This window comes from Lolium perenne, chromosome 7 (assembly GCF_019359855.2).
Source record: "Lolium perenne isolate Kyuss_39 chromosome 7, Kyuss_2.0, whole genome shotgun sequence".
Classification (NCBI taxonomy): domain Eukaryota; kingdom Viridiplantae; phylum Streptophyta; class Magnoliopsida; order Poales; family Poaceae; genus Lolium; species Lolium perenne.
Window position 1 is genome coordinate 99629763 of NC_067250.2, and position 69685 is coordinate 99699447.

The following is a 69685-nucleotide window of genomic DNA, read 5'->3' on the forward strand; positions in this document are numbered from 1 at the left end:
CCGCAGCCGCCGCGCGATGAACTTCCACGACGTGTTCACGCGGGAGCAGGCGGAGATGCTCGCGCCGCCGCCGCCGATGATCACGCGGAAGGAGCAGCGCCGACAGCGGGAGCTGGAGCAGCGCCTGCTCATCGCCGAGCGCGACGAGGCGCTCCGCGTTGAATGGGCGCGCCGCTTCCCGGAGGTTGTCGCCGCCACGGCGGCCTTCTACGCGGAGAAAGAGAAGAAGGAGGAGGAGAAGGCGGCGGAGAAGGCGAAGAAAAAAGCTTCACGCGAGAAGTGCCGCGCCGAGTCCGCGGCGAGGAAGGCGGCGAGGGCCGCGAAGGCGGCGAGGAAGGCGGAGGAAAAGAAGAACGGCGCAGGGCCGTCGACGATCGTCCTCTCCTCCTCCTCCTCCTTCGAGTGGACGACGACGCCGGTGTCGGAGACGACTCCGAGCAGCTCGGACTTCGACTGGGACTCCTCCGAGTAGTATCGTAGAACTTTTATAATATATGTCGCATTGTATCGTAGAACTTTTATAATATATTCGTATTTTCGATCAAATTTTCATAGTTTGTTCGATTTAAATTTTCAAAAAAGGGTCGGATTTGGCACTTTATACCGCGCGCGCTGCAAAATAGCGCCTCTGCCGGAGGTGCGTTTTTCGCACAGCAACGCGCGCTGGAAAATAGCGCCTCTGCCGCGGGCAAATTCGCTAACACGCGCGCTAACGGTATACAGCGCGCCGAATCGCGCGTTTACAGCGCCAGATTTTACAGCTCCTGGTGATGCTCTTAGACTCCACCCACCAACCCCAACGCGCCTCCATCCATTCCATGTACGTAGTCGCAGGCAAAAAACTTCCGTTTAGCCAAAGAAAAATCGCTTACCATCAAAATCACTGAAATTTCGTAAATTCTTCTAGGCAGAATTACAAAATATTCGTTTGTATAATTTGGACAATTTTGAAGGAAAACATTTTGGACTCTCTACAATAGTTCCTACTCAAATGGAAACCAGACGCAATGACGCCTCTTGCTTGGTCTAAACGTGATTTGTTTTCCTTTTTGGAGATTCACGGTAGAGCTGCTAAATCGACTTCTCTTATTTTCGATGCTACAAGTACACGAACTCCGTCTGAGATAAACGGAGCATCAAATCTCCCGGACGCAAGCAATGGTCCCGTCATGCAGGCAGACCGCCACGAGCAGCATGAACGTCCCCCGCTCGCCATGCACGTCCACCACGTGCACGCGGCGCCCGGCGTCGAGGAAGCTCTCGCTGGGCAGCAGGCGTAGCTCGCGGCGGCCGCCGTCCATACGCTTGAGCTCGGCCAGCGCCTCCCCGCGCCGTTAATCACCACGAGGGCCGTCCCGGTGCCGTCGACCTCGACGCACTTGACTAGACCGGTGCTGCCGCAGGAGGGGCACGGATCGGCCGCAGCCGACGTTGCGGTATCCCCAAACTCCTCGGACACACATGACATCGTGTGGAGCTCGGAGATGGGTCAGTGGATGGTTCGAGTTTGGGATACCCGGAGAGAGGCTGTGGGTGCTGTTCTTATATAGATCGAGGGAGGGTGCCCGCAGGGTGGTGGTTGGTGGACGACAGCAATCCGATACTGGTTATGAGTTCGTGTCCATGGCGGTCGCAAGTTTGCAGGCTACTAATTATTGAATTAGTAAGATAAGTTGCTTAATTTATTCAAATAGCCCTTATAGCTCAGTGGTAGAGCTTCAGTCTTGTAAACTGAAGGTCCGTAGTTCGATCCTGCGTGAGGGCAATATTAAAATTTTATTTCTTTTTGTGGAACGAAATGGCCCTAGTTCGATTCTGCGTGAGAGCAATTTTAGTACTGAATCTCTGTTTTCGGAATGAAATAGTCAGCTTGCTCTACCTTGTAATTTTCCAGGTTTTCATTTTAATTTTTTTACAGGAACTTAATTTTCAACAATTAATACCATGTATATTTATAGTAATAAATAGTACTTCTTCAGTCGTTTTTATCGACGTGGGGATAGTTTATAGCAATTTTAGTACTGAATCTCTGTTTTCGGAATGAAATAGTCAGCTTGCTCTACCTTGTAATTTTCCAGGTTTTCATTTTAATTTTTTTACAGGAACTTAATTTTCAACAATTAATACCATGTATATTTATAGTAATAAATAGTACTTCTTCAGTCGTTTTTATCGACGTGGGGATAGTTATGGGCATGCATATACGTCGATTCAATCAGCCCAGAGGTAGTATGTAGTAGAGATACACGAGCTATCACCACTAATTACAATATAAAGTCTGAAGGGCAATTTTGATATTGAATATCTTTTTTGGAACGAAATTTCGAATGGTGGGAGTGGTGTTTTGGAACATGGGAGCATACGCTCCCTATATTTTGAAACGTATCTTACACATATTTTAAATTTCAAAAAAATTAAAACAAAAAATTCGCACATACATCTTCATCTGCTAAGCGCTCACAAAATCGTTTCATAAAAAATAAACTTATCATGTGACGTGTGTAAAAAAGACAAAATTCAGTGCTAAAAACAATGCTTTTTACAGGATAAGTTTTCTCTTTTTTACATAGGCCAGAAAAAATATTATTTTTTCGTGAAACTTGACGCACACACATATATTATGGAGATGTACATGTAGAATGTTTTTTCAAAATTTTTCCACACTTCAAAATATATTTTCTTGGTAGAGGGAGCATACGCACCCGGGAGCCGAATTGAATTTCCGCGAAATTTCACTAATTCAATCCTGCGTGAGGCTAATTTTAATACTAAATCTCTTTTTTGGGAACGAAATAGTCTCTAGCCTGTATTTTGCAGGTTTTAATTTTTAACTCTTTTTTGCAAGATTTTTTTTCGATAATTTTTTTTTTGAAACGCGGCAAAAGACTTGCCATTTTCATTAATAGAGAAGAAGTACATAATTTGGCTGGTTTATTACCGGAAAACCGGCCGAAAACCGAAACAAGTGCCCCGACGCTCGTCATGGAGCACGACCGGCGCGGGGGCACAGAGCCACCCTGGCAACCCACACAAGATTCACAGGCCTCCGAAGCGAGAAGTCGTCGCGGTTGACCAACGTCATCGTCATCACTCTTCAGCGACTCCGACTTCACCGAAGAACCAAACACCAAGACCCCGCCGAAGCGGCACCGTGAAGCTCAAGCCGGCCACCGCCAAACAAGCGACTCCTCGTGAAGCAACAGGCAGCTCCGACTCTGATGACGAGCTCCGAAGAGGATAAGCACAAGACATGCGCTGAGGGAGATCATCGCCAGAGGGCCACCCTGCAGGTCATCGTACGCTGCTCAAAAGAAGAAACTCGACAAACCATAGCAGCTCCGACTCCACCGCAAGCGAAACACAAGACGAAGAAGCTCGGACGCTCGCATAAGCCAAGGTCTTGACGCTACCAAAACATCGCTCACCACCGCCATCGTTGCCACACAAGCCACCACACGGACCTCACACATCACCGGCCACCCGCCGAGATGCCGTACAAGTCCAGCCTCAGGAAAGCACGCTGGGGAACAAAGTCTTCAAGACGACGCCCCCAAGAGGGAAGCGACGTGGATCGACGCCGTCGTCCGGCCCTGCCACGGCCTAGGCTTTCACCCGAAGAACTAAGCTCCGGGAGCGGAGGAGGTCGAAGGCTCCATGAAGGCCCCCAAGAGGATAGCGACATCCGCAGCTGCCGCGCCATCAGCTTTCGCTCGGAGCAGCCGAACCTCCGCACTCCCACGTTGCCGAACGGAGATGAGGGAGACCCACAACGCCGCCGGCCTGCGAACCACTGGCACAAGCACCTCCCACGCGGCGACGACGCCACACCACGTAGGACCACCAACCTCACCGCCGGCAGGAGCCGACGCCCGCCGCGACAAGAAACCTACAACAACCGGTAGATCACCACCCGCAGAGGAAGAAGCAGGGGAGAGGGGCCGCCACCCCGCTCACCCTCGCCGGACAGCAGCTGTGAGCCGCCGTCGACGCTGCCACATCTGGGAGGAGCCGGAGCTCCGCCCGCCGCCGCGCTGCTTCGAACCACCGGGGGTGCAGATGGGGGCGCCGAGCCGGGCCACCGGCCGACCAGGCCGAGCCGGCGACCGGAGCAAGCCCGGGCAGGCCCGCAGAGCCCATCCGGGCCTAGTGCACGCGCCGCCAGGCCCGCCGCGCCCCGCCGCACCACCACCGCCCCGTCCTCGACCCGGCCACGGACCACCGGCCGCCCGCAGCCCCGCGCCCGGCCCACCGCCGGCCCACCGCGCCCGCCGCACATGCCGCGCCCGGGCGAGCTCCTTCTCGCCAGGGGACGCGGGAGGGTGAGAGAATGCCCCGCCGCCACCTTCCCCGGGGGCGCGCGCGGCTTTGCCGGCCCCCCTCTGGCGGCGGCGAAGCGAGGGAGAGGGGTGGAGGGGCGAGAGACGGCGGCGGCAGGGTTCCCCCCTTGTCGCCAGAGGAGGGCGACGCGGGGGGAGAGAGTATGTTGTTATTTTTCTTTTTCGATAATCAATACAACATATATTGATAGTAATAAATAGTACATGGTAGAGATACACGAGCTGTCTCTAAAGATTACAAAATAAAATTTAAAAGATACTAGCAAATCTTTGAGATCTTTTAACTCTTTTTTTAATAACACAATCTTGTACTTTTCTGAAAGTATCTAAAGATAGATAACAAACTATAACCTGTAAATACCAATGTTATTCCGTAATGTTAATGGAGGAGACTGAAGTGGACGTGGCTAGTTTTTCGAGAGGCGATGATTGTCTTCGTCTGTTGACCCTTGGATTGGTTTGCCTTTTTTTCAGAAACTTTTTTTACACACACATGTTCAGAATATAAAAACGTCAAGAACTCCGTACGGCAAGAGTATACATGCTCGCTGGTGGGCCGTGGCTGGAACTTGGAAGCACCCGAAAATCTCACTTGCACAGTTGCACAGCAGCCAGCCGTCACAGATCGTCATTCTGAAACATAATTTCTAGAATTGATCAAGCGAAAGGAATGTCAGTTCAACTACGAGAACTATCGAATTTTATTTGGACTTTCTGATTCTATGAGTTCCAGGGACGATAGTTAAACCCATGTCCGGCCATGATCATGTCTTGACAAAATTACAAATAACCACGATAATTGCAGCTAGGTTTTTAAAAAACTACAATTTTACGTATGTATAATTAACAGATAGCACTGACTGCGCTGCTTATGCCTGTAGCTTACGACGATTCTGATAAGTGGGACGTGATATCAGGGTGGTGTGGCAAGGCGGAAACGGGCGAGGTGCTATACATTAAACTGTTCCAAATTATGGATCTTTTTTTTTGTAATTTTTCCGAGCCCCTATGTGTGCGTCCAATCTTCATATCTTGAGTTGTTAGCATAGAACCACCATATTTCTGGCTAAATGTCGATTTTTTGGTACCATTTTACGTTTTGGAAGCAAAAAACTACCACATTTTTCGTAGATTTTGCAAAAACCACTAGACGCGAATTGATCTCAGATTGACACCGTTTCTGACGCGTGGGGTCCAGTCTCCAGGCTGATGTGGCGGTGTTAGATGGTGCATGGCCATCATTTTGCAGATAGGTCCTCACATTTTGAATGTAAATTACGCACGAGTACCTCACACCTTGTAGTTTTCAAAAAATCTCCTATTTATTTTTTAAACCTTTATAACTTTTAAATACTAATTCAAATAGAAAAACTTTTAATATGAAAAGTGCTCAAAAATATTTGAATATTTTAAACATAATTTTTGTAAAACCTTCATAACTTTTAAATACTAATTTAAATGGAAAAACTTTTAATATGAAAAGTGCTCAGAAATTTCTGGTGAAATCTATTCTTGAATTAAGTAACCCGTACAAACCGATATTAATATTAGTTAATTCTACTACAGTAGTATCTTTTTGCAATATCTATATGGCCGTATACAGAGTGGAATCCCATTCCGGTTCTTTTGTGGGTGTTCCTACGAAATCGCCGAGACCTCTGATTCTGAACTCTCAAGTGGCCGGTTACCGTTGATGAAGGCAACCACCGCGTCCATCTCTTTGGCCGCCTTCTCGCCGTCGGGCTTCAAGAGAAAGTAGACGTGGCTCTCGCCGGGCGTCTCGTAGAGCCGCACATCGCCGCCCCACCCGCTGTCCCCGAGCGCGGCGACGTACGCGCGGCCCCTCGCGGCCAGCACGTCCAGCCCCGCCACGGTCACCAGCACGCGCGCGCACCCGAGCCGCCGCCACTCGTCGCTCGCCATGGCCACCGGGTTGATCACCGGGTCGTCCACCCCGTACCTCCCCGCGCACACGAAGCTCCACGTGCGGTCCCGCCACCGCCGCTCCGCCGGGTCCCGCGTCTCCGACGGCACGGGGCGCTTCCCCCAGAAGTATGGGTCCAGCAGCGCTACGCCCTGGATGGTCGCGCCGCCGTCCAGGCCCTCCCGCCCGGCGCGCATGGCCACGTTGTGCGCGATGTTGCCGCCCGCGCTGTCGCCGACCAGGAACAGCCGCGTCAGGTCGGCGCGGCGCGACAGCCAGGGCTCCGCTTCAGCCCCGGACCCGCACCGCGCGCTCCTGAGCGCCCACCGGAGCGCCGTCCACGCGTCGTCGTAGGCCGTCGGGAGGGGGCGCTCCGGCGAGAGGTGGTAGTCCACCGACACGGCGAGCACTCCGGCCTTGGACGCGAGCGCGTTGAGGTACCGCTGGTACGTCGGCGAGAAGGCCGACTCCGTGACGAACGCGCCGCCGTGGTAGAACACCACCAGCGGAAGCGTCTCCGCCGTGCTGTTGGGCAGGTAGAGGCGGACGGCGAGCCCCGCGGCGGCGTCGATGGCCACGTCCTTGGACGCCACGCCGGTGGCCGGGTCCACGGAGGCCGGCACGGTGTCCGTGCCCATGAACCGCTCCACGCGGCCACTCTTGTACAGCACCAGGAAGGGGAAGAAGAAGAAATCGACGCCTTCATCATCGGCGGCCGGTACCGGCAGGCTGTGAGGAGCGCGCGGGGCGAGCAGCGCGCCCGCCATGTTGAGCAGGAGCAGCAGCGCATCGGAGATGCTCCTAGCCATAGCCATGACCGAATCAGCTCAGCAGTAGTAACCTTTCGTGCAAATTAAGCAGGTGATCGAGCTGACATTTTTATGCACTGTTTCTTGGGTTAAACTCGCCCAGGCCGGGACGGCAGCTCGAGGGGAAAATGCGAACGGTGCACAGCGACGTCTGTTTGTCAGGGTGCCGCACGCACCCATCGGAGAGCCTTGTATTTTTCGCTGGGAGAGGTACACGACGATGCTGCCAAACTTTGGGCGCGCGCGCAGAGCTCTCGCCAGCGTTGCACTGGCCTCCAAGCAGGGGCGGAGGCAAGGGGGGGCGAGCAGGGGTCAGACCCCCCCCAATGGTTCGCCCCCCTCAAATCTCGGCAGGTATTACCCTTAGTTTCCTTCCAATGACAGTAGATAATCACGTGAATAGTTTTAAGAGCTAGCTTAGTCGCTGTAGCTTTGCTCGTGTGTACCGTGACTACGAAGACCAACTAGATAACTGGCCCATTTACGAAGAATAGGCCATCGTAGCGGCCTGGGACTTGCCCCTTCTTTTACCTATACCAAGCGTGAGTCTGGCCGCCGCCTGGTATTCTGCTCGGATCGATCCAATTTTGCATCTCCAGCGTCTGCTGGCGCTCGGCATCCGCTCGCGCCAGGCGACTTCCGCTAGCGATTCTGATCAAGCCTCCCTCTGGCGCGGTGCGGTTGTGAGGTTGAGACCATCTTGCCATCGGAGATCCCCCTCATCCCCATCCGTATGTGTATCTGTTTACTTGATTAAGCACTCTGTTTTAAAGCCATTGCTGTATACATGTGTTACCGCTGCTAGTATTAGCTTGCTTTTCTGATCAATCACAACCGGTTTAGATACAGACCAGCAATAATTTCTTTACTAATCCAATGAATTATTATATCTATTCCCTGCAAAAAAGACGTAATGTATATGTATTTAATTATTTTATGCCTAATGATAAAGAGTAAAGCACCAACAACAATTACAGACTTTTTTGATAAATCTCTCACTGTCCCATGAAATTTAATTTTGCGATATATATAGTGATATTTTTCTCCCTTATGTGATCAAAATTTTTTTCGCCCCCCCTATAGTCAAATCCTGGCTCCGCCCCTGCCTCCAAGGTCTCGAACGACATGACAAGCAAAAGATCCTCTGCACTTGCTGCAAATTCCAGACAGTTAATCGCTCAGCCTTGTCGGGATGTTACTGAATATTCGACAAAGAAGACCTAATTTTGTTCTATGCTGTGTTATGTGTGTCCAGTCGGACAACAGTAGATAGATAATACTACCTCCATCCTAAGGCTTAAAGCCTATTTTGAAAGCCCCAACGGCTGAATTTTGGAAGGGGGTATTTATACCCTCATTCTCCCTCCTTTCCAAGCTGCTCAATCATTCCCAAGTTCATCACCATTAGAGCCATCTAGATAAACACAAGAATCATAAGATCTCCTCCTCCACCCAACCAAAGCTCTTGATCTTTGGAGGTTCGAAGGAGAAGACCCCGATCTACATCTTCACCGAAGTGATTTGCATTTCCCCCTCATTTGCTTGAGGGCCCATTTGCTAGTGTTTCTCTTTTGAGAAACCCTAGTTGTTTGTAGTTGATATTGTTCTTTGTGTTGTTGTTGTTGTTGTTACAGATTTGGGAGCCTCCAATTTGGTTGTGGATGTGTGCCCCAAGAACCTTGTAAAGGCCCGGTTTCCGCCTCGAGGAAATCCCTTAGTGGACGTGGGCTAGGCCTTCGTGGCGTTGCTCACCGGAGACCTGAGTGAAGCTTTCGTGGCGTTGGTTTGGCTTTCGTAATAACCACACTCCTCCAAACGTAGACGTACCTTCTTGCAAAGGAACAGAACTACAGGAATCAACTCCGTGTCTCCGCGTGCTCCACTCTCGGTTACCTCTATCCTATTATCTCCCATATATATTGCGTAACTATATCTTGCTTAGTCGTTGACCTTGTCATATAGGTAAATTCACATAGCTGCATATCTAGAGAATTTACCTTTGTGTCAAGCCTAAATTGAAAAAGAACTAAAAATTGGTTAGCACCTATTCACCCCCCCCCCCTCTAGGTGCGGTATACGATCATTTCAATGCCAAATACAAAATTAATGTTATTAGATAGATAATGAAATATATTTTCATGTGCTATCTACGAAATATCATATTTATTGATAGATTATTCTAAAATTTTGGTCAAACTTTACTTGCTTTGACTTTTCCAAAAAAATATAAGCCTTAATTCTTGGGATGGAGGTAGTATGTGACCCGCCCCATCTCTACCCCCGGGGCAGCACCAACCCTAGCGCCACCAAAGACAAGGCCATGTGGCCTGCCGTGTGGCCGCTGCCACCGGTGAGGGCTGAGGTGGCGGTGGGCCCAGAGCTGAAGGCATCAGAGGTTGCATCATGGCAATGCCTCCTAGGTGGCTGCTGGGGACGGCACCGATGGCGTTTCGCTGCGCGCGGCAGCAAGGGTGGCACCCCTGGTCGTGCGATGGGTTTCTCCTGGGAATTACAGTTGGGGTGGAAGAGGCGAGCCGTAGGTCTAGGTTCCCGCCTAGATCCGTCAATGATGCGGCCGCCGGCCGCAGAGGCGGCGTGATGCACACTGCTGGCCTTGTTGTGGTGTCGTTGTGGGCATCTTGTTTGAGACGGACCAGAGGGCTGATAGGTGCGCATGAAGTCCGAGTTAGCTTGCCTCCTCTTCTAGCGAAGGGAGTCGGCTGGAAGGTGACGACAATGGGCCTGTCAATCTGCCTAATAAAGGTGTCGGTCCTAGGGTTCCGCTCACTCCATTATGGTTGCAAGCCCTCTTTAATCTGGCCGGCGTGTTAAGTTCACAAAGGCTCCGTTGGCTAACTCCATTGAGTGAAACATGCCTGGAGATTGCTAGATCAGATGAGATTCGGTCGTATGCATCTATGTTTTTCCGACCGTTTGGTTTCAGGAGGGAGCGGCGCGTAGAGCTACTATCTGTTGAAATCATGGGTCATGTCTTGTTTGTTCCATGGTGAAGTCAGAGATGAAGAGGACTAGTAATGGTGGTTTGAGTCTTCGTAGTGATGAGGAATTTGCTTGGTGATTCAAGATGCGTAGCAGCGGTATGAAAATGGGGCGGAGAAGTTCAAAGTCTGACCTTCCAGGATGAAAATCCAAGATTTATCCTTAATTGGTTATGTCTGGCAATGATTTTGTTGAAGATATTGTTTTGAGAGCGTGAACTTTCTCTATGGTGAAAACCTATGACCTATGATCAGGCGGCGACAACATCTGCGCATTGTTATCTTCTTGGAGACGTCGCTTTCTGAGAATTCGGACTTCAGTTGTTGCCTTCGTGCATGAATTTTTCTTTTTAGCTTCTTCTTTTTTGAGGTTGTGTGCATTCGTAATGCCATAAGGGTATTGCGTTGTTGGAGAGGATCAGTGTAATTGATATCTTTACGGTATTAATATACTCATATTATTATAAAAAAGTCAGAGATAGAATGATTATACTTATTGCGTTGTTGGAGAGGAAGGGTGTAATTGATATCTTTACAGTATTAATATATTCACCTTATTATAAAAAAAGTAAGAGATGGAATGATTATACTTATGCCATGAACGTCACGTGATCTTATTTAAATAACGTTCAAGATGACCGTCAAAATCTTACAAATGGCACACTACGATCAACATCCGTGGAGAGGCGAAGATTCACCACCATCGCAAAGGAACGGTTTGGCACTCTTGGCGACCGGTGCAACCACAACAGTTTGTGTATTGATGGCAACCAGGACGTCACCCGCTCCCCCCCTCCCCCGCCCCCACGCATTCGTGCAGCACCGGAGGCCAAACCCTAGCCCGTCGTACGGCGCCTCCCTCCATTTATCTCTCTCCCACCTCTATCGTGAAGCTCGCGTTGCCGCCAATGGAGGTGTCTCTCTCTCTCAATGTGATTTTATTTGGCCCCTAAAAACCAAGAAGTTGTTCGTCTACGAATCAATTTATGATATTAATCACAAGCTCGAAGTTCCAAATACTGAATCTAGTGGCATAGGGACTTTGGATAATCGGAAACAACAAAAGCTTCAAGAATCAGATTCCAAGTGTCTTAAGTTGAAAGACAATATATTTTCAGGGTTAGGGATTTTAACCATAGAATTAAGAGCAAATATGCTTAACAATTCAAATATTGGCTGCAAACACAAACTTAGATTTATTTTGATCTTTTAACTTTTTGGCTCTTCACATGTTTATAAATACCTTGTAAATATTCTAATTATATAATAAAATTTGCAATGGGATACTCTCCCACTGGGTACCATTAAAAGAATGGGTTCATACTATGGACGGGCCCAATTTTAGCCCTTTACTATGAACCTAGTATTAATGATTACTTTGCTTTATATGACGACGTGTAATGATTTGTCATGATCAATAGTATACGTATACACCCTTCATATGGTAAACTTTGACCATATATTTGGAAAAATAATCGACACCAATAATGTAAAATTTATTGTATTAGAATCTTGATAAAGTATACTTTCATATTATATGTGTTCGGAATTATGAATATTGATATTTTTCTTATATGCTTGGTCAATCTTTATAAATTTTTACTATAACTAAGCCGCACAAACGCTGGGAATTATTAGCTGAAGTGACATTTCAACCAGAAGTTTAAATTCATGCCAAGGCATCTAACAAAATGCATGTTAGTTTGAGAGCAAAAAATCACAAAACCACAACAATTGGGTTAGCATTTCACGGTACCATAATAGTAGAGAATTTTGTTCACTTACCCATAGCTACTGGGGAAAGTTTTTCGACTGAACCCAAATCTCATGTTTTCAATCATTTGACTGTGTTTCCGGCACATTAGGACCATCGGAAGCAGACACACATCAAGGTAGCCGGTTTCTCCTCCCGGTCTATTAGCCCGTTTTCCCGGTAGACCCAATGCTTATCCCAGCTGACGCGAATCCAGCCCATTTTTTTAGGGTGAGACACACCTTACTTGGGTTGGGCTTTTTTCCCCCTAATTTCTATATAAGACATATGGGCTAGGCCAAATCTTAGGGTGGGGCCCCACCCTTCCACCCTGTTGGCTCCGCCACTCTGAGCTCGCCTGACCACACCCGTCCGGTGGTTTGGTCGAGCATGATATGGGCGCAGATGAACAACTGACAACAACGAGGAGCTGCGCAGCGGCTTGTTGGCGGCGTTGGCCGGACTCATATAACGAGCTAGGTTACTCTGTTTCAATTGAATTTCAGGTAACACAGGACGTTGGACAAAGGTCTGGGCGTTTGCAGAAAGTTTGCTGCTTGAATTACACGAAACAGTAGAGTTTTTTTTGAAACAAGCTCTGTAAGGAACTATAATCCGTGTATTAGTTAGTCCAATTCTCTACACCGGTGGAGACATCAAAGTAGCCGGTTTCTCCTCCAGACCGATAACCCGTTTCCCCGTTCGACCCAATGCCTATGCCAGCTGAGCTCACTTGACCTCACCCGTCCGGTGGTTTGGTCGAGCAAGGAGACAGACAACGGGCTACAGTAGGTTACTCTGTTTCAGTTGAATTTCAGGAGACACAGAAAGTTGGACAAAGGTCTGGGCGTTTGCAGAAAGTTTGCTGCTTGAATTACACGAAACAGCAGGAGAACAATATATCAGACTGTTACTCTGTCAGAAACTATAATCCGTGTATTAGTTACTCGAATTCTCTACACTTATCACCAGTAAGTATCAGTATATACGGTATAGTACATGAAACGAAACAACGAAAGAAAAGTTGTTCTTTTCGTCAAGAAAGAATGAAGAGCCCTCCCGATGAGGGAAAAAGAAACAAGAGCAAAAGAATGGGGATGAATCGCAAGAACTCGATCTCTTGCTCGTGTGCCTAGCTAGTGGCCTAGTGGCCGGGTCCCTTGGGGCTGGGCCCGGCCGGCAACCTCGCCAAGAGCAGCTCCACCGTCGCCCTGGCCTTCTCCACCGCCGGGTAGTAGTACGCGGCCGCCACCTCGCCACCGGCGCGGGGCAGCAACACGTGATCCGCCGGCACCGGCCTCGCCGCATCGGCGACTTGGCACGTCGTCGCTAGAAGGACGGCGATAGCCGCCATCGCGAGAAGAGCGCGCCTCGTCGATGAATCCATGGGAGGGATTAAAAAGACCGCGGTTGATTGATCGCAGAAGCGAACTGGTATGATCGAGATGCTGCTGCTGTGCTCTGCGCTGAGCTTGCTCTTCTGTTGTTCTTGTATGTCTGAACTTGTGATGTGGTGTTGGTGGTCTGGTTGGTGCTCTATATATGATGATTTTGGGCAGGGCCAGGAATTCTTGCAGCGTACGGTGTGCGCCAGGAATTCGTTGGTGTTGACCAGGGTAACGCAGGAACGATCAAAGTTGGGGGGAGGGGAACATTGACCTGGTAGCTCGTGCGTGCAGCTTGCGCGTACCTGCAATCTGTGAGCTAGAAAGGTGTACTTCAGTACTTGGTGGCCTGTGGAAAACGGGAAAAGTCATAGATATTATATTCAGACATTATGTTCTCCGCATGAACAAGTCAAAATACTATGTGGGTCGTCATCGTATTATTCTTCCTCCTCACCGCCGGAGCTGCGGCGGTCAAGCATGTGCGTACGGACGCCGTTGATTTATGCTGCTAGCGAGCTTAACTGACTCCAGTTTTCTGCACGTTCAGACGATGTGCAGATAGATTACTGAACGACCTTTGCTGGTTTCCCGGAAGCAAGGTGCGCACGAGCAGAGACCACTGCTAGAGAGAGACAAACAAAGGTTATCAAGGACGATTCTCTGAAGCTTCACGTCTCCACGATGATAAACACGAGGTGAGGTCGTTGCAAACGGTTACTGCATGGTGTTAAGAGTGTTCCTCCTCTTCAGAGTTCGGCTGCTCCCGTCCCGTCCACTGTGATAGGCTGCACTGGCTGGTTCCAGGAACCAACCAATTCGATCCAGCGTGCTACCTAAATCTCCGTCACGTAAGAAAAAGACCATTCCCTTCCATCCTAAAAACTACTTATCCTGAATTTAGGTAAAATGTAAAATAAAATTCGTCTAAATTTATTGAACCTACACCATGTATTTAGGGCGAGAGGGGGCACTATGTTTAGTAGCAAAATATTTTTGAAGCATGTCAAAAATACTACAGTTTCTCAAAATAGTATAATTCCCAGTCGACTTTGAAACCATAAAATTACACAGTGATTTATGCAAGCATGAATTGCAAATGAGATTTATCTAGTTGCAAATGTGTTGCAACTGAGATAAAATGCTTAAACTAGTGTATTATCTTGTGATTCGTGTTAGTCACACTAGCAGAAAAAGGGCGTGTAATCCCGGTTGGTAAGGCCTTTAGTCCCGGTTTTGAAATCGGGACTAAAGGTTCTTCCCTTTAGTCCCGGTTGTAAAACAAACCGGGATTAAATGTCTCGCCACGTGGGCTGCTGGCGCGCGTCGAGGAAATGACCTTTAGTCCCGGTTTGTAACACGAACCGAGACTAAAGGTTATTTCGTTATTTTTTTTTAATTCATTTGGTTATTGCCCAATTATTTTTCGCTCTTTTTTTTCCTATTTTTTCAGAATTTCTAGTATTTTAGTTATTTAACTAGTTTAGTCTCTAACTACACTTAATCTCTAACTACGCTTAATCTCTAATCAAATTACTTACCCATGGTCCAACTTCCCGCTCGGTCACCCATCCTCCAACTACTCCAGCACTAGCACGCTTAACTTTCAAGTTCCTTTCCTGTCCCACTTTCAAGAGCTTTGCGCGCATGTTGTGATACTAGTATCATATCAATTATATTAACATGTTGGTCGATGTCACACATATTTATTATTCGAATTCCAAATAATTATTTTAATAAACAAAACTAATGACGTAATAACATGTTGTGGTAATGGTATTATAATTTTAGTTTTTTTAAAATATTACTTTTTTAATTTGTATTATAATTGTTTTTAAATTTATTATTTTTTAATATATTTTTGCCAAACTAGAAAATTTGAAAATCTAAAAATTGGCTAACTTTATGGTTAAGTAATAGTAATCTTTATGCATGATGTAATTATTATTTTAAAATTTTAAAAAATATAAATCCTAAATTTCTAGCAAAAACTCAAATCTTCCTGCTTTTATATTTTTATTTGGAATTCGGATGTAACTTTTTCCCACGATGATTTTGATATATTATACGTTTTTTTCGACGTCGTATGCAAAAGTTAATGCGGTTTTGCCATTTTCCAAACATTTTTTGCAAAAAAAGTGAAAATTCAAATTTGTTAATTTTCCCTAATAGTAGGTTGCATAACATACAAGAATCTGAAAAGATTTTTTTTTTTTGAATTTTCTATCTTTTTTTTAATATTTTACAGTGTTAAAAAAGGCGATCCGGGGGGGGTGGTGGAGGTGCATGGGGAGGCAAAAAAACCAAAAACCCTTAAGTCCCGGTTGGTAATACGAACCGGGACTAAAAGGTAGACCTTTAGTCCCGGTTGGTAATACGAACCGGGACTAAAGGCTTTTGCCCCATAGGCCACCCTTTAGTCCAGGATTGTATTACCAACCAGGACTAAAGGGTCCAAATGAACCGGGACTAAAGGGTTTTCATGATGAACCGGGACCAATGCTCCCCGTTGGTCCGGTTTGGTTCAGAACGGGGACATTTGCTCCCAGGGGCTTGGGACGAAATGTCTCTTCTCCACTAGTGTCATAAGTTGTAACAGGGGTCGCAATTGTTACAATTGTCCCAAACTATAAGATTGCTTCCTGATCCGCGCTACGCATTAATTGCAACTTACTTATTCCGTTAGACTACTCATAGTGGGAGTAACTTCACTAGTAACTAAGTGTCCAACTCAGCAAATTTGCCTATGTGGCAGTGAGTTAATGAGGAGAGAGGAGGATGGAGTAACATAGCTAGTTACTGTAACATCACACTTCTCAAGATACAATGAGTCTATAAGCTAATTAATGAAGACATATATGATACTACTTTGATGTTACTAACCACTATGAAGGTAATAACATAGAGTAGTAACATGTGCTTCCCACTATGACTAGTCTTAGGGATATAAGGCTAGAAGATCGATTCGCTAAGACCAAGAATGTACATATCTTTTTTTCATTAATTATTTCATGCAACTATATAGTTTCACATGCATGATTGAAGGGAAGGGGGAAGTGGGAGAGCACAATAAATAAGAAAGGACTTATAATTTCTAGCAATAAAAAAAACTTGTGGTCTTATGATCCCTAGCGGAGGGAGTAGGTTGCAATTGATATTCGATGACATCACTTGCGTGAGAATTAGGTTAACTATCGGTTGACTAGTCACTCCCCAGTTTTATTATACTTTGATATGTTTGGTTGTGACTAAATATTGTGAAATTAATACTGCACTGAAAACATGTTATTTTTGAAGTATTGAAAAGAAAAACCGAAACTAAAGTATTGCATGCCCAAACATTTGGATAATATCACTCTCTTCCATAGTATAAGCCACTCTAGCAAATTAAAATAATTTGCTAAAACAACTGATAATATGGAAGCGGAGGTAATATGTTTTTGTAATACTCGTCTTAAAAACACTAAGGTGCCAAACTGAGCCTAAAAGCATCCACAGTATTGTCAAATTCTAAATATGCCACATAACGAAAAATAGAATTGGTGTCAAATCGCTAAGTTTTTCACAATGTGTAGATTGTAAAAAAAGAAAACTCACATAGGGTAACAATATGTTGAATATGCTTTGAAGATCTATGTTCTTAGGGAGTGGCTAGTTCTCAGTCAACTCAAAACTAACTTCGTTCTTAGTCAGATGATATCATCAAATCTCGGTTGCAACTCATATTACAACTGATAAATAGCATAAATCACGAAGCAAATCTAACGGCGTAGAACTTAACGTATGGAGCATGAACTTAATTCTCAGCTCTCAGCTAGATGAGAACTATCAAAACCCATGTTCTTTCTCCCCAACTTTCCATAGCGTGCAACAAAGCGAGATGGTAGAGAGAGGGAAGAGAGAAAGACAAGCAAGTATCGAATTTTTTAATGGATGTATAAATTTTCCACATCCTACTTTTAGCTGCGTGTGCCCTAAACATCTGTTGAAGAAACCTTGGGTGTTAATTTTTCTGTCAACGCTGTGGATTTGACGAAGCTGAATGGTCAGTCAGTCACATCCCCGTGGCGGGTGAATTGGTGCGTCATGCGTGGTGTTGCGCGCGTGCAGCGAGTGGTGGAGACCGGAGCCCGCGGCTTCCGTTCTATCCACTCCGCCTCTTCTCCCGCCCGCCTTCGTACCTACGGGCTCCTCTGTCTCCTCTCCATGGCCGCCACCGCCACCGCCTCCCCCTCCGCCTCGCCGCTCCTTCTCCGAGCGCCGAGCTCCGCCTCCAGGGCGTGGCTCCGCACCGGCGGAAAGGCGTCGTCTTTCAGAGGTAGCAATTGCAGGGCGCTGAGGTGCACGGAGGCGCCATGCCGCTGCAGCGCTTCCACTGCAAGCTCGGGGCAATGCGGAGGGGCTGACGACGGCAGAGTCGTCGTCTCTAGCAGCAGCAGCAGCACCCGGAGGGGCATGATCGGCGCGGTGGTTCTTGGTGTGTCGTCGTCTGCGCTCTGCCTGCAGGCCGCGCTCGACGCCGTCGCCGGGGGCCTGCCGCCGGAGGAGAAGCCCAAGCTCTGCGATGACGCCTGCGTGAAGGAGCTGGAAAATGTACGTTGATTCCTGCAGAGATTGAATTATTTGCTGTCAAATTTCGTGGATTCGACACTAGGCCTTAAAAGCTGTTTTCTTTCTTGTGCCATTTTCAGGTGCCTATGGTGACTACTGAATCTGGTCTGCAGTACAAGGATATCATAGTCGGCCAAGGGCCGAGTCCACCCGTCGGTTTCCAGGTGCTCACCCACATCCCATGCAAGACACTGCGTGCAAACGTGTACGCGCTTGATCACTTTTTAATTGCCATGTATCTACGTAGGTTGCTGCAAATTGCGTCGCCATGGTGCCACCTGGGCAGATATTCGACAGGTGAGACTGTGAGAGATATCTGAACATTTGATGGGTGACCGACTGACAGTGCATTCACCGTGTGCCTGTTCAGTCCGAACTTGCAAAATTCAGAAAAACTGATTCGCTCTTTCATCTTCTTAACATGTCCTGGTGTGTTGTGCAGCTCGCTGGAGAAAGGCCAGCCCTACATATTCCGTGTTGGTGCAGGACAGGTATTTCTACAATGTTGTTATGCGTACCATGCGCTTCTGAAACGTTTACTACTGAAACTGACTCATCCTACCACAAAATTGACCTGAACGTAGCAGCCATAATTTACTTTATAGTGAGCTCAGCTTATTCCGCAACACATATGATCCTTGGTCATAGCGCAGTTAACTGTATTTAACTCATTTTTGCCATCTTCAGTGAGTACCCGTAACTTGGAAACATGGCTTGCTAGAAAATCTGAAAAGGCTGTATGCAGTTTACAGCTTCAAATTAAGTACTAGAAGGTTTGGCATGGTGTCAGGTGTTCATACTTGATCCTTTTTTTTTGTGATGCTAGGTGATAAAGGGGCTCGATGAAGGGCTCCTGACGATGAAAGTTGGGGGATTGCGTCGGTTGTACATACCCGGTCCGGTAAGTAGTATCGCCTCGCCGAGTTTAAGAAAACAATGCTGATACCGCGAAATAAACAAATGGAGAAACCAAAACAAAAGCTAGCCTGTTTTGCATGACAACTTCACCCTTTTCTCCAATGATCTGTCACTGTTTCTTCACTCTGGGTAAAGGTTGTGATGATTTTTCATTTGTGTTGATCTTAACAGTTGGCATTTCCTAAGGGCCTTACTTCAGCTCCTGGAAGGCCAAGAGTGGCCCCAAGCAGCCCCGTCATATTCGACGTCAACCTATTGTTCATACCAGGTCTTGATGATGAGTGAAAACAATTGTATCAAACATTTTACAGGAGGAAACTGAAGCCAACAGTTTACTGTTTTTGAATTACCATGTATGTAGAGTGACAATTGTTTCCGGCAGAAAATTATAAGGCAAGTACATAGCAACGTTGGTGGTGACTGGAATGGGTAGCCTCAGTTATACAAAGATATGTGCTAATTCTTCTACTATCTTGCCTAGTGTTTTATGGGAATATTTGATGTGCTCAAGACCTTCAGTGAAGTGTCAGGTTCAGAATGCAATAGTCAGATTTACTCATGAAAAAAAAAACGAACACTGAGCATTCAATAGAGCAATTGTTTTGATGCAGGTGCAGAAGTAAACGACACTTCAGAGGCCTAAAAACAGTAATTCTACTAAAGTCATCTCACAGTTGAAAGGCAAAAAAGGGAATGGAAATTTGGGGTACATATCCTCATCAAAGATACAGCTACTTCTCCATTATCAACATATGATTAACCTGCCGCCACCAAAATAAACGCCATAGATATTTTCTTTCTCCCCATCTATTTTAGAATTTCGAGGACCTTTACACCTTCAGTCTTACAAGTTGAATTCAAATAGACTGGTCAGTCAACAGCAAGTATAATACACTGAATAAGGCTTCTGATAGCAACATGCAGAAATACCAGACTAGTAGAGAAGACTGAAGGTCCAAGTCCTACATCTGCAATAAGACCTTAGCTCATGCATTCCCCAGCTAGCTTGGCAGTTTCATCCAGAGCCATGGGAGGAAAGATGCATGGACTGTGCACAGCGTTTGCCCTCTGGTGCCTCGTGATCAACAGCAGGGAGATATCTGCCTGCATCGCCACTGAGAGGGATGCGCTAATTGCCTTTAACGCGACCATCGGTGATCCTGACGGGAGGTTAAACTCATGGCAAGGAGAGGACTGCTGCAACTGGAGCGGTGTGAGCTGCAGTAAGAAGACTAGCCATGTCGTCAAGCTGGACCTTGGTGAGTACTCTCTCAAAGGCGAGATCAATCCATCTTTGGCCGGTTTAACCAGATTGGTGCACCTCAACATGAGCTACGGTGACTTTAGTGGGGCGCCAATTCCAGAATTCATATGCTCTTTCAAGATGTTGAGGTATCTTGATCTGTCGCATGCCGGTTTTGGTGGGACGGCTCCTCAGCAACTTGGTAATTTGTCCAGGCTCAGCTATCTTGACCTGGGCTCATTCGGAGGTCCCGCAATCACTGTTGATAACTTCCATTGGGTTTCAAAGCTAACGTCTCTGAGGTATCTCGACCTCAGTTGGTTGTATCTTGCTGCTTCCACCAATTGGCTGCAGGCAGTGAACATGCTTCCGTTGCTCGAAGTGCTTCACTTGAACGATGCTAGTCTTCCTGCCACCAACCTAAATTCTCTTTCTCATGTCAACTTCACTGGCCTTAAGCTACTTTATCTCAGGAGCAATAACTTGGATTCATCCTTGCCAAATTGGATTTGGAAGCTATCTGCTCTTTCAGAGATGGACATGACTAGCTGTGGGCTTTCAGGTATGATTCCTGATGAGCTAGGAAAACTGGCATCACTTAGGCTCCTAAGACTAGGGGACAACAATTTGAAGGGACCAATACCAAGATCTTCTAGTAAATTGTGCAACTTGATTCAAATCGATTTTTCTGGAAATGTTTTGTCAGGAGATATTGCAAAAGCAGCAAAGAGCATGTTTCCCTGTATGAAGCGGTTGCAGATCCTTGACCTTGCTGGTAACAACTTCACTGGGAATCTATCTGGCTGGCTTGAGGGCATGGCAAGTTTAAGAGTTCTCGATCTCAGCGGGAACTCACTATCTGGAGTTGTGCCCGCCAGTATCGGTAGCCTATCGAGCTTGACATACTTGGACGTTTCCTTTAATACATTTAGTGGGAAATTATCAGAACTACACTTGGTAAATTTATCAAGATTGGATACTTTAAATTTAGCATCAAATTCTTTGACGATTGCATTCAAACAAAGCTGGGTGCCACCCTTTCAGCTCACCAATCTACTGCTGCATGATTGCCTTGTAGGGCCACGATTTCCAACTTGGCTGCAATCACAAACTAGAATCAAGATGATTGATCTAGGCGGTACAGGAATCAGGGGTGAATTACCTGGCTGGGTCTGGAACTTCTCTTCTTCAGTCACTAGCTTGAATGTCTCTATGAACAGCATAACTGGAAAGTTGCCTGCAAGTTTGGGCCAATCAAAAATGCTGATAACTCTGTACATGGAGTACAATGAATTTGAGGGAAGCATTCCTGATTTGCCAACTGGTATTCAGGTGTTGGACCTGTCCAAAAACTACTTCTCTGGATCATTGCCACAGAGCTTTGGAGAAAAACAAGAACTGTATTACCTGTTGCTCTCAGGTAATTCTCTTAGTGGAGTAATCCCAGTGGACCTGTGCAACATGATAAGTCTGGAAGTGATCGACCTATCTAATAACAATCTTTCAGGGGAGCTTCCAAACTGTTGGCACCAGAAGGCAAACCCTTATGTCATAGACTTCTCAAGCAATAGTTTCTGGGGAGAAATACCATCCACCGTGGGTTATCTAAATTCCCTTATGACCTTGGATCTGAGCAACAACAACTTGTCTGGAATATTGCCCACCTCATTGCAGTCATGTAACAGATTGATGTTTCTTGGTTTTCGAGGGAATAATTTGTCAGGAAACATTCCAAAATGGATAGGTGACAGCCTACGGACTCTGGAAGCTCTGATTTTAGGTTCCAATAAGTTTTCTGGTGAAATACCCGAATCATTGTCCCAACTTCAAGCTCTGCAGATTTTGGATCTTGGTAACAACAAATTATTGGGCCCTGTGCCAGTTTTCCTGGGAAATTTTACTGCTTTGCGCTCTAGGGGTTCAAATTGGTGGCTAACAGCATACAAAGCTTTCAGCAAAGTGAGATACTTGACTTATATTGATCTATCGCAAAACCAGTTGACTGGTGAAATTCCCATTGAAGTAGGATATCTATCTGCATTACTGGCCTTGAACCTTTCAAGAAATTACATTGGAGGAAATATTCCTGATACAGTGGGAAACATTACGGATTTAGAGGCACTTGATCTATCATGGAATAATCTATCAGGTCCGGTTCCTCACCATTTGATGTCCCTACAGGCTACAGTCTTTGAGCGTTCTAAATCTGTCCTACAATGATCTCTCAGGAATGATACCATCAGGAAATCAACTTGACACTTCAGATGAATCCGCATTCTTGGGCAATGCGAACCTTTGTGGGCATCCACTTTCCAGAATCTGTGTACCGGAGAGTAACAGGCATCGACACCGCAAACATCAGCTCAGGTTTGACACGTTGACATGCCTATTTACACTGTTGGGGTTTGCGTTTGGAATCTCCGCTGTTTCCACCACCATGATATGCAGCACGGCCACAAGGAAGGCCTACTTTCAGTTCACAGACAGGGTACTCAACAAGTTGCGCACTGCAGTTGAGACCAAGCTTAGTACGAACAGGATGTCAGCAGGAAGAGAACCCTCCTTGGCAATACAGAGTTGGGACTCTGTCACTTGCTATGAATTGGAGTCACCTTCCACTGCTATTATGTAAGGCGCCTTGTAATATGAATGGATAGTTTGGACCAGCCATATGCTATTTTCCGAGAATAAATTCAGTTTGAATTGCTAATGTACGCGATCGCCAACACGCTTGTCGACCCATTCCCAAGTTTGGCCACATCCTGCCAATCGCGCGCTTCATCTTCTAGGCGTATGATGTGGTACGTTGGTCTGGGCAGTTTGGGAAGTTGGTCGTGTTGTTGGAGTTGGCTATGACGCGGTTTGGAGACTCTGTGCCCCGCCGCCTCGTCATTCTTGGGTTGAGGTTGGGCAAGGTGTGCTTTGCGTCGGTGTTGTAGGAGTGTGTTGTAAGCCAAAAGCCATGTGTGGTGTTGTAGCCATTCTTGGCGTTTCTTGTCAGCTTAATACAATGACGCGCACGCTGTTGCGGGTTCTCAAAAAAAAAAAGTTTGAATTGCTAAAATATTAGTATTTGGGATAATGCTCATGATTGCAAACACAGTTGTATAATATTTGCAAATGTACTTGTATCATACAATTGTAGCGGTTTCAGTAAACCTTGCATTGCAATGGATTGCGGCCCACCTATTTTAGCTGTAGAATTGCAGTGTAAAATTGGGGGAGAATTTGCAACACCTACCAGAAATGCTTGCCTGCAGCGGCGGACGAGGGCGCCGGGGGAGGACGCAGCCGCCGTTTCGTGATGGGGCGGGGTCCAGCGGCCGTCGTCGATCGAGGCGCATATCTGAGCGGCGTGGATGAGTCGCCTGTCCTCCGACGGCGGAAGGGGAACGAGCACGGAGCCGGTTATATGTTAGAAGTTCAGAACAATCGAGGCATGAGTTCAAGGCTAATGAATTCATAGCTGGGATTGAAATTCCTGTTCACGTAAAATTGGTAGAGTCGCCAGCCTCGCCAATGGAGTTCACGCGTTCCGCTAGAGCAAGCATCTTCAACACACGCCTAAAAAATCCGCACGCTAAAAATATTTTACAGCATTATATTTTGCTGTATTTGGACGCACGGCTATGTCTACCTTTTTCAGACCCGCTAAAATGCAGCTCGGAGCAGGCAACGCTTTATCAGACAGTGTAAAATAGAGCTCCACAAATTTATGTGTTCAAAATATGTGCCACAACCAGATCCCTAAATTTTGCAAAACAAACCCTATACTTTTTTTTGGAAAAGCAATAGAGTCCTATACTACTACGTCTGTTTCACCCACGCGAGGAGTCGATCGATCGGGGTCGGAGCACGGGTGGCCCGCGCGGAGCGCAGACAAGGGCGAGATCAGGGATGACGAAGTCGGACGAGCGCTGGGGCTTTCCCTGCTCACCGCACGCACCGGCGGTCAACACCTACTCTATGCCGCTAACCCGTCCAACGCCTCACCAGAAGACCATCTCCGACTGGCTATTCCATCGAGCACGAGCCCCGTGATGGGTTTGTTGTACAGAAAACAAAACATTCCTACGGTTGCAACCACAAACGCACCAAGATCTTATCTAGGAGATGCAAGTAGCAGATAAATTGTGCTTAAGAGTAACTCACCCTCGAAGACACAAAGCATTAACGAGAACGGTTCTCGTGGGTGATGTAGAGGTTCACTTGTCGATATGAAGATCGTGATGAAGACGAGCGTTGCAAATGGGTAGCACTTCCATACTCGGTCACACGTACGGCTTGATGACGACCTCAGATCCCTCGTTCCAGCGGGGCAGTGGGAGTAGATGATCCACCGGGAGACTCCAACTACACTATGGCGTGGTGGTGTTGGTGGAGAAACAATTTGAGCAGGGCTTCACCTAAACCATAGCTCGTATGGTGGATCAGCGGGAAGAGGGAGAAGAGACCAACCAAAGAGTCCAGAGATGAGCAACTAGGAAGAGGTGCTCCACCCATCTATATATAGAAAGGAGAGGAGGGCAGCATCCCAAGGGGGACCACCCCTAGAGGTTGCACCCACCTCTTCCCTCATTATGTGGTGCACACTTCACTCACCCACTCAAAAAGTCTCATAATTGATTTAAAACTCCACTAAGAAATGAAGGGTTTTTTCTCCCATAAACTTTTACTTAACATTTTTCAGTTCATTTAATTAACAATTCATCCCCTTGAACTAGTTCGATATCCGGAGACAATTCTGGCAATTCTCAAAACGGTATGTATGGTGTCCAAACTCTTCTTCGGTGTTCCATATCCACTCAAAAGCGTAGACAAAACTTAAGTGTGTTATCCTATGGTTCGTGAATAATGTGGACATAATCGAGACACATCTCTGATCAATAATCATCAGCATGATCTTGAGATTTATAATGACTTTCACTCATTCAGCGATGAAACTTGTGATCGTACGAACCATAAACATCGTAACCAATTCCTTTTATATTGCGATATTTTACTTGTTTGGGATCCGATCATTGGTATCAACAATACCTAGTTTGATCCCGTTACCGATAAATACTCTTTACTCATTCTGTGATATGACATTCCTATGACCTAGTCACGTGCTTGCAAGCGGTTTCAATGTGATATCACCGAGAGGGCCTAGAGTATATCTCTCCATCATGAGGATGGACAAATCTCACTCTTAATCCATGAGCCTCAACTAATATTTTTGTAGTACCCAAATCCACCTTTATAGTCATCAAAATACTCTTCCGGTGTTAGTGATTGACATGATCTCGTGGTCATATAGCTACTTCGTATGTGTTTGATATAACAATGTAAACTTAATGATGACTTGATTGCATTGTTGTAAGGTGTGTGCTCATCACATCGTTCTTATTCTTCGTGACCATGTTATTAACACCATCTAGGAAACCTTGATCATCGGTTAATCCATGAGCTAGTTAAAAGAGAGGCTTTACTAGAAACTTTTGCTTGTTTATTAAACACACAAGTATTAACATTTCCGGTTAATATAATTCTAGAATGAGAATAAACATCTATTATAAAAATTTAAAAAAGATAATAGCCATTTTATTATTGCCTCTCAGGCATATTCCCTTCACCCCAACCCAGTTAACGACCGTCACCGCCCCAAGCTGCAGCCATGCTCTCACCTCGCACCCAAGACGTAGCTCTCTAATGTCACATTTATCAAGTCAATCAACTCCTAGCTACTCCACGTCGGGGTCGAGCCGCAGTTCCGCAATGGCCTCGGCGTCACCTATGCGCCCACCATGGAGGTCGTCGAGATAGTGCCAATCGGCAAGGTCAACAAGAATCTCGTCTCCTGCCCCAGCGTGAGAAATAAATCAGAAACCAGAGCTCAGGATCGGCAGGATGGGTGAGCATACGGAACGCGAGGTGAAGGGCGTGGGGGCGGTATCGCCGGTGCCGGCCATTGCGTAGAGCGGGACGTGGCCGGGCCAGGATGGCGCGGGAAGGCGCAGCTAGAGGCGCGGGCGCCGGGCAGGAGAGCTGGACAGTCGGCAGTGCCATAGCGGGAGGAGGCATCGCGCGCGGATGCTTCCGTGTGGCAGTTGGCCTTCGCGCGTGTGGGATTCGATTTTCCAGGGCACGGTAGATGGGTGGTATTTTTAGCGCATTGGATACCGCTTTTTAGGGCCTCCACTAAATTTTATAGCATGTGCTCTATTTTACAGCCTCTATTGGAGCTCCTTTTTATTGTCTCTCGCGCCCAAAAATGATGGTATTTTAAGCGCGTGGCGCTTTTTGGACGCCTGTTGAAGATGCTCTAAAGCATGTGCAGCGGTTAGGTCCAACCACATGTTTCTAGGAAAATAATTGGATATACTCAGATCCGGAAGGGAAAAATAACTGGTTACCATATGTACAACCAAGCAAGAGGTGCCTTGCACTAGCAGAGAAAAAAAGTCTATATGCAGTCTACCAAACAGTTGGGGGGGGGGGGGGGTGCAAAAAATGCCTTCACAATCAATCAAACGAAGCGCCAAAAATAACCCATGGCTAGTTTGCAACGGGCTGACACCCATAAAACCTACGCACATGGAGCCCTAAAATCGGCATAGGCTATCAAACGCGCCCCAGATACATTTGGCCTAATTTCTTGCTCATGGAATTGGATGTTGGAATTGAAAAGGACACCCAATTGCGTTCATATATTGTGAATTGTATGATTTTAAGATTTCTCATAAGGTTCTAACACGAGAGATGGATCCAACGGGCCTTCAAATGCAGATAAAGTGGGTTGTGCCCAGCCTTGAGGAACAAGATGCCAGATCCGGTCTCAACAATGGGTCACATCCTACTTTGAGTATGCCAATGAGGATTCTAGATTAGATATAATTGATCATCCGTGCTGATTTCTTCTATCAGAACATAATATGTAGGTGGTTCCTTCACTCGCGCTATTCTTGGCTAAACAAACACTAGTTGATGCAGCGGAACGATGGTATCAATGTGCCGCATTGGAATTAGAGTTTCATGAGCGAGCATGTGCGTGATATGACAAACAAATCTTACTTCTCCAGTAGACCCTAAGAGAACAAAACGTACAATTTTTTTTTTTTTTGCGAAACATAACTTGCATTACTCAAATCAGGGGTTACAATCTTGGTAGCAAATATTTGCTAAACCATCTGGGCCAGAGCATTGCCAAACAGCCGTACTAGCATGAGTTCTAGCGTAATTGGCCATAAAATGACTACTGCTATTCTGACTACGATTAACATGAGTAATACAAGTCCGACGGACTATCAGCAGAGACTTAATCTCTTCTACCATTGGTGCATGGATAGATCGATCCACACCTTCAGATTTCAGCATCTTCACCGACTCAAGACAATCAGTTTCCACTAGGATTGGCAAGTTACACCAATGTATGGCCAGGGATAAACCCTCCATGATCGCATGTAGTTCAGCACCCAAAGGATCCCTACATGACTGTAGCTTCCGACATGCTGAGAGAATGATGTTACCATCATGATCACGAACAACCATGCCAGCTCCTGCATCCCCCTTATTGTCAAAGGACCCATCGGTATTAAGCTTACACCATCCAGCCCGCGGCGGCGCCCAGAGCATAGGTAGCTTGGCAGTCGGATCCTTGTGTTCATGGATACGTTGTTCTTCTTGATCGAAAATGAACTTGCCCTTTAGAATATCTTCAGTAGGATGACACTTGATGTTAACTATGGATTCCAGGTAACTCACAAGAAAACGGCGAGAGGCTTCCAACGCCGGTGGTGGTTTATCATGGATGATCTCATTGCGGACGTGCCAAATCCGCCAAAATGTCATGAGAATCATACTTCTCACAGTGCTTGATTTATCCCACAACAGAGTCAAGAGCCATTCTACCCCATTATTTTCAATAGAATCACCAGGAGCATATAACTTGAGCAGCCTTGAACCCTATATGTAGGCTATTGATCAACGACAAAGCTACACATGGGTAATACCCAAGAACAAACGATCTTTTGATATCTAACTACTTTCTTAAAAATATGGCCTCCCTCGGTCTGTTCAGAATGCAGCATCTTTTTCCCCGAGTAGGTAATACATTTCAAGATTTTTCGTCAAATTCCTGCGTTCCAAATAGGTCGTCGAAGTAGTCGGACCTCGTTCAATTGCCACTGCTCTCGGACCACCCGCCAACCCACTGGTTGGGGGCCGAGATGGTCCGTTTCATCTTCAGGTTGGGTGGTTGTGCAGCACCAGCAGCAGCTTGTTGTTGCAGCTGCAGCTGCTGGGCTTGCAGTTGCAGAGGGTGCAGCAGTGGCTGGGGGTGGTGAGGGCGCATCTGCATCTGGTGCATCGGCTGCATTGCCGCCTGGCCCTGGATGTGGAATATTGGCTGGTTCCCTCCGAACGAGTGCGGCGGGGGCGGGCCCATGAAGTTCATCCCTCCCACGTTGCTGCCCATCTGGCCCGTCGCCATCTTCAGGCGCTGGAGCTCTGATTTCAGGGCGTCGTTCAGAGCTGCAGCAAAAACAGCAGATGGTAAGTCTTTGATGAAAACACAGAGCTGCAGAGAAACTATATTTCGTTCTTTTACATGTATAGAGCGCCACTCAAGATGTGTTAGAAGCTGTACCATCTTGTAAATGGACTTGTTGCTCCACATTCTGCAGGCGCATCTTCAGTTCACTGTTCTCAGTAGACAACCCAGCAGTGTCTCTCTGTTTATTTATTATGTGACAAGAGGAGCATGGTTAGATATCTGAAGTGATGCACGGTTCATAAAATTATAATTAGCACATCCTCAGTAAATACAGAAATAGAAAAAAATGGCCAATTGCATCAGATCAGGCAAATTGTTTCTTCCCCCTTCGCTGTTAGCCATAACAGTGGGGGACTAGGGGTGCATGACCGCTAGCTAGCTGCAGCTAACAAGAAGGATAAAACAAAATAACACAGACATGAAAATAATATCATTCTCTACATGTTGAAAGTAACTGAATGGCATGCTTACATAATAGAATACTTACTACACAGTGTAAATTATTTGAAATTTGCATGTGGAGATGCATGATCCACATTCAAACACCAAATGATAGAGTATTATTATGTTTATATTGTTTAGTTAGTTCCTCGTTCTTATACTGTCTAAGAACGTTTACATCTGCTGATCAAAGGAGATAGATCAAGATTTTCTTCCCCCATTTGAAAACATGCATATTGGGACAAATGAGTAAATAAATTCAAGAGGGGAAGTTCTTACATGTAGAAGTGCCAGCTGGGTTGACAATGTCGTTGCTTCTGCATGTAAGGTTTGCACCTTCCGCTCAAGTTCAGAAATATATCGCATCTTCCTTTCTTTCGATCTCGCTGCTGATTGTCTATTGGCCCAAATCCTATCACATGAATTATGATAGCTTAGAACTAAATATAGACAATTAAGCACTTTCAAGCAAAGATCTATAGCTAGTTGCCACATCCCAGGAAAAGATTTGCTTGTTCTTCAGATCACATCTTGTTTTTTCCAAAAGGTTTGCCTTTGAGAAAATTTCACCTTAAAACTCACACCAATTGGAAAAACATACTAGTAGCAGAAAGATGTTGTAGTTAACAGATAGTTCTAATTGTCGGTCGATAATAGGGGCAGAGTGCAGACGTTGAGTTCTTGATAAAATGACAACTTCAGGTGAAATTCCATCAATTGTAATTCATCAACTTATTTTTTCAATTTGTAATTCATCAGCTCTAATCCCCCCCCATACAATTGTTTGTACTGTTATTTTCTTTTGTGTACTACATTTCAGATCGACTATATTCTGATCATCCATATAACAGATGCAACTATATACTTGGATAAGAAGATCGCAATGGAACAGTATAGGATGGAAATTAAATTCAGAAAAACAATGAGTAACCTTGCAGATGGAATTTCCAAGAACAAGAAGCAAACCTCTTTGCCTTCTTTGGGTCGACAAGGGCTAGTTCTGCGAGCTTCGAGTTCGACATTGCCTTCTTGGCATCCACCGTCGACATCCCTTCCGTCGCCGGCGTCCCGAGCAGCTGCTCCGCGTCGAAAGAGCTCGACGCGTCCATGGAATGGCTGTGGTGATGCCGCGGCCTCGGCCCCGCCGAAGCGCAGGACGACCCCGTCTCCGACGCCTCGCGCAGCTGCGCGTTGAACTTCTCGGTGTCGAGGAACATCGAGAAGAGCTCCTCCTCGTTCTCGTCCGACAGCGACGGCCCGTCGCCGCAAGCGCCAGGGACGCCGAGGTCGAGGTCGTCGGGGAGGCCGATGATCTCTGAATGCGCGCGGCGGTGGCCGAGGCTGCGCGCAGGGGAGTCCGGCATGTGGCTGATGTCACTCTCCGGAGGTTCCTCCGTCGGCGGCCACAGCGAGAGCGAGGGTTTCGGAGGCAGGACATTGCAGCCACCGCCACCACCACCGCCGCTCTGAACCGGAGGCCTGTCCATCTTCAGGCTCCGGCAATCTCCTTAGAGATTAGGACGCACTTACGCAGTTTCTTGGTCGAATGTTCTTTTTGGATTAAAGGGTTGACAAAATGTGGTCAATAATTGTGGGGAAGCAAATGAAATTCAGAAGGCACCGCAAGAACGACAAAGATCTAAAAAAAAACTTTCAAAATCGCAACATTTTTTCTGGGACTAATCACGCGGGGAATAACAACCACCTTCGCAATTCAAATGAAAAGAGAAGAAAGGAATTCCCTATTTTTTCGCCTATCGTTCTATTCATCGATTTGGAGATTCGTGTGCTTCTATTTTTCGGATGAGAAACAGTGGATAGAATGGTCCCCGGAAAATCGCAGGGACACACTCATATAGGGGTTCTATTTATAAACGGATAAATACAAGGGAAATTCTCGTTTACCTCGTGCAAATTATGAGGTCAATGATGGACCGGAGAAGACGGGTACAATGTAAAAACATGACATAACCCATTTTATTTGCACATGGTATAAGTTTATCATTTTCTAGAGATGTAAGTTTATAAGTTTTTCTACCTCAGACACGTCTTAGGAGGAGTATGGATGGTACAAGAAAAGGTTATGTTAAAGGGCAATGCATAAACATTTACCACTTGTAACATGGGAATTTTCTGGAAAGTATTAAGTTTTATATGGACAAAATGTATGGTGAGACCAAAACATGATTATGTCTGCAAAAATCTATTCGAGAATATTTTTTTGTTAGTTGTTCTTTACTAAATATAGAGAGAGCATTATTTATTTTAATGGAGACAACATTAATCTGTTTGCATCAAGTTTATGCTATGCTACTAATTAAGTATTCTTTGAAGGTGGCGAAGATACATATAGATTTAGACACCGACTCGAATATAGACATTTAGTTGTGAAAAAATTCTACACATCACTTCAAAAAAGTGTGCACTAAAAAATATACTTGTAGAAGTTTTTGAAAAAAAATCTCATCTTTCATGTTGCATGGCTTCGAAATAATAATTTGCTATAATTAAAAAATTACAAACATTGGTGTACGTATGCTTTATACACATGAGTTTTTCCATAATGTTCAAAACTTAAGGTGTGATTTTGGTCGGTTCATGTCACTGATACAGATATGGCCATCGTATTCGAAGCAACGCAGATGTGTACGTGAAAACTGAGTGGAGTCGGGTATAGAGAAGAGCCAGCTGCAAAACTCGCACTATCAAATTCGGTTTTCGACAAGAATTGACTACACAGCTTCTGCAGTTGGTTTCTCTACTATCTAAAAAGGAAGAACCGGTTCTGTTTCCTCCGGTCCAAAGTTTCGTCCTACATATTTTCATTATGACCATCTTGCCCTTCCACCTAGCCTCAAACAATTTACCACCGCACCATCATTTGACGAATCAGTATCTGAACCACGCCATCATTCCACAGCAAAGGAAACTCCACCGTTTCAGGGCAACACAAAAGGAAGCCTCAAACAATTTAGCATCTCTACAAAAGGAAACTACACCTTTTCAGGCAACATGAAAAGAAACTCCGCAGCAAAATCACCGCACCATAATTTGAGGGCAACAGGAAAGGAAACTATCATTTCCACAGATTTTCATCACCACACCATCAGGAAAGGAAGCCTAAAACAATTTAGCATCTATACCATCAGGAAAGGAAGCCTCAAACAATTTAGCATCTATACGGCACCATAATTTGAGGGCAACAGGAAAAGAAACTCCACAGCAAAATCACCGCACCATTATTTCACCATCTCTACCGCACCATAATTTGAGGGCAACATGAAAGCAAACTCCATCATTTCCACAGATTTTCATCACCACACCATCAGGAAACAAGGAAAGGAAGCCTCCGACTGTCCATCATTTCCTGATCTCGCACCTACACAGAACAAAGGAAACTTCATCATTTCCTGATCAACCATATCGGTACTTGCCTGAAATCATATAATCCCTTCAGATTGGTACCCTCAAGCATGGCTGGATCATTTCTGGTGCATGCATATAAAGGGTACCCTCAAGCATTGTTATGCGAGAGATCTCCTCGAGAGTATATGCGGATCATCAGGGAAGGTACGTAACCACACCTCTAAATTGTATATGAAGATTTGTGAGGAGACTTGCTGTTTCATACCTTGGCTGGTATTATCATGCGAATCATCAGGGAGAGTTTACAACCTCTGTTGGGATCATCAGGGAGAGTGGAGGTATGTAATCACACCTCTAAGCTGTGTGCACTTTTTAAATTGGTTGTCTCCCCATTTGTTGGAAGAACTTCCCCATCATGTGAGAATCTGCGGTAATCTGGTGTGTCAAGTCAACATGTTTTAATAGTTCACTAATACCAATATGATAGGATATTTGAGGTTTCAGGCTTTGAGATCTATTTACTTCATAGCATAACATGCAATCTATTTACTTCATAGTATTTCTCACGTGACTGGAGTTATCATGCAGATAGAAAAGATGTACTAGAAAAGATGTACCGGTATTATCTTTCCTCGATCTGTTAACAAAGCTAGGAGGCCGCGTGTGTCAGGTCATAATGCCTCTAGCCTAATCAATGTTTCCTGTTGCATCTAGAGAGTAACATGGGTTATAGAGATAAGTTGATCGCACCTCTAAATTGGTTGGCATGATGGTTGTCTCCCCTCTAAATTGGTTCGAAAGTAGATGCCTGAGTATTAAAGATATACCTTTCATGGAATTGCTAAAACTTTATGTTCATCTTATAAAATTGTTGCAACTCTTGCATCTCCCTGTACCCAAACTACATGTTAGTTGCCACAGCCGTAGAGATAGTGTAAACATGAAAGGAAATTCCATGTTAGTTGCCACTGCGGTAGATATAGTGTAACATGTAGGTGAATGCAGATAATAAAAATTATGGTGCATCCTATACACCTACTAAGGCTACGCTAGGCTAGACAAAAAAAAATTCTGGCATAGTAAAATCTACCGCAACAAGTAAAATCTTTGTAAATCTACCACAACAAGCAAAGTCTTATCCTAAGGTATATTATTTTCATGGTTATAACATATTCCCAAAGAAAGTATAATCTGGCATCATACTCTGGAAAGGAAGCAACTAAGTATATTGCCTTTGTACATTCACTTAGCTTGCCAATCCTATTGATGGGAAAGTTCGCATACTTGTCCTTTCAATGACTAATTGAATTAATATGATCCGCATGACTATCTTTTTATTTTCTAACAACTCTTGCTTATCTTGATATAGATGAGCACAAACGTTTTGCCCATGGAAGCGATGACCGAAGAGAAAATAAAAGAATACATCATGTCTTTGCCTCAAAAGATCAAACTGGTGCAGATACTAGACGCATGCTTGAAGCGCAGTGACCTAGAGTGCTTGTTTTAACACAATGGATGGTTGGATGAGACGTAAGAAAATATTTCCACAATGGATGGTAACATCACAATACTTTCTGATTACATACATATTTAAATCTAAAACTATGGATACCACTTACTTTCTTTGTTGTCAGCTCTTTGTGCCAGTTAACGCGAATATAAATCATTGGATTTTACTTAACGTCGATGGGCCTAATCGCTGCATACAAATACTTGACTCTTTTGGTTCAAGTATGTGCCAACAATATCAGCTCAGATCTCACTTTCATCTATGTTATCACTTAAAAGGACATCAGACTGACCACTATTGTATAAGGTCCAGGATAATCCTAACTACATAATGGTGTCCAACTTTATCAGCATGTAATGTCGATTCACCATTGGTATATATGTAATGTCGATGCACCAAACCGCCACATACAGGTACTTGACTCGTTCAGCTCTCGGATGAGCCAGCCCGACCTGCAACTTACAGTGAGCGTTTACTACTCCCATACTTACTCAGTTTACATTGTTTGTGAAATAACATTTATTTTACATGGACATGTCATGCTCTTTTCTATTTAACAACTACTGGGTGTTGAGAATCATCTTAAGATTGCTTCTCAGATTAGTGACTTCAACAAAGGTGATAAGTGGCCAGACCTTGAAGTAACTAACTGGCCAATAGAGCAGTGTATTCACGAGCCATTGCAATCAGATGGGTATGTTAGAAGCTTACTACACTTTGTGACTATTCAGAAATTCCTTATATTTAACATCCATATGGGCCAATATTATTTTAAAACTCTTGTAGCTCGTCATGCGGCTTGGTTTTGCTAAAACTCATGGAACATTGGACAGGACGAACTAGCTCACGCTGTAACACATGTATCATAAAATTATATTACTGTCAATATTATATTACAATCAATATCCGTGCTGCAACTAATTAATTCGAATAACTAATTTGCAGAAGGGTATCAAACTATTTAGGAAGCAGTCAGCTATTATTCTGCATGAGTCTATTTTGAATGATTTAAATGGAACCCCATAATATGAGCAGCCAGATGTCAAGGGAGATAATAGCAACAACTGTAACGACTGCAACACAACAAGAAACCACGGTAGCTGTCGTTAACACCAGAAATTGACGCAGAATCTCCTATCATTTTCGACCACCAGACAGCATCTGACATGAAAGATTTCAAGGAGAAAATAGCATTTCCTAAAGGAAAGTGTCCTGAATTATTAAGGTTATGAGAGATTCAGATTAAAGTGCTATGCCATTGACCATTATTAGTGAACAATTCCAGTTAAGTCAATAGATAAGGTTATCAGCGAGAGCTGACTATGTGTGCATTACGATAATTTTATCACCATCAGCTGCATCTTTAAGGCCATGCTTGCTTAACTATATTGAGTGTGTAGCAACATCCCATATTTTTCTTAAACGATTAGTTAGCTGACAAGAGTAAGAATTTTCATAAAAGAAATCCTAGCAATACCTTTTGCTATCATATATATATGTATGCTGCACAAACAGCTCATTTTATTTAACTATAGTGCGTAATAATAATTGAACTCGACATGTCTGCATAACTAGAAAGTATCAAATGATAAAATTATATCAGGAAAGCGGTGTATCAATTTTCGGAACTAATCAAGTTGATGAGATGTAAAGCATCCAATTCACCGGTAAACTTAACTTTTCTAGGGTGATTCCAGTTCAAAATTTCAGAGTTGAACTGCCAGTGCCATTTGTAGGAAAATTCTCCGGGTAATGTTTTCTGTGTTTTGAAATTTACTCGAAACTCTTACCATCATAAAACCATTTTTGTGATTTTGCATTTGGATATCAACAACTGACGGTTACCTGTGTCTCACCGATCCATCTCATGGGGTCGGAGGAGAGGCCAACCATCTGGATGTAGATGTTCTCGTGGTACATCCTCCCCGTCTGCCACATCCACAATAGAGATCCATACAGCCCTGCTGCCCTCTGCATTATGAAGTGCCTGTGGTAGAAGTACGTCCCTTTCTGTAGCCATGAACAAATATTCGTCATCCACAAGTCGAATAACAAACAAGTTGCAGTTTTTGAAACTATCAGGAGAAAAAGAAAATATGTTGGACAACCATACACAGTATCACTGATTCTTTCAGTAGAATATATGTCAATTTTTTTGAACTTGACGTTTGATTAGCTTGGAAGCCAGTACGTGCTCCAGTCTGCTCAATACTATTCATAAGTTGTGCGGAAGAAAATATGACATTCTAAACGTCCCACAGGTAATGTGATAATTAAGATGAGAGCACCTTCCTTATACAAACAGACAGAATAATCACCTTCCCATGCCACCTTCTATAAACTTAATTTTCAATTATTACAAATCGCAAATCACACACGGACCCACTTGCCCAAATTTCGCTCTACTCCTCCGAGACAATCAGCATGGCGAGCAAACCCCGACTTATGCAAATAGCTACGGCGGTGAAAATTGGCAGATCCCCTCGACGTGTCGATTTGATCTCTGGTAAGTTCGATGAATATATGAATTTAACACTCTTACTCCTCCATTTCCATAGATCCCTTCGTTTGCAATCTAGGAAAATTTTGACATAAATCATATACTGCATCCATACCGTGCATCTCGAGCAACATCAAGGCAAATTGGCAAAAGCTCTCATGTGAGGTACCCTGCGCGCTGCTCCAATCGGGCCTTCCTAGGGGTCCCCGAGGAGGTGCTCCTGCTCCTCGCCGTGGAGCCGATTGGTTGGGTCGCGAGTGGCAGGCTGGCGGCGAGGAGCCTGTGGGGTCTCTGGAGGCCGTCGGGGACTGCCGAGGAGCCGCGTCGGGCTGTTTCTTGGACCGCACTGGCGAGGTGGAGCGAAGCAGAGGGCGGGAGGCAGGGGAGTATACTAGGTGTGTGCGGTGGAGTGAGGAAGATGAGAGAGGGAGGGAGCTTGAGCGAGGTGGAGTGAGTAAGGTGTGCGGCATGGGTCTGTGTTTTCTTTTCTTATTTTTATTACTCCGTATATAAGGTTACTTGCTTCCTCCCGTTGGGCACATACACCTATCTCGTTCCTTTCCTGATTATTAAGAACAATATACATTGCAAGGAGAGAGGGTTTAACGATATGATAGAAGTAGGATTGTAGGAGACATCCCTAAAAAAAAGTTGTACTGAGAGATTGTAAGCTAATGACTGTAATATGATGGTGTGTCTCTCTCTCTCTTAGCTGTTTGCAGCTACGCCATGATTTTGCAAATTTTGTCTGCCTTTCTATACGGTACGCACATGTGTAATATGAAAAACGGTACACTGAATTTCTTTGAAGCGTCTATGCTTCATAAATTTTACATACAGATTGAGACAAAGAGTTGATCGTTGCACTTACACGCTTACTTATGTGTTGATAGTATATGCAATTTGAGAGTATACATACAAAAGGTTCACATCTCATGTGATAAGATTTTGTATAATGTTGCTTCAGTGATTTTTGAATATATTTTTTCTCATTTATTGCTTGAAACTATAATGTTGGCATATGTTATTATATAGGTTTTTTTTTCTCGAGTCCACATTGCCGACATCTTTTTTGATAAAATATTTTTAGAATGTGCTTATGTTGTTCCATATCATGGAAGCACCACAAGAGCATAAAACACTCGATATATCGTTGGTCAGGATAAAAGGGATGGCCAAGGGTGGAGAAATGTGTTATAAAATAAATCCATCATTTCAATAGATGGATCTCTACATGTGCTTATTGCTTTGTGCCAACGAACCTTTTGTTCGGAGTCATTTGGATCTATATGTATTTTGATGTCACCGCTTCGATAAACTACTCCATCTCACGCATAATTCAATACCCCATTTTTAAAAATTATGTATCTGTAGCACGGGCATTTTACTATTAAGCAAAACACGAGTTGTTGGAATTGCATGTAGCGTCTATCTAAACCATCTTGAATGCATAAAATGACAATCATGACATTGGGACAGCTTCTCTCAAACCGAAACTTGTTGGTTTGTGCGAAACATTGCGATTGAACTAACAAGAACTTACTTTCTAGCCTTCTTGTGACTTCATATTTCTCCACTCCCGTTGCAACGCACGGGCACTTTTACTAGTCCATGTATAGTGGACTTCTCTATTCGAGCTAAAGTGGTTCTCAAGCCGCCTACTTTTCAGCTCACGACTATATTTTTGCCAAGTCTTGAGTCATAATCATGTCTCTCTCAGTTGTCTTATCCTACCAACCCCTAACCCAAAGAAGGGGCACATAATATATGTCACATCATAACAATGCCTTAATGTCGTCAGGTAAGAAGGTTAGGCAAGGTAGGAGCCATCATAATGTATTAAGAAAATGAAACAATTTTTCTTGTGATGGTAGAAGTAATGGTTGGGAGCAAAAAATCATGTTCTTTAAGTTGGGCTAAAAACAATACAATTTTATGCAAACAACACATGCACATTAACAAAACAAAAACACATGTGAGTGAGTGAGAATGTTTGAGCAAGTTTCAATGACTATACATGCATATATCAAAAACATTACTGCATTAGGTGAGTAATAAATAGAGTGAATTGCAATACTGTGAGGGTACATTGTCTCTATGTGGTTTTGATAATTAATAAAAATCCCTATGAACTAATGTTTTCATTGAGTTTTATATAAAAGAATATTCTATAGGTAATTGATGCTTGTAGTCCACGTGTTAGATTCAAGTGTGGATTCCATGAAAATAAAGATATACCTTAAGTATTGACATCAAGATCATCGATTTGAAGAGAAGAATATGATATGATCAATATCTTCAGAGTTTGATTCCAAGGGAAGAATTCAAGATATGGCTCTACGCCAATGTCATGATAGACTCATTATTTGAGCTATGATTGACCAAGGGTTAGAGCAGATAATCAAATAAACATTTCATTATGTACCTCAAGATATTATGATAGAGCATGAGGAGATACAATGATGGACAAGACTAAGAATGATGATTGGATTCAAGTTGATCAACTCATGATGCATAAAGAATGTACCGCATGAGATCATGAGATCTTGTGATATGGTAAGATTTGTCATTTATGCTTCATGAAATAACCCATTATATATGTGCCTTTGTGTTGCATATGTGGTTAGGTATCTTTTCAAGGGAATGCATCAAAAGTAAGATCCCATATTAGCCCATGATGACATCAAGTGGTGATCGTCATGAAGGTTGAGAAGAACAAGTTGAATATAATCATATCGAGAACATCATATGCTTGAAGAGTTGAAGCTTGCCATCAATTTGGTGACAATGGACATGCCTTAATGAAGTTATCCCATAGTGGTGTATTGAGGAGCAAACTACAAGTCCTCATGAAGCAACAATGATCAGGTGAATCATTCGGGTTTGAATGAACCTTGAAATATTGTCATCAAGATCAAGCAGGATACGCAAGGTAGGAAGGAAGCAGTGAGATCTAGGGAGAACAAGCAAGACCAAGAACAAGAATGAATGCTAGAGCATATGCAAACCCAAGATTATTGTGATGGCAGCCCGGTCAACCGCACGCTGGAAGCGGATGGCATTCCCAATACAAGCCTGCAGATCCCTGGACTCTATTTAAAGGTATGACTTTGCAAGATTTTCCTTTTACGGATCTCAAGGTAGTTGTTGGAAAACCAGGTTATAGGATAGACAGCCGCACACTATCAAGAGTGGCTTTCGGTTGGGTAACTTGATCACATCGTCTTAGGGAGGTTAACTCTTTGCATAATTTCCATCATCTTATTTTCGTTTCTTCTTGGTGTTTCTTTGTATGAGGTTCTTGAGCTTTTTGCCAACTTTTCAACAAGCCATTTTTTATTGCATTTTTGAGTTTGGACATTTTTATTGGTAATTCGTTTAGAGAAGTTTCACCTCTAAATTCATGTAAAAATATCCTTTTTGTTGAAAATGGACCAGTTCTTGATGGTGGTGATGGCTTAGCGCTCCATTTCGTTTAGTGGGTGTCTCGTTAAAATCCCATATTGGCAATATGTGGGATCTGCTAGAGTTGCTCTTAGTACCTCAATTAGATTGCGTGCTTCGAATAGGTTTCTTAGTGATTAAGTATCACAGACAATATGGTGCACGGATGCAGATCTGTTGGGACTAAGAAACATATAGAAATTTGAAGTAATAGCCAACTCAATCAAAAGTTTAAACTGTTGGAAAGAGAGTAGGCAATATATTTATTTCAACGTACTAAAGTTGCTCTTGCGGCTCAATTTTTTTGGCATCTTTTATGATCAATGTATCATATTCCCGATTATCTAGCCAAATTTTCGCTATGTTTCTTATTTATGCATGTGAACCGGTGTATGGGTAAGTATTGTTTCGTGTATTCCTTTCAAAAGCTGAGATGAATAACTAAGAAAATTAATTTGGAGACCAACAAACCGGTGCAATTCCTTTCATTTTGCTTAAGATCATCTCTGACATATCTGGCCATGGGCCGCCCAGCCCGGCCCGAAATTGCCGAGCCTGAGCCTGAAAATGTTGGCATGACTACCGGGCTAGGTCAGGCCTGGTAGTCCAAAAATAGTGAATAATGAAGAAGCCCAATCCACGACCCGACAGCTTGATGGGCCTTTCAGGCTTTTGGCCATGCAAGGCTGGGCTCGGTCCTAGTTCTATACTGTCAGGATTTTCCGACCCGACCCGATGTATGGCCAGGTATGATCCGTAGCAGATCGCTTAAAATCGTTTAAAAAGTAAAATATCTCGTTTGAAGGGTCTTTAGAGTAGCATAATTTTTACTCACCGCGTCGTCCAACCCTCAAATATACTCAGTCGCGGCTCATTCCGAGTAAAATTTTGACCCCCTGGCCACCGCACTACCCAACACACACCACATCATCACCGGCGTCGTCTCCGGGAGCCACCATTAGCTTCCATCGACACCCCGCAGCCTCCACCGTAATTTTGCTCCAATCTGCTTCGCTCGCTGGTTGCTGCAGTCACCGAAATCAGGCACCTGTTGCCATCGCCGCATCAAAAAATCCAAACACCATGCTAGGCGGCACCGGAATCGAGACAGGTTTGCGAAATCCCAACCACTGCTCTTCGGCCAAGTTGAGCTTGGTGTGCGACCGACGACCATGGTTCCATGAGAATCTTTGTCCTCTGCGGTGCTCCGTCAATACCTAGCCGTCTTAGCTCCGCTGACCTTCTCACAGCCCGGCAACAAGTCAACGCCGTCGGGCGGCCTTCTCACCTCCTCCGTCCTCCACAACACTTAATGGTTGTGCTTTTTTACTTTATCTGAACCCTTCCCGCTGTCCACTTCATTTGAATCGTTTCGTGTGTTTGGCTTTGAATAATTTAATTTGTAAACTTAGATTTTTAGGAAGTTAATCATGCTATTTTTACTTTACCTTAATCTTTACATGTGTTTGGCTATGAATAATTTGCTTTGTAAACATAATCTTTACTATTATATTCGAGTTGGTACGTCATCAAACATGTTTGATGTCAAAGATTGGAGACATCTTGACCATTCAATCTTACTAAAAGTCTCCCGCTTGCCATCCAGCCATCCGTTATATACTTACCAAAACAAACGACATAATCAGATCGGAAATCGTCTCGGGAGTCCATTTAACAGGAATCAAGATAGGAAATCAATCACGGGAATCCATTTACTTCCCATAAATATGCTGAGAATCCATTCAAGCGGGAGACGTTTACTTCCCATACAACGAAAGCCATTGATTCTATCTACCTCCTAGGCGCCTTGCACTTTCCAAACATGTGCTAGATATCTACCTACAATCAGGATCAGGAGCATTACAAATGACGTACAGATAAGGAAGTAATCAGCGCACGACAAGAAATCAGGACATAACCATTAGTAATGCATGGAAAGCAATCAGCGTGTTGCCACACCAATTCAAAGAGAAACATGAAAAGCACACACCAACAAGTATGGAAGTACATTATGTGTACCAATAATCTTGGGATTTCTACCATCGCCGGAATTTTGAAAAAAACATGGAAAGAATGAAAGAACTAATTTGGAAAGCAATTTTCGGGTAAAAAAAACTGAAAAGTAATCACGGTTAATTATTTCCCTGACTCGCTAAACGGCGGACCGACCTACACTATCTGATCACCTAAACTCTCAGGCTATCCTCTGCTACCGTGATCTTGAAAAGCTATCGTATCACGGAAGTATTATGTACCGGGCTCCAATCGCTATAATCAGGAGATTTCTACTTTCCTTTTTCGATTAGTAACTTAATCGCATCTTAATCGCCGATTGGGTAAAATTCATCCTCACTTATCTATACGAAGGAGTAAGAATTGTTTTGTCGTTCGTGATGTTTTTGCATCTCTGCAGATTTATTCTGGTGGATAAGCTGCTCCAAACCGCGTTTCGCAATGGCGACCGGGCAGAGTCGGCGCGAACGCACCTATTTTTAGGTGTGGCCACAGCTTAGCACCACTACCACGCCCCAACGCCGCTTTCTTGCATCACCACATGCCGCCAACAAAGTACCGCACCACAGCGTCCTGTGATGCCCAATTGGCCGCCCAGGAACTATACCATCGGACAAGCCCATGTCATATGTTTTCTCTCTGCTCTCCCCTTTTGATCTCGCAATGAACCAAGACGTCACCGATAGCCATACAATCCTGAGCAGCGTCATGAGAGGCTTCCCAGCAATCGTTGCCACCAGGAGCGGAGTCACTGCACCGACCACAAATAGGAACGGCATGCTCCCGCCTCCGACGTCCCTGACCTTCCTCCCTGCTGTCATTGGCCGATATGGAGCATCGAGAACACCAGTCCGCAAGCACTGGACTCTGGAAAATTCACCTCTAACGGTTTGCTCCCCTAAAACATATGGACTTCTCCACCAATTTATGGAACAATCTATCTCTGTCTCTAGCTACATGTAAGGTTTTTTAGGGAAGAACTCCATGTCCCTGGATGCTGAGATCATGAAACGGCATGAAGAAAAGAAAAGGAAAATATTGTATAGTGAAGATGCATTACTTTCTGGTAAGATCATACTACTTGTGGGGTTGATTTTTTCATACCAAATCGACATTGTGATACAGGCAGATTCTTGGTATATAAGTGATTCATTATAGCTTCATTCATTTCATCACTGCAGAATAATGTTTTACAATACTGACTAATTATTGCTTGGATTGAGCTATTGGTTCTTCTATGTAACATGAAGTGTGCTCATACAATAACTATGTGCACGATATCATTAGGTATCATTAGGTTTCAATGTGTTTGCTCAAACTGAAACACAATGTTTCTCAATGAAACTTGGTAAAACGGGATAGCAAGAATCTGAAAGAAGGATATCAATGGTACAAACATGCACGCGTGCACGTCACAAACACATTTATCTAATAACTACCTAATGAAGGTCTGATGTAGCTAACTTGGTGTTATCATGATTCAAGAGGTCTACTCAGTACCGTTTGCATGGTAACATAGAAATGCAGTTGCGTGCATCACTTGGAGGTGGAGCTCTCATTCACCTCCCGTTTGGTTATTCTTGAAGAAATAATATATGTTATTTGACATGTAGCATATTGCGTGGGGCTTTAATCAAGATTTATATCGAAGTCGTTTATTTATTTTGTGTAGCTTTGTTTCTCCAGCCATTAAGCTTTTACTTTAGTTACTTGCTTGATTTGGAGCTACATCTTCTTTTTTTCCCTAAATGGGATTTTCATAACGGAATACAAGGTTCAGGAGCTACATCATCTTGGTTGGTGATTTTATTAACATATCGTTTGGTTCTTAAATTGTACCTGTGTTGCCATTCTCGTAGGCAGAAGAACAACTTGAAAATTTTGGAACACGTCGAAAGCATTGAGGCACGAGGTCTCCCTGGTAGGCACCGAGACAAAGCAAAGTGCTCTGCTGAGCGTCGTCCCAAAGCCGAGTATGTGGTCATGCAATTATCCCAAAACTTACTTCTATAAATGTGGCATCCTTAACTTAAAATACGTATTTTTTGCAGATTTTACATCTCTTTTGAAAGATGTTCGAATTTAGCTTGTAACCTCTTAAATTTATAAGGTATATGTGTTGAATTAATGCGACAATATTTTAATTGGTGTGCATAATCAAAACAGACATTCAGGAATGGATCAATTTGGTTTGGTTGACGGGTTATATGATGGGTTGTTTGCACGTGAATCACGGAAGTTTATAGCAGCCGTTGCAAGATTTGTAAGTAAGATTTAGAGTTATTATGATTTGACTTTAATATTTTCTTTTGTCAATTTTTGGTGCATCAACGGCTAGGATATGTGGAATGACATTAATTTATTGATCGACCTAAAGTTTTGCACATACCTTTACCTCTCCAACACCGCTGGAGGAGGTTAATGCTATGTTGGTGGACTTCTCTTGCAGACTAAACACCATCTAGGGGCAGAGATGAGGGTGACTACCCATCCTCCTGACACACCAGGCATTCGAGTTAATTGCTCCTGGTTTCTAAAATCATATTTTATATGTTTTTAATAATTCTTGCTATTTTATTTTTAAATTTTCTCCTCTAGAAGGAAGATAAATTATTGTTCGTCAAGTGCTTCATAGAAATTGTTTTAGAAGATAAGGAAGTTCAAGTTTCAGATTTGAAATGAGATACTATGATCAACACTTGTGATATGCATGAGCTTTGAAAATTCGGTTTTCTACCCGCAATCCTTTTGTATGCATGCCCATCCTAGATGATAAGAGATGTAGCGGTACACATAAATACAATATGTTTTTTTGAATCATAAAACATGCTTTCTGCTGAATCCATTGAAAATAATGAGTTCTACGTACCAAAGCGGAAAAAATAAGATTGCCATTCTAGAAGCCAACCTTCATTGTCTATGTTGACATTAATAAGACTAGGTTCCGATCCATGTTTTGAGAGAACTATTGTCAGCATAACATGATCTCTTGAGATCTTACAGTTCTATAAAGATGTCTGATCATAGGGGAAGCCTATATTGCTTTTGCTCAGCGTAGCTCATATATATTGGTTTTGCTCAGGGTAGCGGAACAGTTGCCAAACCAAAGTTAGTTCATATATCCTCTAGAAGAAAACTCCAACTCACACTAAGCCATGTGGTTTTCTTTCTTTTTTGTATTAAGTGATCATGCTTATTATGTCAAAAGGAAGTGAGTAGTTCTTTGTTAATAACAGATAATTGGATGGGTCCTCTCTTTGTACGCATATAAGCTTTTATTTAAATACATTTCAAACTAACTTAAATCTTAATATGTTTGGGATATCATTTAGCCATCCTTAAATTTTCATATGAAATACTTACTCTTGCGCGCGAGACAAAGAAAATTAGTGACCGTGGCAACGCACGGGCATTCAACTAGTTTTTTTAAGAGTTGAGTTTTAGAGGTTCGGCTAGGAACCAGTTTTATTTAGTGGACCAAATAAATGATTAGAAACCCTCGGAGGAATAAAGTTGCCCCGACTTGTGTTAAGAAAAAGAGCAAACTGGTTCATAGGGTAGCAACGGAGATGGCATCTCAAAAAAGCAACGGAAATGGCAAAATGACAAAAAGAAGAAGCGGTGCCGTGCGTGAAGGCGAGGCGTGTACGTACCTCTCGGTCGTGTCGCAATGACTAATCCGACCATCGTGGTAATGGCGTGGCCCGGAGCTCCAATCACCCACTTCACATCTCTAAGCTCACCTGACAGACAGTCTGACACCAACCTCCTCCCAGCGACGCTGCGACCTGCGTGGGAATCTGGGTCCGGCGAGCCGGCGATCGAGGACCTGCGGCGGCGTCCGGTCTTCCAATCTTCCTTGCCGGGGATCTAAACCTCCAAGGGCAACGTGTACTTCTCTCCTCCTCTTTATCGAGAAAAAACTTCTCTCCTCCTTTCCTCCTACTACATGAATCTGTAGTTCAATTCACAGAGATAGGGAGAAGTTTTAAGGACTTGTTTGGTGCTAGTCTGCTAGAAGTTCTGTGGGGGATGATATTCAATGGGGATTTAGTTTTGCTTCTTAGCAATCATGATCTTTGTTTGTATGTGTGTGTATGTGCGTGGTTCTTGCATGTAAGCTTGTTTCAGCAGTTTGTATCTTCACTGACATCGGCGTAGTTACAAATTTAACGCTAAGCTATTACACTTTGTTTTTTAAAAATGAAAATTTTATTCATACCCAAGTTTCTAAGAAAGCCATGAGAATTTGGGATTTGGTGGAGAATATCTCCACCAATTCCTAAAAGTACACCAGTACTACAAACAAGGCCTAGGGGAGCTTGTAGTTTAGGCTGTCGCCATTTCCCCATCGCTTGTCAATTTTCATTAGAACCTACTACCTTGAAATGTGCAAGGAATAACAACCGTCGTTTATCTACAGAGTTGTCACCAACACCAACTGCCGAGCAGAGCAGGTGATTGTTCGAGTTCAGGCTGCCTGCCCATGGAAGGAGCCATGTCAAGCTCTCCAAACTCAAGGTGCTTATCTTATCTCTGTAATTTTCTTCTTTCAAATAGTCTCAGAATTTTGTATGCCAGACCCATGATATCCTTCCGCGAAGGTCCCCTTTCTCTCCCCTTTCGTCTCTAAGCTCTCTACAGTAAAACTCGAGTGCTCCCTCTGTCCACCGGGCTCTCCGGTGCCTCTCCACCGGATTAGCCGGTTGGAGTTGGCCGACGAGTAGCGCCGGATTAGTTTTAGGGGTAGTTCTTTGCTTTTGTTTGTCCGTAATGGCGTTTTGGAGTAGGTGGCGAGGTCTCTCTGGCCGGATCTCGTCCGTCTTGAGGGTTGGGGTCGCCGTCGTCCTGCTTGGGTGGTGCGAGTGGGAGGCGCCTCATCTTTCCTCTTGGATCTCCAACAATAAGGCCTGGGGCCATCTTCTGTGCTACTGGGTTGCTGTACTGCTTCATCCTCTTCTGGCCGGCCGTGGCGGCGAGGGGGAGGGGAGAAATGGTTCGGCCTTCATCAGCTCGGAAGGTTGGTTGGGTGTTCTCTTCATCCAATCGCTCTGGCGCGGTGTTGGATGGATGTTGCTGCAGATTTTAGGCCTTCTTTCGTGGTGGAAGGGGCCTCGTCATGCTCCAGCGACGGACGCCCGGAATAAGCGTCGTTTTCGCCCCTGCTCTGCTCCTGGTGCTACGGTGTTGTTCCCGCTTCTCTCGACCGGCCGTGGCGGCGAGGGAGAGGGCGGAAGCTTTGCTGTTGCTGCGGGGGTAAAGCAGGTCGTCGTGCTGCTTCATCGTGCTCATCACATGGTTGACGTGCTAGTCGCCATGATCTGCGGAGTTTGCCGCTCAAGTCGCTGTGTTCACGGCACAACAACCTCCTGTGTGGAGGTCTTCGATCGAGTCTCCTGCCGGCGCTATGCTCCTCCTGGCTGCGAAGTGATGTGTTCCCCGCGGGCGGTTGAAGGAGGCCGGAGTTGGAATCTCGCTGACGGTGGAGAGGAACCAGGACTGGATCTCATTTTCTGTTTTTTTTCCAGGGTTCTTTTCGTAAAGTGCCAGGACTGCTTTAGAGGGTTATTTCTTGTAAGTTCCTGGCTGCAATTTGTACCCACCGCTTTTGTCATCTAATGCAGCATCTGGGGTCCTCTAGACCCTGCCCTTTGTTCAAAAAAAAAAAAAAAAAATGATATCCTTCCGCTGCTAGGATTGCTCTAGTCACCGGCGGAAACAAAGGGATCGGGCTAGAGGTGTGCAAGCAACTGGCGAGCAACGGCATCACCGTCGTTTTGACTGCTAGGGACCAAGCCAGGGGAACGTCTGCCGTCGAGGAGCTCAAACGTCTGGGGTTCTCCGACGTTACTTTTCATCAGCTACACATCACGGATGCCTTGAGCATCGCTCGGTTGGCTGACTTCTTGAAGAATCGTTTCGAGAGGCTCGACATCCTGGCAAGTTTTTCATTGTCGAAGGGCCTGAGGCCGAACTTCATTAAGATAGCAAGTTTTTCATTGTCTGTGCTTCCTTTTGCTGTTCGCGTTTTACGGTGCTCAATTGTTGATGTTTTTTCATAGGTGAACAATGCCGCAATTGGTGGAACTGAGCGTCCTCCAGTTTTTGGTTCAATACCCGTCGACAGAAAGGTAAGATGAGATGTGTGCGCGAGAAACATCGCCATTTAAACATGCCCTGACAGATTTCCATTCTGACATGTGCTTACGAGTGTTTCAATGCTAATACTCTAAGCAGCTACTGTTCTACTGCTAAACTCGACGTTGCAATGTAGTTTTTCTTTTAGATGCGTTGAAATTCAGTTTTAGGGGCGCATGTAGGAGCAAGTTTGATCTGGCACCAACATGCCATGTTTTGAGTTTTGACCAATCAGTTTCAGTTTGTTCTGCCTGAAAACTTCTACATGCGTGATGAATAATAACTAGTTGAACAAATTTGATTCATCCGTAGGTGCAGCAGTTCGACGGCATGGACAGGAACCAGAGACTTGAATGGCTGTTGAAAAACTGCCGCGAGACATACCAAGCCACAAAGCAGTGCCTGGAGACGAACTACTACGGCACAAAGCAGGTAACAGAAGCTCTCTTGCCCCTGCTCCAGTGCTCCCCTGACAGCAGAATCGTCAATGTCTCCTCTAGCGTTGGGTTGCTAAGGGTAATAAATTCCATCGATCACACTCCCTACCGCAGCATCCAAAGATTTCCACACAGCTGTATGTATATATTTTTCCTTGGCAAATGCAGCAATTCAGAAACGAGGAGCTAACGCAGGAGCTGAACGACATCGACCAGCTGACCGAGAAGAGGCTGGACGAGCTGCTGGATATGTTCCTCAAGGACTTTGAGGCCGGCCGAGTGCAAGTGCGCGGATGGCCGGCCGAGTTCCCGGCGTACAAGGTGGCCAAGGCCGCCATGAACGCCTACTCGAGGATCCTCGCTAGGAGGCATCCGGCGCTGTGTGTCAACTGCGCAGACCCCGGCTTCACCAGCACCGACATGACCCTCAACACGGGTCTCCTTACGCCCGAGGAAGGTGCGCGCAACATCGTGAAGGTCGCTTTGCTGCCGGACGGCGAGCTGACCGGTGCCTACTTCCAGGAGGGCCAGCAGGCATCGTTCCTATGATACTGGTCGGGCATTTTCAAATTTCAATCTTCTAGTTGTTGTTGTTGTGGTGGTCTTGTGGATGGAAGAATAAGTTTATTCAGCCCTGGATGAGGATATTCATGTAGGCTTTCAAATTCGTGTATAATGTCATTTAAGAAAACTGTACATTGCTAAATTCATTAGGGCACTATTGCCAAACTAATGTAAGGATAAGTGCACATGCCGCTTTTCACAATGCTTGTATGTTTGTCAATCTCAATATCCATCAGATCATTTTTTTTCGACTCAGTTTTTGGAGGCACTCATAGGTGTACGGTGTGCGTCCGTTCATAGGGTGAGTGTATATATGTATTTTTGATTCTTTACGTTATATATGGTGGGTCGCAAAAAAATGGAAACTCCACACTTTCTCAGAGTAAAATGTGAACAAAACTTAAACTTGCACCGTTGAATTTGTAAGAGTTTGAGTTTCAAAATAGTCATTATTTTCTTCGACGTATTCCTCACAATCTTGTGGCACCGGAAGTGCAGAGTTTGATACTCTACTTGAAAGTTGGCGCTCCGACAATCTTTACGAGATGATCCCTTAAAACTTGGTATCCCTTTTAAGGATACAAAATGTTTTAAGGAACCATGTGGGCACCGCTGGAACAGATCCGGTAAACTTGGACCATAAAACTTTTACGGTGTGAGTTTAGGGCATTTGTTTCGGAGTAATGTTCGCTGTCATACCTCAAGATGTGTGCAATTACAAATAGATATCAACAACAATAGTTTCTAGGTTTAACTTAATTTATAGTTTTCGGCTCAAATAAATGTATACGCAGTCATAAAATATAAGTAGCAACCTCACGAGCACAAGTAAGTGCAATCAACATATGATAAAATCAAGAAACATCGTCATTGTCATGACCGCCACCGGGGAGCATACCGTATAGGCATAGAGTAGTACTCTGTCCTATACAGTATCCCCTTGTAATCCCACGCTTGAGCTTTAATTTCCCACCCTATATAAACACGAACCACGAGTCCGAGAGTGTATCGTTTCCACCTACGCTAATATGGTATCAGAGCGAACCTCTTATGTGACCTAGCAGCCGCCTAAAATCCTGGAGCACACACAACAAAAAAACAAAATCAAAAGACCAAGAACCGATCTCCCTCAGCAGCCATGGCATCCTCCTCATCGTCGATGCCCCTGTCTAGCCTGCTCGGATCCCCTCCCTCCCAAAAAGTGACTAGGGCAAACTTTCTCTTTTGGGAGGCCCTAGTCTTCCAACCCCTTCGTGTTTCTCAGGTCCTCGGCTTGCTCGATGGTACCGACATTGCACCGGCAAAAACTCTAGAGGTTGAGGATGCAAACAACAAGAAGACCACAATCCTGAATCTTGCCTACACTGCGTGGTTCGCTCGGATGCTACGGTGCAAGGGTTCATTGTTAACTCGTTGTCGCAAGAAATTCTCGCCCATGTTGTTGGCCTTGAGACCACCACCGAGGTTTGGACTGTCATCACCAACATGTTTACCTCGGTGACACGGAGGAAGACCAATCATTTGTGAGGTGCTCTCAACCATACAAATAAGAATGATATGACCATGGACAATTTTTCGCCAAGATGAAAGGATTCTTCTCGGAGCTCGCCACCATTGGAAATCCCGTTGAAGAAGATGAGATGTTTTGCTATATCCTCATGGACTCAACGGCTCCTACAATTCTCTCGTGTCCTCCGTCAATGCGAACCCAATACAACTCTTGATGATCTCTTTGGTCAAATTTGTGCTCATGATATGCGCCAGAACATACTCTCCGAGAGGGGCTAGGACACCGGCACGTTCAGCTCCTCCACCAACGTATCTCAACGTGGTCGCGCTGATGAGCGCAACTCTCACACTCGTGGCGGTGGTTATCGTGGTTGCAATGATGATCGTGGCCACAATGAAGACCATCAACACCATGATGATGGAGGTCATTGTGACGATGACCGTCAACATTGTATATGAACGAGAAGATTTTCATTTTGCACATTCTTTTTTTTTTACAAAACTTTCCATGACACATTTTCATTTTACACATTTTTTAAAGAACTTTCCATGAAACACTCCTTTTTTTTACAGAACTTTCCATGACACATTCTTCTGCATGCATGAACGAGAACATTTTCGTTTTACACCATACACTTTCTCCACTTCTCTTTCTACCTGATAAAAACGCGAAGGAAATACAAAAAATACACATTTCTTTCTTGGCCCAACCAAATTCCTCAACTTCTAAAAGGCAAGCCCAACAAAAACCTCCTTAGTACCGTCATGAAATTTAAAGCCCACGTCACCCCTTCCTCCCGTTCGCCGCCGGCGACGACTCGCCGAGCACGGCGGCGGCCGAGTCGACGTTGGTGAGGAGGTATTCGTAGATCTTCTTCCTTAGCCGCTCTATCGTCTCCTCCGGTACGCCGTTGGACGCAGCGGCAGGGGCCGCATTGGCGACGGGCTCCTCGCCGCCCGCGTCGGTGGGCGGAGCCGGCGGTTCCACCACCGGCGGCCTCCCGATCTCGCTTAGCCAGTCGTTGACACGCTTCAGCTGCGGGAGCATCCTGGCAGCACGGTCGCGGTCCCACGGCGCCGCCGCCGCCACGTCCGCATCCAGGAACCGCTCCACGAACGACAGGAACCACCGCCTCGACTCCTCCCCGAGCCGCCTCGCGAGCTCGCCCCTCTCCTCCGCGCCGCCTCCTCTCTCCCAATCCGGCGGAGGCGCGGCCGCTGCCGTTACTGCCGTGACAGCGCCCGCCCTCACCTTCCCCTTCGCGGGCGACAGCCGCGACTTGGCTGGCGGTGATGCTTTCACTGCCGCCGGCTTCGCCGACTCATCGACGAGAACGACGGCCAGAGGGGAGGCCGCATTGGCGGGGGTCGGTCTGAGGTTGTAGAGGGAGAAGGCGGAGAGGTCAGTGGCGAGACCGGCGCCCACCCAGGAGGCTGCACGGCGTCGGCGCTCCGCCGCGATGGCAAGAGACTCTTCATCAATGCTTGCGGATTCGCCCACTGTTGATTGATCTGGTGAGGTCGCCGTAGAGGCTGAGGCAGCTGCCTTGGCTAGCGAGTCGGCAACGACTGTGGCACGCGACATGGCTGAATGCAGAGCAAGGAACTGTTCCACGGCTAGCTGCGGGTTCTGCTCCTCCGCCGTCGAGCTCACCTCCGCGTACGAGCTGCTCAGATCACCAGACAACAATGTCAATATAGGTAATAAGTTCTTACTGCATTACTGTTACGTGGTTGATAATTCACATTCTAAATAAATTATTATAATGTTACAGTAAAACTATTAGTTGAGCAGAACTGGGAGCTGAATAAGACACTACAATGCATGCTTTCAAAAGTATTAATAGTGTTTCTAGAGGACACATTGCAGTAGCAAGTACAAGTAGGACGTACTTCTAGTTTGGCAGTATGAACAATAATCAGCACACATTGAGTGAAGATGAACACTGGCAGAACCAAGCTTGCTGCGACAAGAACATGTGAAGTGTAAACTCCAGACATGTGCGGAAATAATCACAAGTCCGTGTATGTGTCAAAAGGTGAGGGAACCAGCCAAGATGGTTGATAGCATCATTGCATCATGCAAGCCAGCTAGAGCCAAGGCATTTGGAATGTGTCAATTATTTCAGGAACCATGTGAGATAAACATCAAGAGAAGCATCAACTATCAAGGCTGTCAAACGATTATAAGAATAGAAGCCATGTGAAATTTAGATGCTTTCCCACCAGTTGCTGAATTTTGCATACTCGAAAGTTGAAAGGAAATGAAGAGCTAAAGCGGAGTACATCTAAAGATTTTCAAACATGTACAATTTACTGAATAAAAGCTATCATTAGGTGCAAGTCTAAAAAAACGTGGTAGTTGGAAACTTAGAATTAAGATAAATTGAGGTACTGCAAGTCTTAGCAGGAGGAATAACTCAAGGTCATTGGCTGATAGAATCTTGAAGGCAGTTGAGTTGGCAATGCCATGAAGTGTTGTTAATTATAGGCATCATAAACTAAATAAATTATGTAATAAGGCGATAAAAATTACCTTAAACATCGAAGCAAGCTCTCTGCAGCAGAAGCTTCTTGTATGGCTTCAACTGCAGCCATTTGTGCCGCATCCCTGTACTTGGTAAGCTCCTGTAACAAAATAAAATGAAATCATGAAGCACCAATATATAACATAAAGCACTTAATTACCACAGCTAAACTGGTATCTTATCATCCCCTCCTGGGAAAATATGGTACATTGTTAGCGGGCCATTCTATATTTGCTTCAGTCAATAGGCTAAAGGAATGGATCAAAATATTTACAACAACAACAATATAGGGCCCCAGCTGGTAATCATTCCAGGAGTTTACGTATACTTGAATTTTCACATATCTGATGGAAAGTGTAGCAGACCCTATTTATTAATTCAGTTGATAACCATTAAAAAAAGAATGCTCAACTCGTTATGGTGCCAAAACGTTAGAACTGGACATGACATGTATTAACAAGTTAGTGATCATGTCAATGAGCTAGCTAACTAGCCATACCTTTCCTAACTTAGCAAGTGGTGGAGGAAGCGATGTCCATGAAGTGCTTGGATCGGTTAGCTTTTTGTTATTTGCAGCAATCTTCACTAAATTTGTCATATTGGTGTTGCTCAAAACCCCTGACGACCGCCTTATAGGAGAAAGATACTTATTGATTGTTCTGTCAGAATCATCTGAGAGAGCACTTGATGTGCTCTTCCTTGGAGGAGTCTGAATCTTAGTGTCATCCTTGTGTGAGAGCTTCTCATCTGCTGGTGGTTTTCGTCTAGGAGTCTGATCACAAAGAAACAACAAGTTTGGTTGAATCAAAACAAGTTTAAGCATCATTGTGATATACAAAGTTCCCAAAATGTAGATTCTATGGTGGTCAATGCTTGGCATGAATTAAACACAACGCGCGTAGAGGTCTCCCTCATCAAGCCAGCTGCCCCTTGTGTGCACAAGCTCAGGAAAACATTGCCCACCTCCTAACCCAATGTCCTAGACAGAGAAGTGTGGTTCTATATGCTGAGCTGGATTGGATTTCAGCACCTAACGTCAAACCCTACAGATCCAATTCTTGAATGGTGGGAAGGCTGCTAGAGGCCAGTGGCAGCAAATCTACGGAGTGGCTAATATAGTTAGAAAGGAACAACCGAGTGTTCGACCAGGAGGCTGGCTCCCCTTGGCTAGTGCCTAGTGGCAGGCAAGTTCGAGGCAACCTTCAGGGATTGGAATTTATGTGGTGGAGGTAGAGGTAGACTAGCGAGAGTAGCCCGGCAATCGTGTGTGTGTGAGGGGGATGAGATGTAACAAACTTCTACCTATATTAATATATAGACACGCAGACCTCGTGCGAGTTATAGGAAAAAGAATTACCCATATAAATGACAAGCATAGTTAGCATACCGATGTGCTCCTATTCTCGGGCTTCCTGTCAGGCTTGGCCACCTTTGAATCTGAATTGCCTTTGCTTTTCGTATCCGCCTTCCCTTCCCAGCTTCTTCTCAACGCCTTTGGTCCCGACTCAATACTTAAGAGAGTATTGCTAAGCAAGTTACCTGCAGAGGACTTCCTCCCTGCTGTAGTAACCTTCAGCACAGAAGCAGCCTTTTCTAACAAGGATAACTTAGATGGCGATGACTTGTCTGCTCCTTTCGCTTTTGCTCTCAGCTTCATATCATTTGGCAGACTTTCAAACGATGCAGGCAGAGAACGGACGCTGGTAGGCGATGAAGGTGTCGACCTAGCAATGTTCGGCCTCACCTTTGAGCTAACCGCTTCCTTCTTATCGAAAAGGCTAGCCAGCGCTTGTTTCGAGAGCGAAGAGTTTGACTTGGTCAGCTGCGGTTTCTTGCTTTCGGCCCCGTTGCTTTTCACAGAAGCGTTTATCTTCTGCAGCTTGCTCTGCTCTTTCTCCAGTGACAGAGCGCCGGCATCCTTGGAGCCATTGACCGATGGCTGCGCCTTCTTGGCGCCAAGGAAACTGGAGGAGCTAGTCATCACAAGGTCCTCGGGACTGCCAACGCAGGCATGCCTGCCTGGAACCGGCCTGACCCCCCTCAAGATTGGCACTGGTGTGGCGGCCTCGAGACGGTCCACATGGATAAACTGCCCCAGCTGAATCGTGTCGCTCAATATGAGATCATGCTGGTCCTCCGGCAGGGAAACGTAGGTGGCGTGCGATGAGTCGGACACCTTGAGGTAGAAGCCCTGGTTGGTGAAAAGGTCGCTCCCGGCGAGCGCGGGGACAATGCTGACCACCTGGAGAAGCGACGAGCGGTGCTCTCCCGCGACCTTCACCTCGCTGTTCATGTGCTGAAGGAGCTTGAGGAGGACCCCGGGCACGAGCGACGCCATTGGTGCAGCTCCCAACGCGCATCACCTGCACATTATTGTCCAGCACGATTCAGCAACCGCGATCATCATTGGATTAAAAAGGACTGGGGAGTGAACTGGGACTGAAAAGAGGGAAATTGATGATGAGTCGGTGGTAGACGACCTGGGCTAGTCCTAACAAAGGGAAAAAAGATCTGCAACAGCCAACTGTAATAAAGGCTACAGCTTTCTAGTGGGGGCTTAAATCCAAGCTAACAAGTTGTACTGCAAACCCTTTTTAGGCTCGCAGGGACATCTAAGAGCAATTCCAATAGTATAGCCAACTGTTGGCTATAACAAGATGTCATATCATTTGTAGTCATCATATAGCTAACATGTACAATAGTTGGCTATAAGAATGTAGTATTTTACTAATATATGGCCCACCTTTCACTCTTACTGAGTCTCAGGAAGACGCGCAAGAAATTTGACTATTGCATAGTAGCCCACCTCCCTTCTCTCTCCTCTTCTCTCTCCTCCAACTCATCTAAAATATATTATTTAATGTCTTATAGTCAGCTGACTGGACTCTATTGTACTTGCTCTAAGTACTGGACTGTCTGCACCTGTCACAAATGCCAACCAGTAGAGACACAGAAAGGATGTTTAAGGACAGTAGAAAGACAAATTATCCGCTGTCATTTTCTGAACCGGGAAAGCACAGAAAAATGGAGAGACACAAAAGTTAGCTAGAACAATCTAAGTGCAGGCAAAAAGGTGAAGAGAAGTGTACGCCCTCCGTCTTACTCGTCTAAATTCAGATGTATCTAAACATAGTCTGAGTTTAGACAAATCTTAGACTCTGAATTGAGACAAATCTCAGACATGTTTCATGGGACCGAGGAGTACCTACCGACCCAGCATTACTAATTGAAGGTCAGTAAATCAGCATGGGAAGGCCAACAATGGTGGCGGCAAGGGGTACGGCCGTGAGGGGTTGAGAGTAGGGACGGTGTTGTTTCTCGGAGAGGATTTATAATTGGTTTAGCCGGAAGAGAAACAGGAGCATCAATGAGCAGATCCAAACGGGGTCAAAGTGGGCAAGTGGCCCTATCCTATGCCAACCCACAAGTGCATATGAACAAATGTAAAAGACAGGGTTGGAAATGAAAGGGAATCTGGAGCAAAGCTTCTCTTGTTCATACTTGCCACTGAGCAAAGCAGAGTAGCACGAGAAGCAATGGGCATTACAAATGTGCGCTGTTAGTATCTCTAACATGTAGAACTAGCTTGGCAACAAACCAGTGGTCAACCACCTTACATACCAGCTGAGCTTCAGGGGAGGACGGAAGAGGGAAAAAACAAAGGTGAATGGAGGAACTAATTAGAGAAGGAAGGACGGAAGAAAAAGAGGAGTTCCTCACAACTCAAGTTACAGCTCAAGCTTAATCCGGCTTCTGCTTGGGAGAAGAAGCGGAGCAGAGGAGGCGGGCGAGGAAGAGGAGAAGACGTGTGCTCACCTGTCGAGGGAAGCCTGGTGAATGAATCCCGTGAGGCAGACGAGGCCAACTGCCCGGCTCCTCCGTGTCAGGCTTCCCGTGAAGAGGAAGAGGGGAGCGTGGGCGGAGAAGACGGTCGATTGATTGATTCTTCCCGTGCGTGCTGCCTGCTTCCGCCGTCCGCAGCAGGCCTATACGAGGAGAGACGGCGGCCTGCTCTGCTTCCCCTCTGATCAGCAAACCTCGCACCTTGGCCTGTCACATCCAGGAATCCCGCCCGTTGGCCCTCGCAGCTCTCCCTCAAAACATGTGAGGAAGACGACTGACTTCTTTGAGCCGAGCGCACGCGGGCAGCCAGCAGTAGCAGCAGCGGGCACAGAGAAAGAGGGAGCGAGGCAGTACTGGAGCACTGTAGTGTGGAAAAGCACTCCGCGCCTACGGCATCGTAGGGTGGGACCCAGGAGTCAGCGGGTGCCGTTACTACGGTGAGGCGTCGCTTTCCGTGAGGCAAAGCGGACGTGCATGGGTATAGAGCATCCCCACTCGTTTGGGCTCCCCACGCCCAAATCCGGCGAAATTTAGCGCCGGATGGATGTAGTTTTTGGCCTGGGGAGGCCCATTTTCCCAGCCGCGAGCCCATGGACGCGCACCCACCGCGTGCATAGCGACGGCGCAGTCACCGGGAAGGGCAATCGTCGGAGTTCCCTCGACGCATTGAACCGTCGCGAAGTGGACTGGAGAGCCGGAACGACTCGTCGGGAACGGTCGAAGTGGCCTCGATGCGAGAACCGCCGTAATGGAGCACGAACTCCGGGGAAGAGCAACCGGCGCTCTCTGTCGTCGAGAGACCTACATATACGGTTTTCGACGGGCGACGCCATTCATCTGTTCTCTCGTCACCATCCTCCGTCAACCATGAGCGATATCTCTTGGCCATCGGACACCGACAATGAGGAAGCCGCACGGATGGCGCCATTGGTGGGATCCAGCTGCATCGTCCAGCAGCGACGATTCCCCCGCCGGCCGGCCGAGGACGAGTTGGACGACGAGGAGGAGGACGAAGAGGCCGTGGAGCAGGCCGAGGAAGAGGCCGAGGAAGAGGAGGAGGAGCAGGAGCAGGAGGAGGAGCAGGAGGAGGAGGACGAAGAAGCTGATGAGGACGACGACGAGGACTCAACTTCCTCCGACGAGGAGGTGGCGAGCCGGAAGCGTCGCCGCGACGACGATGAGGCGGGGCCTTCTAAGAAGAAGAAGAAGTAGTTTAGTTTTAAAGTTTTTATATGTAATTCTTATGTTTATTCGAATTATATTCGAAATATATATATAATCTATCTATGTTGCACCAATTGAGAGTTCAAAGCTTTCGTTCGACGAGGGTTTTGCCGTAGATCGGGAAGACGAGGGTTTTGCCGTAGATCGGGAAGACGAGGGTTTTGCCGTAGATCGGAGGCCATTGTCGCCGACAAGTTGGGGCCACGCGCGCTTTCGCTTCGTCCGGAGTCCCCGAGCGCTCCCCGGGGGGCCGGGGATGTCGTGGGATCGCCGGATGGATTTAGGCCCAAATCCGGACGAAAACGAGGAACCGGGGGCGCGACTGGGCCGAATTACGCCGTCCGGATGGAAAAAACGCTCGCCGGGGGCCTGTTCGGGGGGGACGAGTGGAGATGCTCTAAACCTCTTGTTTTACTAGCAGGGCTCTGAGGAAAGAGGGTCGTATGAGAAACTTTTTTGTTCCGTCTAAAAAGAGTACAACTACTTTTCCAGTGTATGTATAAAAACAGCGGTAATCCATTTTGGCTCGTATGTGTAGATGCACCTATTACTAGAAAAAAATTTAAAATATTTTTAAAAATTGAAAATAAAATTGGCCCGGTGTACTTCCAAACATTTTATGTCTGCACACAAAGTATTTCGAAAAAAATATTACTGTATTCTGTCTTCACCCTTCCCTGATTTTTAAACTATTGTTCTATTTTCAGAAATTGTCTTTTCGAGCTGCTTGTTTGACATTAGGACAAGTTATGCCGATTCTTTGTTGTGACAGTTTACTAAGCATGAGCTCAGTCCAAGTGTCTGCCAGCGGCAACTAACTTAGTTTGGTCAACGACTCAACGGCTCGCCGACAGCCCAACTTAATTGGATAATTGCCGACACTTTGCACTAGTTTGACTTCCAAAAACCATGCTACCACCAGTACTAGTGTACTATGACTTGTAATCCATCGACATCCAGGCTACTTGAAGAGGCGTTCGGTCCCCCCCCCCCCCCCCCCCTATCTCACCTTGCTACAGTAGTTGAGAGAGGTTTCCCCTACTTCGGGCTGGACCGAGGCCCTTGCCGGCGGCGATGACGCCGGCGAGTGCCTGAGGCGAGGCTCCAGCCTTCGTAGTGTATATAGTAGAGTTAGGTGTAGTGGTCCCATAGTGGCGTATTGGAGTAGGTCACCAGTTTTTCTCCATCAGATCCTGTTGTTGGGTGGTGCGGCGACGCGCCTCCGGTGGTGGGGGTGGTGGCTGGCGCGCGACCTCGGCTCAGGCATCTCGGCAAATAAGACGGGTGTGAGCTAGTGTTTGCTGATACGGTGGCGCAGTGTCGGGGAGCAGACCCTGGTGGTTCTCTGTTCGTGTCCGAGGTAGGCGACGAGCAGCGCGACCGCGGCAAGCTCAGTTAATAAGCGTTGGTTCCAGCAGCTTAAGCTCCACTTTCTCCTAGGTGTCCTCTTGGACGGCCGTGGCGGCGAGGGAGAGGGCACCAACGGCGTCGGGGAAGCCTCGGCGGCTAGCGAGACGCATGCTGCAGTTTTGAGCTGTTTCACGGGAACCACAAGAGGGTCATCGATCTTGGATGCCCAAGGATGGCATTAGTTGACGCCAGCGAGGCGTCTCAGCAACCTCCTTTGGAGGCTCATTTCAGGCACTGCACGCCTGCTCCTTCCCAAGTGGCCATGTCCCCGGCGAAGAAGACGGCGGCCGCCGGCGCACTTCACCCCCAGCGGCGGTGTGACAGAGGGACTGGATCGCGTTCATGCAAGTTCCTTAGAGGTCCCCTGTGCAAAATCAAGGGACTTGTTTGCAATTTGTTTTTTTACTGTGACCTTTTATGTAACTTGTACCACCGCTTTAACTAATGCAGCATAGTCTAGGTCCTTCGGGTCCTTGCCTCTTTCAAAAAAAAAGACTTGTAATGGTACAACGTACTGACTGTGAGCACACATGCACTTCCTTATCCATTCAAGGAGAAGGTTGATAACTTTTTCTTTGCAACCAAAATAAGGTTATAAATTTTAAAGAGCAGTATAGTACTCACTCCGTTCACTAATACTTCCTCGTCCTATCAAATATGTCAGAATGAAATTTGTTAAAATCCAGACGTATCTACACACTACATTCAAATTTAGATAAATTTTTGACGTGCTCAATGGGACGGGAGGAGTATAAGATGTTCAGTTTGGGAGTGGTGTTTTGGCACATGAGATCATATGATCTCTTTATTTTGAAATGCAACTTTGATACATTTTGAAATATCAAAAAACTTGAAGCAAAAAAAAATCCGTGTGTACATCTTCACGTGCTACATGTTCACAAAGTTGTTTCATGAAAAAGTTGACTTGTCTTGTGACGTATGTAAAAAGACAAAATTTGGTGTTAAAAATAAGGCTTGCACAACATAAAGTTTCTCTTTTTTATATAGACCACAAAAAATTTGGTTTTTTTCGAAACTTGACGAACACACATATATTATGGACATGTATGTGAAGAATTTTTTGCCAATTTTTTTTGACACTTCGAAATATATTTTCTTGGTAGAGGGAGCGTATGCACATCGGAGCCAAATTGAATTTCCAGTTCAGTTTTTTGTAGATTCATCTCTTTGGGTACGTGTCTAGTCTACTTTTAATATGTAGATATGTTTATTATGAGGTGTATCTAGTTCACTTTAAATATTTTAAATTAACATCTTATTTATAAACAAAGGAAGTATAGTACATAATCCAGAAAATGATAGTAAGAAGGACAGAGTTTATCCACACTACATGCATGCATTTTGGTCAGCGTTGGGAATAATAATGCAGTCGGTACCTCGATCATAGTACTACTACCGACTGGTAGGGATCTCCTAACCACTGTATAATACTGTATGCATATGCATTGCCGGTTGGTATCCATGCATGCGTTGCATCATCCAAAGTACAGCTAAATTCTACTGCATAATTATATGGATAACAACCCCATAATATATTTATTTGGTTCTGATTGAACAGTGCAAGGAATCTCTCACTAATTTATAGTGTTAGCTCATTTTGATGTTTACAGTGGCAGACTTGAAAAGTAAGGAAACAGAGTGCACACTTTTCCCCTCGAAATTTAAAATAAAATCATTTGATGCTGAACCCAAGTGCTCGAAGAAACAAAAGGATCAAATAACAAATGGGCTCCATCTCGGTTTGGTGCCAACAAGGGTAGTACTAGTACTTGTGCCCCCATTAACCTAGGAAATGTATGGTACTTTTCTCTAGCTTTGCCTTTGCTCGTTCTGCAAGGCACTACGCTCCAGATTGATCCAATTGTGCAAGTACCTGATTGACTGAATGCGTATATATCAGCATATGTATCTCCAACTCCAAACTTAATTACCTCATGTAAATCTTGTGAGTTGAAGGCTATGCTCCATGCTGGCGACCAGAGATACTGGGCTTTCCAAGTATTAATAAACTCGGATGAGATCTGCGTACTGTTGTCGACTGGCCGATGCGTAGCATGGTCCATCCAGATCATCGCAGAGGAGTGGCGCATGCTGCAGCGGGAGAAACAGTTGGTGAGCATGTGCTTTGTTTCCTGTTCCTCGTCTCTGAATATAAACCAACTTGTTCCTGGACACATTTTCCTGTGATATATCTCATCTTACAGTATTTCCTTTCCTTTTTCCGCTATAAATAAACAATGCTGTGCTCATGTCCGCATCCGTGCATGTGGTAGCTGCACGGGACGTCGGCGCCAACGTGGGTAGACCATAAGAGCCTCGTGGCTCCATCTCACAGGATGACAAATCAGCGTCACCCTGCCGGAGACAAGGATGCGGAAATTGTTCAGTGAAAATTTGTTTTCTTACTTGACCGAATATCGCTTATCCATTCTCTTTTAATCCAAAGCAAATACCGATGGAATTCCTGCAGATTTCGTAAAAGAGTTCCACGGATTTATAATACGACATCTTACGGAATTCCGGCGTCCCGTAGTCAACTTTATTTTTGAACAAGGAAGGTCCCAAAGGACCTGGAGCATGCATTCACATCATCGGTGGGAGTACAATTACAAGGAGGACCTCAAGGAAAAGGAAAATTACATCCGAGTCCCTATATCTTGCAACAAGCACCCCGCAAAGATGTGCCAAAACGCGATCGAGTCCAAAGACGTCGCCGACAGTTGGTCCGGCGTAACCGCCACTTTCTTCACCGGGGACGAAACCACTTGGGGAAGGAGCAGCGCCGGAGTCGGTGAAGTTCCTCCATCGAAGGAGGAGAAAGCTCGAACCATAGTGGAGGTCGAGCGCAGCAGGGCCAACCCTATGGCCGAAGATAGCGGCGGCCGGAGTTAGCCGACGCTTGGAGGCTGCTGCCGAGGTTGCACGCTCCAGGAACCTCGAGCACCACCTCTGCAGGGTCGTCGCAGCCGCACGAATCCACTCCTCTCCCTCGCCACCGAGGCCATCCAAGAGGAGAAGGAGACGAACCGGGCCACCCAAACAGTGATGGCGAGGACGCTTAGTGAAGCAGGGGCGCGCCGAAGAAACAAGCCTCACCTCCTTCCACCACGGAAGAACGGCGAAGCCACTCAGCGCCGCAGGCCTGACGCGGCGTCGGCACGCCAGGCTAGAGGAAGACCCCTGCCTACCTCCAGATGCATAGGTGCTGGCATCATCCTTCCTCTTCTCCTCGTCTCCATGGCCGGCCAGAGGAGGAAGAGATAGCAGCCCAACATCTAGAATCCAGGGGTAGCAGAGCCGGATCTTATACACGGAGATCCCTGGGGTGGCGAATCTCACCGTCTCCGACCACCGGAGCTCGAGAAGACGCATCCATGAGCACAGGATGCTCAAGATCTGATCCAGACGATCTTGAACCCTACTCCAAACTACCGGCATATAGCCGAAACCTAAAAAACTAAACCTACTATCTACTCTGGTACCCCTCCTTCGCCATCTCCGGCCGGCAAAGCCACCGGAGAAGGCTCGGGAGCGGCCCGGTCTCTCTCTAGGAGTTGTCAAGGAAGGGGAGGAGAGAGAAAGGAAAGGGGAAAGTGAGCTCTAAAATGATTGCGAAGGGGTGGCCGTGTCCCATAGTCAACTGGGCACACGCACTGGATCTGCATCGCGCTTAAGGTTATTTGTTTCTTGATTTCTAAAAATATCGGTGGGCGCCGGTATTAATTACCGGTTACCGGAAATACGGCCAAGATTTTCCAAACAAAATTCAAAATTGACATAGAATCTATCAAAATCTGTCATATTTGGGAAAATTATACAAATTCCGGTAAGTACCGGCCAATATTTTCTTATACCGGCACGTACCGAGAAAACAGGTTACCGGCGTGATTTCAGAAATAACGTCCGACAAAAAAAAACTAGTCGCGCTACTTTGTTGAATGCTGCAGCTACATCTCACATGTGCGGGGGCACATATGGTTTCCCACAGTATGACCACTATCACGGAAGTAAATTTGGTGCTCCTGATTTTTAAAATATTTAAAAACTGTATATCTATGTTTCAAAAAGTCATCACATTTATTCCGTGAACACATATATATGTCATGAATACTCGTGCAAAGTTTTGTTAGAGATTGCATTGTATTTTGAGCTACAGGAAAAAAACAAATTTATTGCTACGTATAGTGGCATATATTTGTCAGAAATTTGTCTTTTTTGTGTAGCTCAAAATACAACATATTTTTCTACAAAATTCGCACCGTATCTTCGAAATGTTTCTATGTATGTGAGTATTTAATATCAATTTTTTTGGAATTCGAAAAATATGATTTTTAGAAAACAGGAGCACTGGTGCTCATGTGCCAAAGACACTTTCCGCACTATCACTATCTATACCCCTAATCTATACCTAATAATAAAAGAGCTAAGGTTTCTGCCAAAAAGTTTCGTCAACGCTTATTTTTGAACCGTTTTACCCTCCCACCAAACCGCATAATACTGCTAATACCATTGTACCGGTTCGGTATTTGTATTTCTTCTTCCCAACCTGAGACAGAGGACACCAGCGCGGGAGGGCTGGATATCAGCGACAACGGGCGGGCGTTAGCCGGTTGCAGAGGACGCCGGACGTCGAGGATATGGACATCGGTGATAACGGGAGGCCAAGCGCGGGCGCTCTCGAGACCGGAGTGGCACGGGGCGAGCTTGCCGGAACTGTAGTACTGTACTGCATCGGAAGGAGGACGGCCATGTCTTGAGGCGGGCAGGAGCTCGGCGCTGGGGCGACAGCTGCACGCGAGCATGGAGCCGTCCGAGGCTGCGCCATAACTCGACGCTGGCCGACACGGGGAAAGAGCGAGCTCCGTCGAATCTCTTTTCCCAATCCCAAGGAACGCCGTGTCAAAAAAGAATGAACGAAGGCCCGCGCCGTTGGCGTCTGCAGGGGCGGAGACGCTCCAGGCCACGCGCGGGCCTGTGCAGCGCGGTGGATGGCCGGCGGCGACGTTGACCTGCGGGTCGGGGCGCGAGAGGAGCCAGGGCGAGTGGCTTCGTCGCGCACGTGAGGCGGGCTGAGTGGGCAAGGCGCACGAGCTGGAATTGGGATGGGCGGCGAGGGGAGTCGAGCGAGGTGCGCGCATCGAGCGTGGGCGGCTGAGCGCCGAGGCTTCGTGCATCTCCATCCCCATTTTTCTAGAGCACGGAATTCGATGGATCGAACAAGAGGAGCGGCGCCGTGCAGCGAACCAGAGGAACAGAGTGAAACGGGGATTTGCAAACTGGTGGCTGTAGGTCGAGGCGGGGACATGAAGAAACGACTTTTTAGGACGGCGCTGGCCTGGGGAGATGCAGCAGGTGGGAGCGCCGCCGTTGGCAGGCCTCAGGCACTGAGGGACGCTGCTCTAGGCCAGTACTGAGCAGTGAGCAGCGTGAACCCTGCCATGAAGAACTGCAGCTACACGAACGGGATCAGGTTCAGCGCTAGCTTCAGGGGGTCAGAAGTTAGTTGCCTCCTGCCAGAAAATGTTCAATATGAAATTATTCATACTTCAGCAACTGATATGAAACTAACAATCAAAAGTTCTATAGTACTTCGCTAATCTTAGCTGAAAGTACTAAGGTCCAACAAGGAAAGTCGACTTGTGGCAATCAATTCATTTTCATTAGCTAAAGGAATGAAAAATTATCACGGCTCTCTATTCAAGTTCAGATATCTATGTGACTATTTGAGCCAAAACACATACTTGCAGAAGCAAAAAATGAATAAACTATGGAACGCATCAGCAAAAGTATTATTATTAGAGCCCTGTCCAATTAGCAGACAGAGAGGAATACATGATTCATATGAAATTACGCGCGCTGCCACCATTAAGTGAGAGAATGGTTCCTTCCTCCGTCGAGTCTTTGTTTGCGTCTTTTGCTGGAACATCATCCATCGTGCAACAAAAAAGCCCAAACTATACAACCGAAGTGGGCTTGGAAGAAATTTCGTTGGCCTGTCTAATTAGAATAGTAGGAGTCCGGCTGAGAAAAAGGGCAGCTCCTATACACCGACCTGATCGGCAGGAAAGAGTTGCCGCACACCCTCCACCTTCCCGGCTGTTAACTGGGCCGCGGCCCAGCAGGTAAACCTCTTTTTCTTTTTTCGTTTTCGTTTTCTTATTTTTTTTCTGTTTAGAGTTTTGTTTTTAAAACTAACATTTTACATGCCTTTTTATGTTTTCAAAATTTGTTCAAAACTTTCTGTCTACATATTTCAAAAATGTTCTATTTTAATTTCGTTCAAAATTTGAAAATTTCCCAAAATAAAAAAATTTGTTTGAAATTAAAATTTTGTTCGAATTTCAAAAATCGTTCAAAATTTAAATTTATTCAAAATTCATCCAAATTTGAAAATTCGTTCAAGATAACTTTTTTTGTTCCAACTTTGAAATTCGTTCAAAATTTAAAAATCGTTCCAAAATGAAAAATTGTTCAAATTTCAAAATTTGTTCAAGATTCAAAAAATTTCAAATTTCGAAATTCATTCAAATTTGTTCAAACTTGAACATTTTTCAAAATTTGGAAGTTTTCGAAAATTATTTTAAACAAAAAATAAAACAAGAGAACAAAAAAAAGAAACACTGAAAAAGAAAACAAAGAAAACAGAAAACAGAAAAGAAAAAAAAGGGAGAAAAAACAGTGAAAAGTCACCTAACCGGGCCGGCCCACACCGCGCGCGGGAGGTGTGCGGCGTGGTGCAGGTGCCGACCTGGTCGGCATATAGGAATCGCCGAGAAAAAGCCTCTGCAAGATGCACAAAATTCTGTTTGGCCAAACCGAGGAAACTCTAAACGCATTTTCCTGAAATTTTAGTCCCACCTCGTTTTGTTATGCTCTCTCCCACCGGTTTATATATGTGAAATTTCCAGAAATATCAGCAAGCTGGGTCAGAAAACAGAAAGCAGCAGCATCATTAATTGGTTTAATAAGATGCCCGAGCGTAACCGACCGAGACTAGAGATTTGCGGATGGGATGGGGAGAGACGGCTGGCAGGAGGAAACGTGGGCTGTAATTGGTGGGCTGTGCAGGCTAACAAACGCACCCTAAGTGACGGGAGGAATCGAGAAGCATAGGACAGACCGAGACTAGAGATTTGCATATGGGATGGGGAGAACGGCTGGCAGGAGGAAACGTGGGCTGTAATTGGTAGGCTGCAGGCTAACAAACGCACCCTAAGTGACGGGAGGAATCGAGGAGCATAGGATAACGCTGTATTGGGAGATGGGAGAAAGGGAACAAAGAAAAAGAGGCCAACGCGGCTTGCTCCACCCCAAGGCTCCAAACCACACTCACCCGATGCTGTATTTCATTTTAGTCTATCTATCTAATTCATTTATGCAAAAGATCATTTTTTTTAACACGTTCTGGACCTAAACGAATTTGTTAGGGCTCTTTGCTCTACGCCAACAAAAATACGTACACTATGGTTGTTTGTTTCTCTTAGGATATTTTTTTCGTTCACGACATCGCATGTCAGTAATTCGATGATTCGTACGAACAAAAACCAAAATGAAATAAATGATATTTTGATATACATAAACTACAACATATTGTTCTACAGATTTGTGAGTGCATATTAAATTATTTTATGAGAGAATTGGATTGATTGATTGAGATCGGTGTGGTCCGGCAAGATTTAAATAAAACCCCCTGCAAGGTTGCGACATGGTGATTTCCAAGAAAATTGACAGGGTGATGCATCCCCGATCGAAAAGGTGTTGTTGGCCGAGATTTAAAAAAAACACCCCTTTTCAATGCCTCTCAATCGGAAAAATTCATATGTTCAATGAATTTTCTGCTCTTTGTGTTTTCGCAAAATATGTTTTATTATAGTGGGACATCTAAGCGAATTAAAATTTCGGTGAAAACCAACATGTTTATAAAACAATGATACAACAAATATCGAGGTATACCTCAAACATAGAATGTTTGATTCATTTTAAACCCGTTGCAACGCACGGACATTTTTGCTAGTAATAATAAAGGAGCTAAGATTTCTGCTAAAAAGTTTCGTCAACGCTTTTTTTGTACGGTTTTGCCTTCCCACCAAATCCCATATTACAGCAAATTGCCACCGTGGTACCGGTTTGTTTGCTTCTTTTCTTTTCCTCCTCCACGTTCTCCACTGTGTCCGTTTCAACTCGACCACTCGCAGCGGGCGGGCGCCGCGGCCACATCCCGGCGCGGGCGATGTCGTCAAGCGTCTGCAGAGGGCGCGAAGGGCGACGGGCGCACGGAACTCGCCGCGGGCGCCGCGGCCACATCCCGGCGCGTGGGCACGTCGTCGAGCGTCTGCGGCGCGGCGGGCGGCCGCGGCCACATCCCGACGCCGCGAGCATGCGCAGGGCGCCGCGGCCACATCCGGCGCGGGCGACGTCGTCGAGAATCGAGCGTACGCAAGGGCGCGGGTGGCCGCGGCCACATCCCGCCAGCAGCGTCGCTCGCCGCGGCCACATCCCGGTAGCAGCGTCGCTCGCCGAGGCCACATCCCGGCGCAACAGCGTCGCTCGCCGCGGGGTCACACGCAGTAGAACTGGAGCAGGGCGCGGCGCGAGAGGCGGCTGGGACGTCGACGGATGGTGGAGCGCGGCCAGAGACGACGCTATCAGCTTGGCGACAGAGATGCGTGCGTGCAACGATGGAAGAGGATATTTGGGTGCGTACGTGGATAGCCTGGGACTTTGGCTGGTTCGGCCGGACCTCTGATGGGCCGTAGTATACTCGATTGTGAATTTGTGATAGCCTCATAATCGCTAATTAAGACCTGGCACGTTTAGTCCGTTTAGTCCCATACTGCTCCCTTACACGGAGCCCCACCAGTTTATATATGTCTAGAAGTTGCTTGAGTATCAGCAAGTCAAGTCGGAAACTCAACAAGCGATGCCAAGTCGGAAATTGCTTTAAACGGAAGGAGATAGGCTTTAATTAATAGATTAATTAAAGGGGTAATCCTCCCTCATGTAATTCTCTATCATGACCCATATTCGCGTTCCTTCCCCTTGTATATAAGTTATGATTATCAGCATCTTTCTCTCCGACAGAGCCATAGGGCGTCTACAAATCGATGGACTCCACATGCGATGAACTTCAATCGAATGAAGATTGGAGGAATTAACCGAACAATGCATACACTCTTTGTCGTTCCTGTTTTGGTTAAACAAATATGCTAATCAATTCTCTGGTTGCTTGGACATGTGCGTGCATCAATTGGGAACAGCCGAACAATCCTGGATCAAGATTCGCTTCTACAAGGATGCAAGCAGCGGTTACCACACCCGGCAACACCCGTCTCCACGGCGCCTTTCAACGATGCGTGACGTTGTGGCGCCCGTGACTGCGGCCGTCAACGGCAGCCCCTGCAGCGGCCATCTCTACACAACCCCCGACGCGGCGGAGACCATCGGCCAAAGGCACGTGCACCACACGCAGGGCGGCGGCGACGCCCATGACCAGGACCACCCCGCGTGCGCAGCGGAGAAGCGTTTGGTCTTCACGATCGACGGCGCGCGTCGCGGTCGGCAGCCCGTTACCGCTACTCCGGTGGTGGCGCCTTGTCCTGCCTTTGCGTGGCTACGCGTGCGCGTGCCAGGAGGCGTCCGGGAAACTGGCGTGCTCATGCGCGGCGCGCGGCGCCCACGGACTTGTGCCGCGCTGTTCGCGGCGCCCCGACGCAAAGGAGAGACGACGGCAGGTGTGCTCCGCACCCAACGCGGAAGCGTTTGTGCCCGCGACGTCCTCCATCCTGACCCGGCGGCGGTTCGGGGGCACGGCAAACCGCAGCGCGGTGGCGCCCGTGGCTCTTGGCCCGTCTGCTCCTGACACGGCCAGACCTCGGCCCCGACGCGGAAGCGGGCGGCCACCCCGCGCGGCCGCGTGCAGCTGTAAAGGCATGGCGGGGCGGCGGCTTCAGACGAGCGGAGGGGTTGACCACGACGTCCCCGCAGCGAGGCGGCCCCCTAAAGACCGACGGTGCGGAGAGCCTCTTCCGGCGCCGGCGGCGGTTACCAAATTCCCCTCGGTGGACGGAGCACTGGAGAAGAGGAAGAAAAATCCTATCTCCTTATGATTTTGCAAATCAGCTCCTGGATTATTTACTAATCCGTACAAATCCCTGCATTTTCTGCTCAGCCCATATGCTTGTCAGATCTTGTCTTTTAGCAGCACTTCAACAATAAGATTATT

At 45.8% G+C, this 69685-nt stretch overlaps 5 protein-coding genes, 1 long non-coding RNA gene, 1 other non-coding gene and 1 pseudogene across 14 annotated transcripts; 4 read left to right on the plus strand and 4 right to left on the minus strand.

The window, feature by feature from the left end:
* The first annotated feature begins 1693 nt into the window (after positions 1–1693).
* TRNAT-UGU (transfer RNA threonine (anticodon UGU)) lies at positions 1694–1765 on the plus strand. Its single transcript has one exon. It is a non-coding gene; the product is annotated as a tRNA-Thr (tRNA).
* A 4065-nt stretch (positions 1766–5830) lies between these two features.
* On the minus strand, positions 5831–7161 carry LOC127316507 (probable carboxylesterase 2). Its single transcript, XM_051346922.2, has one exon. It carries the CDS (start codon positions 7074–7076, stop codon positions 5976–5978), a length of 1101 nt encoding a protein of 366 aa, XP_051202882.1. The 5' UTR covers positions 7077–7161; the 3' UTR covers positions 5831–5975.
* Positions 7162–17278: 10117 nt separating this feature from the next.
* LOC127316506 (peptidyl-prolyl cis-trans isomerase FKBP16-3, chloroplastic) lies at positions 17279–19254 on the plus strand. Its single transcript, XM_051346921.1, has 6 exons — positions 17279–17800; positions 17899–17982; positions 18066–18115; positions 18261–18309; positions 18645–18719; positions 18908–19254. Exons 1-6 carry the CDS (start codon positions 17294–17296, stop codon positions 19019–19021), a joined length of 879 nt encoding a protein of 292 aa, XP_051202881.1. The 5' UTR covers positions 17279–17293; the 3' UTR covers positions 19022–19254.
* A 100-nt stretch (positions 19255–19354) lies between these two features.
* On the plus strand, positions 19355–23124 carry LOC127316505 (uncharacterized; annotated as a pseudogene).
* A 4783-nt stretch (positions 23125–27907) lies between these two features.
* Positions 27908–30779, minus strand: LOC127316504 (transcription factor RF2a). The gene is made up of 4 exons (XM_051346915.2): positions 29920–30779; positions 29233–29365; positions 28606–28690; positions 27908–28490 (listed from the first exon to the last, which is right to left on the minus strand). The coding sequence occupies exons 1-4, from the start codon at positions 30438–30440 to the stop codon at positions 28135–28137; spliced, it is 1095 nt and encodes a 364-aa protein (XP_051202875.1). The 5' UTR covers positions 30441–30779; the 3' UTR covers positions 27908–28134.
* Positions 30780–31842: 1063 nt separating this feature from the next.
* On the minus strand, positions 31843–36795 carry LOC127316501 (uncharacterized). Of its 5 annotated transcripts, none has more exons than XR_007860465.1 (3): positions 36502–36795; positions 32585–36407; positions 31843–32332 (listed from the first exon to the last, which is right to left on the minus strand). It is a non-coding gene; the product is annotated as an uncharacterized lncRNA (long non-coding RNA). The 5 variants fall into 5 exon arrangements; XR_007860464.1 differs by having other exon boundaries at positions 32585–35842; positions 36448–36795; XR_007860466.1 differs by lacking the exon at positions 36502–36795 and having other exon boundaries at positions 32585–33209; positions 35689–36441.
* An 8670-nt stretch (positions 36796–45465) lies between these two features.
* On the plus strand, positions 45466–49148 carry LOC127316500 ((+)-neomenthol dehydrogenase). 4 transcript variants are annotated; one of them, XM_051346912.2, is made up of 6 exons: positions 45466–45680; positions 46213–46310; positions 47485–47728; positions 47852–47920; positions 48240–48359; positions 48560–49148. In XM_051346912.2, exons 2-6 carry the CDS (start codon positions 46276–46278, stop codon positions 48911–48913), a joined length of 822 nt encoding a protein of 273 aa, XP_051202872.1. In that variant the 5' UTR covers positions 45466–45680; positions 46213–46275; the 3' UTR covers positions 48914–49148. The 4 variants fall into 4 exon arrangements, with proteins under 4 accessions (XP_051202872.1, XP_051202871.1, XP_051202870.1 ...); XM_051346911.2 differs by having other exon boundaries at positions 45468–45680; positions 48533–49148; XM_051346910.2 differs by having other exon boundaries at positions 45469–45680; positions 48240–48443; positions 48533–49148.
* A 1807-nt stretch (positions 49149–50955) lies between these two features.
* LOC127316499 (uncharacterized) lies at positions 50956–56914 on the minus strand. Its single transcript, XM_051346909.2, has 5 exons — positions 56782–56914; positions 54353–55328; positions 53465–53737; positions 52974–53065; positions 50956–52104 (listed from the first exon to the last, which is right to left on the minus strand). The coding sequence occupies exons 2-5, from the start codon at positions 55301–55303 to the stop codon at positions 51222–51224; spliced, it is 2199 nt and encodes a 732-aa protein (XP_051202869.1). The 5' UTR covers positions 55304–55328; positions 56782–56914; the 3' UTR covers positions 50956–51221.
* Positions 56915–69685: the final 12771 nt, after the last annotated feature.

What these genes read in the sequence shown, in the direction of transcription:
- LOC127316507 (XM_051346922.2), bottom strand. Translation starts at nt 7,076, where the DNA reads ATGGCTATGGCTAGGAGCATCTCCGATGCGCTGCTGCTCCTGCTCAAC.
- LOC127316506 (XM_051346921.1), top strand. Translation starts at nt 17,294, where the DNA reads ATGCGTGGTGTTGCGCGCGTGCAGCGAGTGGTGGAGACCGGAGCCCGC. An exon ending in GCGTGAAGGAGCTGGAAAAT is followed by an intron (nt 17,801 to 17,898) that starts GTACGTTGATTC and finishes TGCCATTTTCAG; the next exon opens with GTGCCTATGGTGACTACTGA. An exon ending in GGTTGTACATACCCGGTCCG is followed by an intron (nt 18,720 to 18,907) that starts GTAAGTAGTATC and finishes TGATCTTAACAG; the next exon opens with TTGGCATTTCCTAAGGGCCT.
- LOC127316504 (XM_051346915.2), bottom strand. Translation starts at nt 30,440, where the DNA reads ATGGACAGGCCTCCGGTTCAGAGCGGCGGTGGTGGTGGCGGTGGCTGC. An exon ending in GACCCAAAGAAGGCAAAGAG is followed by an intron (nt 29,366 to 29,919) that starts GTTTGCTTCTTG and finishes TTCATGTGATAG; the next exon opens with GATTTGGGCCAATAGACAAT. An exon ending in CCCAGCTGGCACTTCTACAT is followed by an intron (nt 28,691 to 29,232) that starts GTAAGAACTTCC and finishes ATAAATAAACAG; the next exon opens with AGAGACACTGCTGGGTTGTC.
- LOC127316500 (XM_051346910.2), top strand. Translation starts at nt 46,276, where the DNA reads ATGGAAGGAGCCATGTCAAGCTCTCCAAACTCAAG. An exon ending in TCAAGCTCTCCAAACTCAAG is followed by an intron (nt 46,311 to 47,484) that starts GTGCTTATCTTA and finishes TTCCGCTGCTAG; the next exon opens with GATTGCTCTAGTCACCGGCG. An exon ending in CTAGCGTTGGGTTGCTAAGG is followed by an intron (nt 48,444 to 48,532) that starts GTAATAAATTCC and finishes TGGCAAATGCAG; the next exon opens with CAATTCAGAAACGAGGAGCT.
- LOC127316499 (XM_051346909.2), bottom strand. Translation starts at nt 55,303, where the DNA reads ATGGCGTCGCTCGTGCCCGGGGTCCTCCTCAAGCTCCTTCAGCACATG. An exon ending in CACTTGCTAAGTTAGGAAAG is followed by an intron (nt 53,066 to 53,464) that starts GTATGGCTAGTT and finishes ATTTTGTTACAG; the next exon opens with GAGCTTACCAAGTACAGGGA. An exon ending in AGCTTGCTTCGATGTTTAAG is followed by an intron (nt 52,105 to 52,973) that starts GTAATTTTTATC and finishes TGATCTGAGCAG; the next exon opens with CTCGTACGCGGAGGTGAGCT.